We start from the raw sequence: 68,768 nt of genomic DNA, 5'->3' as shown, positions 1-68,768 counted from the left end.
ATTTTGATTATTGTCTAAATAAGAGTGTCAATGGACCAATTTTGGACAAACGTCCAGTCCAAAATCAATTTGGGGGATTTGGATGGACTAACAAGACATATTGGATTGGATCAATCTAGTCCAAAATATTTATTAAATTGGATTGGACTTGGTCCATCGGTAACAAATTTATATTGGACTGGGTTGGATTAAGACGATATCTAATCCATTGATATAAGATAAGTATATAGGCATCAATGGACCGGATTAGGGTTGAAACCAATCTAAATTAAAACGAATATTAACAGATTAGACAATCTAAACATTAAATTGGATCGGTCCAAAATGGTCCAAAACACTCATTGGATTGGATTGGACCTTATCCATTTGTAATAGACTCACATTGGACTAGATCGGATTGGACCAAATCCAGTCCAATTGACACCTCCTATGTCTAAACTAAATAAATTATAGGAATAGACCATTTCGATTCTGATTTCAAAGGATTTTGATTCCAATTCGACTGTAAACCAAATAGACCATTATTTTCTAGATTATAAAGGTTTATGTTAATTAAATATCAGTATCATTATGTGCAAATGAACATACAATTATGTTCTTAAAAAATGCATTTAAACTGAAAATGTTTGACATACAATTAATATACATGTGTTCATGTATATATACATAAATAAGTATATATATAAATACTTGGAGTGAAAATTAAATAAATAAACACACATATATACGTATATGAATACATAGCTGCATATGCATACATGCATGAATAGTAAATATAAGTAATTAATTATATCCATAATTAATACGTATTTATATATGCAAATAAAATCAGATTTGGTGGTTGGGTGTGGTTGCCCAAGGCATCCACCTTAATCCAATAAGTAAAGTCCGTACTTTTCAACCATAATTCTAACATAAATGTCAATTCAAACCTAATTTTTCAGGCTAGGTTTGGGTCCAATTTACAACCCTAGAAAGCAGGCACAAAATATAGGCAATGTTGTCATGCTGATGACCTGTTTGTTTGGAAAGTCTTTTTGAGAAGATTTTTTTGTAGTTTTGATAGTCAAAAAATGTATTGAGCTTTTGATATAAAATCTGAGCAACCCGAAGACCGTTTGGTAGGTGTACATCTTTTCATGCATCATTTTAGGTCTTTTCATGCGAGATTAAAACGTGAAAAATGCAAGAAGCTTCATTTGGAGCTTCCCAAAATCAGCTCAAAATGGACTTCTCGCATCTTTTCATTGTCCCGTCTTTTGGCAGCTAAATCTCCTGTGCCAAACAAAAATAGACCGATTTTCGGTCTTCACAGTTTATAAGCAGCTGAAAAACCACGCAAAAAGACGCGCCAAATGAGCCCTTGCGTGGTCCGATTTGGATGACAATCCATTTATCCACAAAGTTGAACTGTTGAACCAGTGATCCGGTCATTCAAAACAAATATTATTTCATTTTGGTGAGAGCTAGCGCACGCAGATATTGTATAATTATGGGCCTATTAACCATGGTTGTTGACCTATACTGAAGAGCACGTAGAGAAGCTGCATAAGGTGGGTCAATACCGTGGACAATTATTCACGTTGCATGTGCTGCCTTTGAAGTTTGCACAATTGCATGCAAAAAACCTGTCCCTAATTAGTGTAATGCATGTGAAATCGAGTCAAACATGCCAAACGTGTTTTCAGTAGTCCCCACTTCTCTGCAGAAAAGATTATCAGTTGAGTTGGATTGTTTCTCGACACAAATTATTTACGTACCTAAAGCCTGAAGAGTCATTAGGTTTGGCATGCAGACTGGTATAGCTTTCCCCACAGCCTTGCAAGAGCTCATGGGGAAGAAAGAACGTGAAATCCAAGGAAAGTGAAATTATAGATGTTTGGGATCAATGTTTACTCTTATGAGATTTTCTAAAATTCATTGATTTTTTAGATCATTGATTCCTTGAAAATTAGAGAAATCGTGTGTGATGTAGGGGGATTTGGCCCGACCTCGTAGCACGGGGACACGTGGACATGACCTAGCATAAGCGACAATTCTGTGTGACAGCCTGGCCATAACCCAGCGTAACAAGCTCATTGAAGCCCGACCAAACGACTCGGCAGGTGTGACAACCCGCCGAGAAGCAAGGCTCAGTTCACCTCAAGCTTGAAGGCGGAGCTCCCCGAGCTCCCTCGTGCAAGGGGACCCGAGCTCCCCTTGAGACCCGAGCTCTCCCTTCCTAAGAAGGGAGCACCCCAGCTTTTGGCTAAGTGTCCCAAGGGAGAAACATCTCGGGATAGCACCGTCGAGACTCCTATTCGAACTTGTTTAAGGCTCGCCTCTAGTGCGGGCACCTCGGTGCAAGGAAAATCTGCCCCAGATGATTCAGTGTACAGTAGCTCGACAAACTGTAGGGAGATCTGCCTGACATCCGTACCTACCAGATTCGGTGGCAATGCTCGGATCCCTTGCCAGGTGGCGTTCTGCTTGCCGTCTCTAAAAAGCATGGCACGCCTGTCGAGTACATACCTTGTAGTAGCAGCCTGCACCTGCCACCCCTGCCCTGGCAGTAACAGCTAGGGCAGTGGCGGTTACGCCTGATGTGACTAAGCTCCGGTATAAAAGGATCCCAACCCTCACAAAGCATAGGTATTGAAGATAGCACTTTCAACACTCTTAATTCTCTGTGTCTTCTTTGAGTTTCCTCAAGAGTTCTAACTTAGCCATTAGAGTGTTCCCGCCGGGAGAACTCCCCGGGAACCCTTCACCTTCCTCTTCCTCTCAGGTGTCGTCCGTCTCAGCTAGGAGCCAAGTCTCAGCCAGCTAGGAGTGCCCAAATTGTGCTGCATCATTTGGCATCGTCTGTGGGGAACGCTTCAAAAGGCCTTCTTCTAACTTCTGTGAAACTTCCCTCAAAGAACTCATCATCACCATGGCTTCCTCCAGCAACTTCGGATGCCGGAACACCCCAGAGGAACAACTCCAGTTACCCACCGTCTGCATCGGGCAGTTCATCGTCTCCCTATCTGTGGAGGGGGTACCTAGTCTGAATGTGCCTCTGACAATGGCACCCATGACCGTTCCATTACCCTCTGCCATTGGAACAACCTTCGCTGAACCCACCATCCTTCCTCCGGTGGCCAACCAAGGTCAGCTCGAAGACCTGATGCAGTGCATGCGAGCCATGCAGGCCCAAGTGCAACAGTTCCAACAACTTTAATTCCGCCAGCAGCAAGTGCTGCACCAAGTGTCCCAGTACCAGTATCAGCAACAATTTCCTTCACTCCCTCCCCGACATCTGGCTGTGCAGCCAACCAAGCCTCACCGCCGAAGTGAACTTCCTTCCCGCTGAGGAGAGACCTCGGTGTCATCCCATGGAAGGAAGGAAAGACCCCCTACCCCCGCCTTGCGGCCTACAGTTAGGTCGGGGGCCTCCCATTCGGTTAGGTCGGTATCACCTCAACGCTCGCAATTCGGACCTCCGTTGGCCGAAAACCGGTTCAAAGTGCTGGCCGACGACCTGGAACAAGGTCCCTCTGTTCGCAGCTACTGACAGTCGTCCGAGCATTCCTCTGGGCCCATCGATCTCAGTAATACTGAGGCCAGCAGCACCAATGCCGAGCTGACTAAGAAGCAGCGATGGCGTAGCCGAGCTCGTCAAGCTGTCACCCGCGACCTACCCGAGCTCAGAGGCAAGGTAGAGGTGAGTTCGAGTGAGGTAAAAGCTACACCGCTTCTTTTAGTTCCCTCCCCAATGTCACCAGAGCTCCTTGTTGTCTCCATGCCAAGGGACTTCAAGCTCCCGATGTTGGACAAGTATGATGGGTCCTTTGATCCCAATGGCCACGTGGACGCCTTTCAGTCCCAGATGCATCTGGCTAGAGCGAGCAAGTCTTGCATGTGCGTGGCCTTCTCCACCACTTTCAAAGGAGTAGCCCGTACTTGGTACCGAAACCTCGCGCTAGGTTCAATAAGGAGTTGGGCGCAGTTCGTATAGGTCTTGACCTCCCACTTCGTCACCAGTAAAAGGTGTTCGAGGACCTAAAAAAGCCTCCTCAGCATAATCTAGAGGGAAGGAGAGTCCATCTGAAACTACGTCAAGCGGTTTAATGACGTTTGCCTGTAGATACCCGGCCTAGATCCTACAGTTCGGCTCACTGCGGCCAAGCGGGGCATCACCCACAAGGAGTTCAGATGGCACATGGTTGTCAACCAACCCAAGACCGTGACCGAGTTCCTCGAACTGGTAGATCAGTTCATAAGGACAGAGGAGGAGATTAACCAAAAGGGCGAGCAGGCACTTGAAAAAAGAAAAAGGGAACCGGAGCCCCCGGCTCCAAGTGACAGCAAGAAGAAGAAGGACCAAGGTCGGGGTGCAAAGCCAACTCAGCCTTTCCGAGCTCCGGCAGCCGAAAGGGATTATACACCCCTCAACACAAAGCGGGCCGAGATCCTCATGGCGATCAAGAATGCCCCATATGTGAAATGGCCACCTCTGCTTAAGAATCTCCGCGATGAGATAGAAGAACTTATCCGTTGTGGATATCTGAGAAGTTTTGTACAACATAATAATAGTAATAAAGCAGGTCGGCACGGGGAGCAGGGTAAGGAGGCTCTTGAGTCCAACAGACAAGCGGAGCAACCGTAGAGGCAACCCCCCGATGAGAGACTAGTCCGAGGGACCATCCATATAATTGTCAGAGGGTTAATTGTTACAGGCTGCACCTCGGCAGCAGCTCGGTCATCAGCTCGTGAGGCCGCCAGGGAAGAGCTTAACCCCCCAAAGCGGCCAAGGATGGAGGAACAAATCTTCTTCACCGAAGATGATGCGCGAGGAGTCCATTACCCCCATGACGACGCGCTCATCATAAAGATTAAGATCAACGACTTCGAGGTCAGGCGCGTCCTAGTCAATTCGGGTAGCTCGGTGGATATTCTCTTCAAGGCAGCCTTCAATCAGCTACAACTCCAGGAAAGCAAACTGAAGCCCGCAAACACTCCACTTGTGGGATTCAATGGTGAGGAGGTCAGGCCTTTGGGGAGAGTCATTGTACCAGTAGAGGTCGGCACCTGGCCCAGCATGGTAAGGCTCAACCACGATTTCCTTGTGGTCGCAATCCCCTCCCCATACAACGCAATAGTAGGTCGACCCATTACCCATGCCCTACAAGCAGTAGTCTCCACCTACCATCTGGCGACGAAGTTCCCTACAGACTTCGGAGTCGGAGTGACGCGAGGCAATTAGCTCGAGTCCCGCAAGTGCTACGTAGCCCCCCCCCCCAAAGGAAAGACCAAGGTAGTAGACGACCTCGAGCTATAGCGATCCACGGATCAGTTCGCGGAGCGAGCCGCGCCTACCGAAGAGACCATCCCCATCCCGGCTTCAGCAGAGGACCCTGCCCGGGTACTTCAGATCTGCTCTTCTATTGAGAAACCCCTGCGATCTCAACTGGTGAATTTTCTACTTAAAAATTTAGATGTTTTTGCATGGTCAACGACAGAAATGTGCGGCATAGACCCCAGCATTTTAACTCATAAGCTAAATAATGATCCTGTAGTTAGGCATGTTAGACAGAAGAAACGCAACCTAGCCCCAGAGCGATGGAGGGCAGTCAACGAGGAGGTCGGGAAGTTCCTTGTAGCCGATTTTATCAGGGAGGTCCCCGTTCTAGTGAAAAAGGCCAACAGTAAATGGCATATGTGCGTCAACTACACTGACCTGAATCGAGCTTGCCCAAAGGACTGCTTCCCACTTCCCAGGATCGACTGTCTAGTGGACGCGACCTCGGGGCACGAGTTGCTGAGCTTCCTAGATGCCAATTCGGGCTACAACCAAATCAGGATGGACCTAGCTGATGAAGAGAAAACTGCTTTCATAACCGAGTTCGGTCTATACTGTTACAAGGTCATGCCCTTCAAGTTGAAAAATGCTAAGGCCACTTTTCAAAGACTTGTAAACAAACTGTTTGAGCCACTAATTGGCAAAAAAGTAGAGTGTTATGTAGACGATATGGTCGTTAAAACCCAATTTTCACATGAATTAATATAATATTTACATTTAGTTTTTGAAATTTTGTGTAGATTTCACATGAAGCTAAACCCCAACAAGTGTGTCTTTGCTGTCACCTCGGGTAAATTCCTAGGGTACATCGTTAACCGGCGAGGCATTGAGGCCAACCCGGACAAAATCAAGGCCATCCTAGAAATGAGACCACCCCGGAAATTAAAGGAGGTTCAGAAGCTGAACGGTCGGTTAGCCGCCTTGAGTCACTTTTTGTCCAAGTCAACAGATCGCTGACTGCCTTTCTTTAAGGCCTTAAAAAGCAAAGGCTTTGAATAGACCAAAGAGTGCCAGCTCGCGTTTGACGAGCTCAAAAAGCACCTTGCCAGCATCTCAGTCTTAACCCGACCCAAAGTGGGTGATGTTTTAGAGCTATACCTCTCGGTAAGTAACGAGGTGGTCAATTCGGTACTAATAAGAGAAGTAGATTAGGTCCAACGACCCGTTTATTATGTTAGTAAAGTGTTGTAGGGAGCATAGATAATGTACCCAGAGATAGAAAAGTTAGCCTATGCACTGGTTATAGCAGCCCGAAAGCTCCGTCCATACTTCCAAGCTCACACCATCGTTGTCCTAACCATTAAACCTCTGAGGCAAGTTTTGCTCAAGCTAGAGGTCTCGGGAAGGTTGACAAAGTGGGCCATCGAGCTCAGCGAGTACGAACTCCAGTATAAACCCCGAACTGCTATCAAGGCCCAAACCTTGGCAGATTTTGTCGCAGAATGCACCTTTAGCTTCGAAGTCCTTGGCCGGTGGAACACGGGGCCCCCACTACGGGAGAGCTTGGGGTTCCTGGGCTGGTTGAACTCGAGCATCGTGAAGTAACAACCAGCGCGACATCTCTCCTAGTTAGGCCAAGCCTGAACTGGGATGAAGAACCCTGAATCCTTCACATAGATGGCTCGTCAAATCGGAAAGGCAGCGGAGTTGAGGTCGTTCTGTACGGGCCAAGCGGTGTGAAACTGGAGTATGCACTACGCTTTGAGTTCACGACATCCAACAACGAAGCAGAGTACGAGGTGCTGCTAGCCGGGCTGGATCTGACAAAGGAAGTGAAAGCCAAGCACATCATCGTCTGGTGTGACTCCCAACTCATGGTTAATCAGGTTCTGGGTGAGTACGAAGCTCGCGAGCCAACCATGGTAGCATACTTAGCCAAAGTAAGAGGGGCTCTGCTCAACTTCTAGTCACACTTCATCCAGTAAATCCCGAGATCAGAGAACACTGAGGCCGATGCCCTATCACGGTTAGCCAGCATGGGAGATAACACCATGAGGACTGTGTATATAGAGAACTCGCCTCGGCCTAGCATTCTCAAGGGGGCAGAGGTGGTCGCTCCCGTCGTTCAAGCAGAGCCGAGCTGAATTGATCCGCTCACGAACTTCCTGGTACATGGGACCCTCCCAGCAGATCTAACGTCGCCAGGAGGGTAGAGTGTCAGGCAGCCAAATACGTCATTATAGATGGACGGATGTACCGAAAATCCTACTTGCACTGCCTGCAACCCTTTGAAGCCGAGCTCGTCCTCTACGATACTCATGAGGGCCTGTGCGGTGGACACCTGGGGGGTAGAGCCCTCACTCAGAAAGCACTACGACAAGGGTATTACTGGCTAACGATGAAGGTAGATGCGACCGAGCTTGTCAAAAAATGCGATAAGTGTCAGAAGCATGCCAACATCCATCATCGGCCTGTTGCCGACCTAAAATACCTCACTAGCCCGTGGCCATTCGCACAATGGGGGATTGACCTACTTAGGCCATTTCCACTAGCAACAGGACAAAGGAGGTTCCTAGTGGGCAGTTGACTATTTCACAAAGTGGGTTGAAGTCGAACCTCTCGCAACAATCACGACCCGGAACGTGCAGAACTTCTTTTGGAAGAACATAGTATGTCATTTCGGATTACCTCGAGTACTGATCTCCGATAATGATAAGCAGTTCAAATACATCAAATTCCAAAACCAGTGCCAAGACATGGGAATTCAGCAAAACTTCACCTCAGTGACACACCCTCAGGCAAATGGTCAGACGGAAGTCACAAACAGAGCTATTCTCCATGGACTAAAGGTACAACTTGACCGAGATAAGGGACTATGGGCAAACGAACTACCCAGCGTATTATGGGCCTATCGCACCATGGAAAAGACCGCCATAGGAGAAACCCCCTTTAACCTCACCTACGACACCGAAGTAGTCATTCCAGCCGAGATCGAAGTCCCTTCGCTGAGATTAGAAGCGTATGATGACAAGGCAAATGAAGATGAGCTACATACCAACCTCGACTTGCTTGACGAAGTGCGAGACCTCGCATACATCAGGACTGCAACCTACCAGCAAAGGGTAGCTCGGTACTATAACGCCAGGGTAAAAAAGCGGACTCTCCACGTTGGCGACCTAGTTCTCCGTAAGGTTATGGTGTCTGATCTCGGTGTTGGAAAGCTCGGTCCGAATTGGGAAGGACCCTACCGAATAAAGCGAGTGCTCGGGGAAGGAATGTACGAACTCGAAACCCTAAAAGGGAAACAAGTACCTCGACCGTGGAATATTGTCAACCTAAGGCAGTATTACCTATAAATAACTAAGTAGACTACGAGTCACTCTCAGGGCTCAAGGGCCAAAATGCTAAGCTAACAAAGACCTCTGCGCAATAAAACCCAGTCACTTCTATGCCATGGGCAAACCCCAAAAGTGGACCACGAGTCTCTCAGAGCTCAAGGGCCAAAATGCCTGGCTAACAGACTCTGGCATAGTAACCTAGCCACCTTTATGGCGCAGATGAATTCTAAGGGGTTAAAACACCGAGCTGATCAAAGAGCTCGGCACCACAGTACACAATGTGTCGAGGGTACAAGTAGACCAGCAGATTCCACGATGCTTAACCCGCCTCGGTGCACGCCAGAAGACAGTTCAGGCACATGCCTTACTATGCCTTACTGTTAGTCACCTCGGTGTACGCCAAAAGATAGTTCGAGCACATGCCTTACTTTGCCTTACTGTCAGTCACTTCGATGTTCGCCAGAAGACAGTTCGGGCACATGCCTTACTACGCCTTACTATCAATCACTTCGGAGTACGCCACAAGACAATTCGGGCCTATGCCTTACTATGCCCTACTATGTCAATCACTTCGCACATTCAACCATGATAGCTCGGATAAGACAACATTTGAAAAAAATAAATTTCATTAACAAGTAAGTTTTGTACAACGAGCTTCACAAAAAAAAAAAAAAACAACTTCAAAGACTGAGCTCGCAGGCTCGGAATATAAAGACAATCACTTCGGGGGATCTTCATCTCCGTGCGAGACCTCTTCAGGAGCTTCAGGCTGGTCGGGGGCGTCTGCTTCCTCGTCACCGTACTCTTCCTCTGAATCCGGATCCTCTGACTTGCCAAGCTATCTCATCCATGATTCGCGAGGTGGTGATGGCGCTTGTGTCAAGCTCAGGGTACATGTGCCTTATCAGCCACCTGCTGAGCTTGAACCCTTGCGGTAGGCCTCCCCCATAACGGCATCGAATTTATCGAATTGGATGTACTCCGCGACTACCTTGACCTTCGTCTCCTCTATCGCCTGAGTGAAGAACTTGGTCTTCTCTTCAATGTCCGCCTTGAGGAACTCCACCTCATGCAAGAGGGCCTTCTTATTCTCCTTAAGGCCTTCCGCCTCCGCCCTGACGGTGTCTAGCTCACCCGTCAGCGCACCCTTCTCGTGTGTCCGCTCCGCTTTGAGGGCCTCCATCTCGCCCCTCAGCACATTATTCTCATGCGCTAGCTCATCCTTCTCCACCGCTAGCTCGTCCTTCTCCACTGTCAACGTCGTAATGATGCCCCTCTAAGCCATGGTGCCACTCTCCAACCGGTGGATCTGCTCGCGAGATACTCTCAGATCAGTGTGAGCGGTGCAGGAAGACTCCTCAGCGGTTAGAGCTCGCTTCAGGTTCATCTCGGACTGAAGAGCGAGGGCGTGCATGCCGGAGTTCGCCTAACAAAGGAAGTTAGTTAGTACCAAAGAAACGTGTATATGAAAGAAAAGGGAAGAGAAGATAACTTACCACCATAGTGTGGGTGGAAGCCCGGGCTTCGAGTTGAGCAGGGTTGAGCATTTTGGCCCAGACTGAAATTTCCTCGGAGTAAATGGCCCCCTTACTCTTCTGAAGACCACACTGGGGTACCAAGATACTTTGACCCTCATATGGACCCCCCGAGCTGGAGACCGTCTTCTCGGCTGTATGGATGGGCTCTGCGGAGACCTCAGCCGCCACGTCAGTTGCCCCGGTGGTAGCCTCGGCCTCAGCTGCTGCCCTCGTAGCATGCTCAGCCGAGGTCTCGAGCTCCCTTGGTGGTATAGACTCCTCCAAGTCAATGATCGGAGGAGCCCCAGGGAGCTCGGGCTCGGAAGTTGGAGCCGGTGGAAGTTTGGGCTCAGGAGTGGGAGATGGCAGTGACTCGATACGGGCTCTCTTAGCAGCCCGCTTCTTCCTTCCCTTCATATGCTTGAAGAGCCGATCTCCCTTGAGCTTGTCTGCCTCCATGGGACCTGCAACAAAGCTCGACATTAGTACTCGAGTAGAAGAAAGGAGCGGGCCAAGCAACTAAGGTACTAGCTACCTACCCGGGCTCAAGCCGGCCTGGCATACCCTCGGTGATATAATCTCTAAAATCACAACTGACCTCAGCCCACAATTAAAATGCCTCCCTGGTCTTCTTGTCGAGTATGGCACCAAGGTCTTGGATAACCGCCCTCTAGTGAGTAGGGAAGGGCCACTTCGCAGGGTTCCGAACTACAAAGTAGTCCTGCTTCCAGGCCGGGATCTTGCTAGGAAGCTTGTGCATTAACTTAAAGCCCGGGCGAGGGGACAAGTAGTAAGCCCTCCGGTGCTCGGGGAGAACGCATGAAGCGCTCTTCTTAATGGTAAGGAGAGAATAGAATATGTCCAAGTCAAGGGGAGGGCATACTTGTAACAGAGAGAGATGGTCCCGACCACGTTACGGACCGAGTTCGGGTGAAGCTGTTCTATTGTAACGTTGAAGTGTTTTAGGACCTCCACTATGAGTGGATGGAAGGGAAGGCGCAGCCCAGCTATGAGCTGCTCTCAGAAGATCATGACCTCATCAGGGTCGTGCTCCCATGGGAAGTTCCCCACAGGTAAACTGTAGGTGTACTCCCTAGGCAAGTTATACTGCCGAATGAGTTGACGGAGCCTCTCCGGGGTCATGGTAGAAGGTCCAAACCTGTTTAGCTCCCGACCTCGGTGAGAGGTGGACGCCAAGTTACCCGAGGCCACCCGCGCCTCGGGGGATTGGACTCCGATAGGGTTACCCTGAGCCGAAGTACCCACCTCGGGCACCTCGGGCTCATCTAGCTGGCTATCAAAGGAGGACATAACGAAACCGAAGAAGAGCTAGGGTGACTCACCGAAAAGAGATGGACCAGACTGAGAAGAACTGACCCGAGCTGGAGGGTTTGGACGCGAGCTCAAAACTACAGCTGGAGGTTTGTGGCGAAGGAAAATGGCCAGGACCCCCACTATTTATAGCCACTATACGCGAACATCGACGGTTGAGATTGAAGCAATCTAACGACCCTCATGAAAACTGGCTGCGCGACCTTCGAGGCAAAATCAGTTTAGCACATTTTTTGACGTCCGTGGAGTCTATAAGTCATGTGACATCCACGCGTAGACTGTATGCGACCCGAGCTGTGCCTGGCAAAACCGAGCAGAGGATTGATCCAACCTATGAGTTGGCGGACAAGAAGGCTTAGACCTCGAGCCAAATCCACCTGGCAGATCGCAGACTCCCCGCGCTGGGTAAGGACCCTTAGCACGGGAGTGGGGGGAAATTGATGTAGGCAGATTTGGCCCGACCTTGTAGCACGGGGACACGTGGACATGACCTGGCATAAGCGACAACTTAGCGTGACAGCCTGGCCACAACTCGACGTAACAAGCTCACCGAAGCCTGACCAAACGGCTCGGCGGGTGTGACAGCCCACCGAGAAGCAAGGCTCAGTTCACCTCAAGCCTGAAGGCGGAGCTCCCCGAGCTCCCTCGTGCAAGGGGACCCGAGCTCCCCTTGAGACCCGAGCTCTCCCTTCCTAAGAAGGGAGCACCCCAGCTTTTGGCTAAGTGTCCCAAGGGAGAAACATCTCGGGATAGCACCGTCGAGACTTCTATTCGAACTTGTTTAAGGCTCGCCTCCAGTGCGGGCACCTCAGTGCAAGGAAAATCTGCCCCAGATGATTCAGTGTACAGTAGCTCGGCAGACTGTAGGGAGATCTGCCTAACATTCGTACCTATCGGATTCGGTGGCAGTGCTCGGATCCCTTGCTAAGCGGTGTTCTGCTTGCCGTCTCTAAAAAGCATGGCACGCCTGTCGAGTCCGTACCTTGCAATAGCAGCCTATAGCAACAGCCTGCACCTGTCACCCCTGCCCTGGCAGTAACGGCTAGGGCAGTGGCGGTTATGCCTGATGTGACCGAGCTCCGGTATAAAAGGATCCCAACCCTCACAAAGCAAAGGTATTGAAGCTAGCACTTTCAGCACTCTTAACTCTTTGTGTCTTCTTTGAGTTTCCTCAAGAGTTCTAACTTAGCCATCGGAGTGTTCCCGCCGGGAGAGCTCCCCGAGAACCCTTCACCTTCCTCTTCCTCTCAGGTGTTGTCCGTCTCAACTAGGAGCCAAGTCTCAGCCAAATAGGAGTGCCCAGATTGTACTGCATCAGTGTGTTTTGACATCAAATCAGCTCCCACAAGATTCCCCCACTCCCCTTCAACTTCCCACAACATATCCCCGTTGTGTATTGGAAACATGTCCGATGATAATACTATAAATAGAGAAGTACCGACAAACCCAATGCAGATATCTGATTCCCACTACACACCAATAAACATTTGAACTCGTGTGTTTTGGTGTCATTGTGGATATGACATCTGATTTCAAATGAGACATCAGTTATGATTTTGTTTAGTATTGATTATAAGTAGTGTTTTTTGTATTTATAGAAATTACCTCCCCTATCCACAACTATGCCATGGCACGCAAGCGAAGAATGATTGGAATCAACTTGAATAGAGAAAGCATCATTTTACTTTTTTGTAAATAATGATATATAGCCTATTTGCATCAAATAACCAAACAACAAGATAATTACGTTTTTGGGATCATTGATGTCATTCTGATTGGCACCATTTTCTGAGAAATCAGCATTGATCCCGGACACCATTACACCACCAATGTTTCTCTATGGGGAGACTAGAGGTTTTCAAATTGAAGCAGTCATTTGGTTATGTTATTGAAATACATTGAAGCGAAACCAAACCAAATTAATTAGTTAACCAATTGATCGATTTGGTTTTTAGCATAACGGTTGGGTTGCTCCATTCTGACCTATATATGATTAGGGTTTAAATTTTGGAAATTACCATCATCCATGTATGTATAAGGAGGTAAGGCTCAAAACCAATTGGTTAAAATACCAAATTGATCGATTCAATTAATTATATTTTTTGTTTTCTTGGTTTCTGGTGAACACCTGTAGGAAAAACATATCAACAAATAAACATATAAACTAAAGAGTGCTGCCAAGGGGTTTCATATATAAATATATATAACAGATGAAGTGGCCGAATTGAATTACATATCACTAGTCAGGACGCATGCAAATGCACGTTCTCTATTTTTGGACGCAGGATCCAACCCAGCTACACCTGCATCCAATTTAATTATTAAACCTTTAGACTCAAATTCAATTCAAAATCCAATATGTTGAACATAGATCAAATTTGGATTTAATTATCCACATCCAAGTTTTAATTGGATCGGATGGGGTTAAATCCACATCTGATCCATTTATTAATTGTATGCAAGTTCAAATAAGGCATCAAACTTCAAGAGTCCATTGACAACACCAGTTGGGCTCATGGTGAGATTGACCAAAATTTATTAATTTTAAATATATATTAGATTAATAAAAATGTTATTAAATTAATAATTTTATTGATTTTTACTAATAAAAATTTAAATTGGTTCTAGAATTTACAAATGTAATTATTTAAAATCATTATCATTATGGAAGCATTATCCAACATAATTAGTCTAAATGAAATTTAAATTATTGTAAGTTAATTTTAAAATTAATAAAAGTTTATTGTTTATAATAAACATTAAGAAAGACACGATATTGGAAAGGCTTTAACCAATCACAAACACTGTGGATTTGGATGAAAACCCACCTGATTGATTGATTACTTAGTTGATTAATTGGTAATAGGTCTTCCCTGTATCATTTCTTTCATGCATCATAGTCTGAAGCCAAATGTTAATTTTGTTATTTTTATTATTTGTAAATATTTTAATCATAATCTAAATTATTATAATTATTAAAAAACTAATATATTTAATTGTTTTAACTAATAGATTTCTATTAGTTTATAATTTTTAAATTAATTTAAATAGATTCCCACTAAGGTGCACAATTCAATAATTATACATAGAGAATGACCCCATTCTTGGTATGGGGCCTATTTTCTTATATTTTTTATTTATGTATTCTAATAAATTTTGTTTGACACCCAATTTCTATATTGTAAATTTAGGTTATTGTTTTATTTGCTTTTCATGTATAGGTTTGTTATTTAATTGAAGAGATTAAATAAAGTTTTTTTTCTAAATAATACCCCACTTTAGTAGGTCAATATTCTTATATTTTTTATTTATGTATTCTAATAAATTTTGTTTGACACCCAATTTTTATATTATAATTTTAAGTTGTTATTTTATTTGATTTTTATGTATAGATTTGTTATTTAATTTAAGAGATTAAATAAATTTATGTCTTTAAATAATACCCCACTTTATGGATACCACATCATTTAAAATGAGTACCAATTGAGGGTTGGCTCGTTGGTGTATTAACTGGTTTGTTCCAACGTGATGTGAAATCGAATCCCACAACCAACAGTTTGGGGAAAAAGGGGTCAAGGGGAAAGTTATTAATGGTGCATGGCACCGAATACCAAAAAATAAAAAGAAATTAGTTTTTTTCCTTTTATTTTTAGTAGAGTTAACTTTCACTAGCTTTCTTAGAGTAGAGGTAATTACCATTTGCTTGGGTAGACACATGTATGATAAAAGAAAGCTTTTTTGTTTGAGAGTGAATAATCACTTTTGTTCTTGAAAACATACATACAAAGAAAGCTTTTATATGTATGGAACATTGTGTCCAACCCAATGTGCATGATTTTGTCTGGATGCATCTAGTGAGGAACAAAATTGCATATGCATGTAAAAATTTTGAGGTCGGACCGGGATTGCCACCCATCATTAGGAGAGTAGAGAAAGGATCTGCTAGAAGCATGAGGTGTAACACGGGCTAGTATTACATCTATTAAGCAATAAATATGGAAAATATATGATATTTAAAAATTTTCTGACCAGGCAACTGGAATCATAAATGTGATAGTCAATCAGGTTTTATTTATCAAAATTTATGGGTGGGTTTTGATCGTCAAAACTCTTTCCATACCATATCTTTTCCGATCATAGATTAAGCAATAAACACGTCAGCTTTTAGGAACAAGATGTATAGCAATAGGAATTGATGACGTGTTGTCTCCAATCGGGTATTCTGCACCAAGCGAGAACAATGGCAAAATGTGCTGGATCTGATGTGGACTCCAAGATTTCAGATATTTGTAAGACCCGCCTGTCCACATCTATCCCAGATCCAGACCGTTTAAGCCCTACCGGATTGGAGTTGGCTGAGGACCAAGAAGGCAAGGGCCAAGAAGTAGGGACGTCTTCCCTTCCAAGTTCCAAGCTTCCAGCGGACGAGTGGTATATTGGGTTCTTGTTTGAAATCCCCGCCGAGCCATGCATCCTCTCTGATACGCTTCTCTGCAATGGCGCTGGAAGAGGACAAAGCGGACACTCCATTACTTCCCAAGGCGGTTCCGACTCCTAAGAACAATGACCCTCCCATCGTCTCTCAGGCAAGTTCATCTCATCCTTCGCACCAGGACACATCTCCCCCTAAAAAGATTCAAAGTGCCAGAGAGTTAATCCTCTCTACTGCTCGTAAGCTATCTGCTCAACATCTCCAGAATTCTGATCCTGGTGTTTGGGGCGTTCTCACTGCCATATCCAAAAATGCTCGTAAGAGACTGCAGGTATCAATCTTCATCTCTAAAACCCTAATCCCCTGTGTTCCATGGGTACATAGATTAGATTTTCAGTACTGACCCATTAAGCCCAATGTTCAACAACCTCCACTTACTTTATTCTGGACATGAATTATTTTGGAATAATAACACTTTGTATTCGTACACGAAACAGAAAAAAAGGAAGCATATTTGGAAATTTTGGTAATGCGTGTCAATGGAAATCATTTGATACCTTAATGTTTGTCTGAGTAAGTGTCATCGTCGTGCTATCTTCATTGGGAAACGGTTTTGTAGATGTATTTAGCACTGCTGAACTTGATAGCATTGAATCAGCTAGTTTGATTTTTGGGATTGTGAATGCACTCTCTCTATCTCTCTCGAAATTTGGTAATATGAGAACTTCTCTTTCCAGTTTCCAGTTAGTTGATAGTTGATGCTACATAACGCTCCTTGTCAATGCAAGCTGATAAAATTTGTTAAGCAGGGCATAAATATTCTTTTGACTGCTGAGAAGCACTACATTGGCCGGTTAGTAGAGGACAAGCGCTTCCAGATTGAATCACATGCTATAAGCGCAAATCATTGCAAAATTTATAGAAAGAGACTTGCTACTGAAGATGCGGAGCAGCCATCATGCTTCAACTGTGCTGTCTTTTTGAAAGATTCCAGGTTGTGTATTGCATAAGCAAGCTTATTTATTTGTCTTTATGTGATTTTCTGACTGTGCGGAACCATTTGCAGCACCAACGGAACATATCTTAACTGGGAAAAGCTGAAGAAAAATAGTCCTGAAGCTAAGCTTCAGCATGGAGATATTATCTCTTTTGCTGCACCTCCTCAGCATGGTAATGGGCATGCTTAAACTTTATGGTTAATTTCTATAGTTGTATTTGCTTATTTTAGAAACCAATGTGAGTTAATGTGGAAAATACTCTTTAATGTTTGATTGTAGTACTCTACCATTCTTGATAATGTTAACTAAGGGTGCACGTTGGACTGGGTTATGTCAGGTTGAGGTCAACCCTAACCCAATCCGAGGTGTTGAATCTTCAATGCTAACCCAATTCCAACTTGACCTTCAACCATATGTTGTAAACCATAACTCAACCTGACCCAGCCATAAGTCATCTTCATCTCTATCCTTGATGTCAGATAGAGGCATAGAGCACTTTGTATTCAACTAAGGTTTATTCTCAACCTCCAATTTTTCTTTAAAAAAATCTCATTAATAAAAACCTCAGCAAACTTCTATCACTTTCAAATGTTTGCAGGTAGATGAGAAAGAAAACTATAGCCAACTTAATTATGAAATGGATAACTTGGCTGACTCCATGAAAAAAAGGATGAAAGTGATCCAGGCAATCAATGTGCTTATGTGCCATAAAAATTGCATTTTTTTTTCAAAAAAATCTGTAATATAAAAAAGAAAATAAAAATAAAAAAAAAGAACAAGTCTATCAAGATCTCCTACTCCCTCCCCACCAACTGAAGTTTGCCTGACAATAAAAAAGACATTCTAAGGCTTTCATTCTAATTAATTTTGTATTCCAATTCCCATTTTCTAATAGTAAAGACTAGAGGAAAAACATGGGCAACTGGTTGATTGAACAAATTTCAGTGGAGGAAAAAATCAAAATGGTATCAAAGAAGAAGAATAAAACTTACCTGAATGGTGAATTATTTGTTTTAAATAATGCACTTTGGCTCTAAGTGGAGAAGTTGGATGAAAGTTTGATTTTCGACCCCAAGGTTCTCAATGCTTGTAAATGGGACAGCTAGAGAAAATTTTAGCAGTTCTAGAGGTTTGAGGCAAGGGGACCTTTTGTCTCCTTTTCTCTTTCTAATAGTCTTGGAAGGTTTAAGCAAGTTGGTAGATAGAGGTGTGGAGAGGGAACTGGTGGAAGGCTTCCAGGTGAAGCCCAATGGGACTGCTATTCCAATTCTGCAATATGCTGATGAGACATTCTTCTTCTGTAAGGCTTCAGAGGAGCAAGTTCTGAATCTGAAGTACATCCTTTTCTGGTTTGAGATTATATCAGGACTGAAAGTAAATCTAGCAAAAAGTGAGATGATAGAAGTGGGAGAAGTCTCTAACATCCAGGGTCTGGTAGATTTGTTGGGTTACAAGGTTGGTCAGCTCCCAGAAAATTATTTGGGGTTGTCATTGGGAGCCAAATGCAATTCTAAAACCATTTGGAACCCAATAATAAAAAGAATTGATCAGAAATTGGCCACTTGGAAAGCAAGGTATCTCTCCAAAGATGGAAAGGTAACACTCATCAAGAGTGCCCTAGCAAGTTTGCTAACGTACTTCATGACCCTTTTTCCTATCCCCTCAGAAGTGGTAGAGGTTTTAGAAAAAAGATGAGAGATTTTTTGTGGGTGGGCTGGAAGGATTCACACAAATATCATCTTGTAAACTGGGGTCAGATTTGTAAACTCCTATCTCAAGGGGGGTTGGGGTTAAGGAGCTTAAAATATTTCAACCTAGCTTTGCTAGGAAGTTGGATGTGGAGGTTTGCTGCTGAACCTGACAACCTCTGGAGGAAAGCAACAGCAGAAAAATATAGGTTGGATGAAAGTGGTTGTGGTAGTGGTCCACCCATGCCAATGACCTATGAATGCAGTCTGTGGAAAGGAATATGCAGAGCCTCAAACCTTTTCAGAAGGGGAGTTGGTTTCAAAGTAGGGAATGGGAGAAGGATCAGGTTCTGGTTGGATCCCTGGACTGGGGAGAATTCCATGAAGGAACTGTTTCCCACCCTGTTCGGTTTGGCAGAAGATAAAGAAGCCTTGGTGGAAGATACATTTCTGATAAGGGATAATGCTATTTGCTGGTCTCCAGCCTTAGAATGGGCTTCAATGACTGGGAGATTCAGCAGGTGGGAAATCTCCTAGTTTTGCTTCAATCTCATGTTTTGAATCTGCAATCTGAGGATTCTCTAGTGTGGAAGTGGAACAGAAGTGGGGAGTTTTCAGTTAAATCCTTCTACAGCACCATAAGGGGAGGTTTTGAAGCCTCTTTCCAAGACAGGCAATTTGGGGGACAGTGGTACCCTCAAAAGTAAAGTTTTTTGTATGGGTGGCAGCTTTAGTGAAGTGTCTCACCAAAGAGATGTTGGTGAGAAAAGGTTTTAACTGCAGTGACCTGAGGTGCAGCTTCTGTGGTGTGGATACAAAATTGGTCAACCATCTGTTTTTACATTGCAACTTTGCCTCAAAGATCTGGAGCTACTTCTTAAGTAGTCTGAGGTTAAGCTGGTGTATGCCAGACTCAGTTAAAGCCTGCCTGGAGGCTTGGCAGATCTGGGGGATGACTAAGAAAGGAAAGATTTGCTGGTCTTCTATTCCCTTAGCAATTGTGTGGATGGTTTAGACAGAAAGGAACAGCAAGGTCTTTGATCTTAAAACCTCTACTGAAGCTGAAGTCATCAATACCATTAATTCGGCTTTAGGTTGTTTTAGAAGTTGGTTGTCTATACTTACTGACTTTAAAGAGGTTACTTCTGATTGTAATTTTTTGAGGATGACCTTTTTTGGAGGTCCTTCTGATTTGGTGTGTACAGCTTCTCTTTGTACAAAGGACCTTTTACATCAATACAATTATACTTCACCTTTGCTGAAAAAAAATCCAATGCCAACCAAAAATAGCCTTGACTGTGTGATGGGTGTCCACAACAAAGATGGAAACTGTGAATGACAAGTCGACAACAAAGGGATGTAAGAGCTGAGAACAAATTTTAGAAATCAGAATCCGTAAACTTATTTAAATAACAGCCTCCAAATGGTGAATGGTGAGTCAATGCCAAATGTGAATCTTGTTTACTGATGGAGTGATAACCAATGCGGTGGCTTTGTGGACCACCAATAACCAGAACTACATACATCATTCTTGCAGTCAGAGATAATCAAGGTCATAAGAATGACCAAGCAGAGAGAATTGTAGTCCACGGGAGTGATTAGATTTAGTTTCCCATAAGATGGAAAATGAATTGCTTGTAGGTGAGTTTGAATATCTTCATGTTTGATATATATATATATATATATATTATATATATATATATATATATATATATATATATATATATATATATATATATATTTGAATGTATTTTAAATTCAAAAAAAAATCACAAAATTTTGTGGGGGTTGGGAAGCAAAGGGAGGAGGAGAGAGAATAAGCTGAATAGCTGATGTGGACCAAGACTACTTGATCATCATCGTTGTCGTCGTCATCATCATCATATAAGCCTTATCACAACTATATGGGATTGGCTACATGAATCCTGTTTCACCATTCCATTCTATTTAATGCCATAACTGTTGTTAAATTTTGAGCACTTAAATCATTTTTCACTACTTTGATCCATGTCCTTTTTGGTCTGCCTTTAGCACTTCTAGATCTAGCCCCTTCAACAGTTCAACTTGCAAGAAATCACTTCTTACAATATAATTTTCTTATTAATCAGTTAATGAATTTCTGTTATTGTTAAAAAAACCACTTCTTACAAGTGTTGTCAATTGTCTTCTATGCATGTGAGCAAACCATCTTAGTCTACTTTCTCTGATTTTATCACCTATTGGAGCTTTGGAGTTACTCCTAAATTTCTTCAAATGAATTTATGTTTTATATTATCCTTTCTAGTTTTTCACTCATCCATCTCACCACATACATTTTTTCAGCACTCATTTTTTGGACATGTTGTTTCTTGACTGCCCAGCACTCTGTTTCATACAGCATAGGTGGCCTTACAACTATTTTATAGAATTCTCCGTTTAATCGAAGTGGTGTTCACCTATCACATAAGACTATGGATGCATCCTTCCATTTTTCCCATCCTACTCTAATTCTGTGGGCGACATCCTCCTCAATCTCTCTCTCTCTCTCTTGTTATGAATTATCAAATCAAGGTACCAAAAAGGTCACATTGAGTTATTTATTGATCTCCAATCCTAAGTGTACCCTGATTTGCACTCTTGTTGTATATAGAATAGATGGGATAGGGTTACAATGCATTTGGCCTTTTCTTATTAGAGCTGGATGGTAACAAACTGCACAGCTAAATGGTAACAAACATGAGTATTACTAAGCAAGTCAGCATATCTAGCAACCCTAACCTTGAAATCAAATCAAGTTAGCAAATCTCAATCATGAGTCTAACCTCATCTTCAACCTGACCCAACCTTTTCGGATTGGGTTCAGGCTGGCTTGGCCCAAGTTGCACCGCTAATGGTATCAAACATGAGTATTGCTCAGCTTATCTAGCTTGACTACTTAAAATCTCAAAGACATTAACTTAGGTTTTGGAGAAAACAGTTTGAAATGCTAAGACTTCAATTATGTCGTAGTTATGCCATGTTATAGTGTTTAACTACAAGTCTATAACATGGGTTAGTTATGCGATATTCCAAACTCAGAAGGGTTAGTTATGCCATGTTATAGTGTATAATTCAAGTACCAAAGACTTCAATTCTGTCGTAGTTGCACATGAAGCTGTCATTTGAACCCCTTTCATCTACTTTTAGTACACTATGTAGGTATTTTATATCAGAGAAGAGTTGTCTTCATCAAATTGGCATAGATATTGTATTATTATTATTATTTTTACATAGGTTGGGTTTTTCCATTTTGGCCTTTTTTGTTTCCTTTTCTATCAAATGCTTGCATTTGTGGCTGAAACATGCATACTTTTGGGGTAAAAGTGTAAACAATCTATCATATTGTGCTGCCTCGGGGCTGATTTGTTGTTACGGAAACCTTATATTGTTCATTTTCATCATTTATGGAATCTTCATGTTATCTTGCTTCCTTCTGTTTTATTATTCTTGTTCTTCATATTATTTATTTTTGTCCCATTGATACATTTAACTAGACTTTACATTAATGTTAATTTGGATAAGGATCTCTCTCTCTCTCTCTCTCTCTTACACGCACACACACACGTCAAACACACAGCTATAAGTCATTTACACTTGTAATTTTTTCCTTGGCACAATGGTTGGGTTGCTCTATTGCGACCTGGGTGACCAGGGTTCAAATCTTGGAAATAGCTTCTCTGTATGTGCAGGGGTAAGGCTGTGTGCATCTGTCCATCCCTAGACACCACATTGGCAGGAGCCTCTTGCGATGGGCTGCCCTTCCTGGAAAAAGGAAAAAGTTGAATTTACTTCTTGCTAGGATGGTGATGTGGTATTGCTTAAATTTCTTCCCTTCTATTGTGTTCTTTGTTCTTATTACAGCTCCATTCAAGAATCATTTCTGAAAGATATTTTTGTTGTGCTTCCTTGAGGCACATGCCTCTTTTGGTATGCAAATGTCTCTCTCTGTTAGTGTCGACTAAATAAGGGTAGAGTGGTCATTTGAGTCTTATTAGTATGTTGATGCGTCTTTAAGTTAGTGTTGATGTGTTCCAACTTAAATAGGGGCATAACAGACCTTTGTTATTATTTAGTAAACTATATATATATCCTGTCCGACCTAAGAGAGAATGTTTTTTTCTCTTCTCTCTGGTTCAAACAGGTTTCTTCTTCTATTTTTTCTTCTCTTCTTCTCTCCTTCTCTCTCTCTTTTTTCTTCTCTTTTACCTTAAGTTCAGATCTGAAACTGACGAATCTGATTTGTAACATGGTATCAGAGCCAGGTTAAGTCAGTCCAAATCTGTTTGACTTTCAGTGCACTCTAGCTAGTAATCTCTCAGTTTTCTTCTAGTTTTTTTTTTTTGGAGTTTCGCAAAAGGGTTGAAAAGGAGTGGTCATCTCTTCCTTCTGGAGGTTTTAATGTATTCGATTGGGTGTGAAGTTGTGGTTTCAGGTGGTTGGTAGAGAACCCTCTAATCGATGGAACGAAGAGGTCTGCAACAACAGGTTTTGTGGTAGGTTCAGTTCAGCGGGCCGAAGGCTTAGTATCAGTCGTATGGAATGCTGAAGTGGTACTCTTATGTGTGTGATGTGTTCGTGAGGTGCTGAAAGTGATAATAGTGGGGATTAACATTGCTGAAACCTGTGACAGTGTATGTTTCAGCAATGGTCAGTCATATGGTGGTGAGTGATTAACTAGAGGAGTGAAGTACAGCGTTTGTTGGAGTGCAGTGTAGTGATTACTGGGTAAGGCAGGTTGAAAAAAAAGAGGGGAAGAGTTTTTTTTACAGCCATGGGAGATAATGAACATAAGTCGGTTATGGTCCCTCAAGACTACTTGAATGTACAAATGACCTCAATTAAATTGAATGGAGAAAATTACGTACCTTGGGCCAAATCTGTTGAAGTGTTTCTCAGAGCCAAGAAGAAAGTAAAGCATATAAGAGAAGAAAAACCCCCAGTTGATTCCTATGAGTATGGTGATTAGGAGCAAGAAGATGCACATATTATGACTTGGCTGTGGAACAGTATGGAACCTAAGATTAGTGTAAACTTCATGTTCTTAGACACAACCAAGGAAATTTGGGATTATGGAAGGAAGCTTTACTTAGGACGGGATAACACTACCAGAGTATATTAGCTCTATCAAGAGTATTTTAGTTTGCAATAGGGTAACTAGAGTTTTGAAGAGTATTATGCTAGTCTGAAAAAATTGAGGAATGAGTTGAGCGTGTATCACCCCCTTGCATCTGATGTTAAAATTCAGCAACAACAGAGAGAGCAACTTGATGTAACTAGATTTCTGGTGGGATTGAAGCTTGAATATAAACCGATGAGGGCTTAGATACTAGGTGGGTCTGCCCTCTCCTCTCTCGAGGAGGTTTTTGCCCGTCTCCGGAGGGTTTCTATTGGCCCTCCAGAGAACCCCACCATATCCAATAGGTCTGCCCTTGCGGTGGCCAGAGGGGGCGGTTGTGGTGGTAGAGAAGTAGCTCATCAGGGCTAGCCAGGCTGTGGTGGTAGAGGTGGACACATGTACAGTTGTGGTGGTGGGCATATTGGAGGTTGAGATTCAGGGGGAGCTTGTGGTAGAGGACGTAATCATGGTCTGAGAAAGTGTACACATTGTGGTGTGGATGGACACACTGTTAATTTTTGCTATGATCTACATGGCCCACCTTCATCTTGGGCAAATCATGTAGTGGCTAGTGGTGATATGGAACAAGGGAGTCAACAAACCGATCAAACTCCTCCACCTATAGATGCCTCCAGACAAGAGATGACGAGTATTTCACGTACTGAATATGAGCGGTTGATCCAGGCTACTTCTCAGCTGAGTACAACTACGCTTGCCCACTTAGGTATGGCTTGTCTGGCATCCAAACCCTCCCACTAGATTATTGATTATGGAGCTTCCGATCACATGATTGGGACTCCATATGTTTTCTCTTCACTTTCTTCATCCTCTACAACCCACACTGTCACCCTTGCTAATGGTTCCACTTCTTCCATAAGTGGTATTGGTGATGTTAAAACTGGTTCATTATCTTTGTCTTCAGTTCTGTATGTACCCGAATTTCCATTTAATCTTATGTCTGTTAGTAAATTTACCAAGTCTCTTAATTGCTCTATCATCTTTTACCCTTCATCTTGTGTATTTCAAGATTTCAAGACGAGGATGGAGATTGGTGGAGGCTATGAAGCTGGTGGACTGTATTACCTTGATGGTGGTGGTTCTTCAACAACTCTTCAGTCATCTCTCACCCCTCTCCACTAGCATTGCAGACTTGGTCATCCATCTCTTAAAGCACTTAAGAAACTTGTTCCAGCATTGAGTCGTCTTTCTACTTTGGATTGTGAGTCGTGTTAGTATGGGAAACATTATCGGGTCTCCTTTAGTCCTAGAGTCGATTGTCGTATGTTGAGTCCTTTTTCTTTGGTCCATTCAGACACTTGGGGTCCAAATAAAATAGTGTCACACAATGGATACAAGTACTTTGCTATTTTTGTTGATGATTATTCAAGGATGACAGGGCTTTATCTTATGAAAGAAAGAAGTGAATTATTTTCTATTTTCTAAAAATTTTATGCTAAAATCCGCACTCAATTTGGTATCCATATTAAGATCCTACATTCAGAAAATGACTAAGAATATTTTTATACACCCTTTCAGCAATATTTAGAACAACATGGTATTATTTATCAAACCTCTTGCTCTTACACCCCTCAACAAAACGAGGTAGCTGAACGGAAAAACCGCCATCTCTTAGAAATCGCTCGGTCCTTGTTGCACCATATGAATGTACCCAAACGTTTCTGGAGTGATGCTATGCTTACATCTTGCTTTCTTATTAACAGAATGCCTATGTCCATCCCTGATGGTCAGTCTCCCTTCTTTGTTCTGTTTCTTACATTGTCTCCTTTTCCTTTTACCCCTCGAGTTTTTGGGTGTGTGTGCTTTGTTCATAACCTTGGCTCCGAACTAGACAAATTAGATGCACGATCTACGAAGTGTATCTTTCTTGGCTATTCTAGGACACAAAAAGGGTACAAGTGTTAAATCCTAGTTCTCAATGTTGTTTTGTGTGCCCTGATGTTACCTTCTTTGAGTCGGTTTTGTTCTTTTCTAGGTCAACTGTCTCTTCCCCTTTTTTCCTTCCGCTTCCAGTTCCTGTTGCAAACTCCATTCCTCTTGTTCCAGCTGTACTCAAGTCTTCGCCTCCGGTGCCACTTCCTCTTGCACGACCACCTATCCATTAAGTGTATACACATCGACATGCACCAACCCCTCCAACTTTATAACTGACGGATCCAGAAGTGACTTTTGCAGCAGCACCACCCCCCGTTTTTGACCTAGACCTTTCCGTTGCGTAGTGAAAAGGTAAACGTAGTTGTACCCTTCATCTTATCTCCAATTATGTTTCTGTTTCTCACTTATCTCCTTCTCATTGACAGTTTGTTTCGTTGTTATCTTCTGTTTCTGTTCTTAAGAATGTCCACAAAGCCCTTATCTCTCCGAGGTGGTGTCAAGTGATGGAAGAAGAACTCTCCACTCTGGCTCATAATCATACCTGGGATCTCACCACCCTTCCTTTGGGTAAGCATATTGTAGGATGTAAGTGGGTATACACGGTCAAGTATTTGCCTGATGGTACTGTTGAGAGATTGAAAGCTCGGTTGGTTGCCAAGGGTTATTCACAGTTATATGGCATTGACTATACAAAGACTTTCTCTCCTGTTGCCAAGATTGGTTCTGTTCTTGTTTTGATCTCCCTAGTTGCTATACATGATTGGCCTTTGTTTCAGCTTGATATTAAGAATGCTTTTTTGCATGGTGATCTTCTTGAAGAGGTGTATATGCAGCAATCACCCGGGTTTGTTGCTTAGAGGGAGGATGGTAAGGTGTGTAGGCTCAAGAAAGCTATTTATGGACTTAAACAGTCCCCTCATGCTTGTTTTGGTAGGTTCAATGAAGTCATGAAGAAGTTTGGCATGAAGCAGTGTCAGGTTGACCTTTCGGTATTCAACTATGACTCTGATGCGGGGAAGATTTTGTTAGTGGTTTATGTTGATGATATTGTTATTACTAGCAGTGAATGGTCGAAAACATTTCTACATGATCATTTTCAAACAAGACTTTGGCAAATTGAAATACTTCTTTGGGATAGAAGTGGCAAGGTCCAAGTATGGTATTAATTTGTGCCAAAGGAAATGTGTTCTTGATCTACTGGAGGAGACATGCTTGTTGAGTGCCAAACCAACAAAAACACCCATGGAGTTGAATGTCAAGTTGAGTAATGATACAGGTGAGGAGTTTGAAGATCCAACAAGGTACAAAAGGTTGGTGGGCAAGCTAAACTATTTAACTATCACTCGGCCAGATATCTCATTTGCAGTGAGCGTGGTGAGTCAATTTATGCAGAATCCTCGAGTTCCACATTGGGACACGGTGCTAAGGACTGTAAGGTATTTGAAGGGAGCTTCTGGCCGTGACTTGCTATATAAGAGCGGTGAAAATATTGAAATAGCGGGATATACAGATGCTAATTGGGCTGGATCTATATCTGACAGAAGGTCTACTACAGGTTATTGTACTTTCCTTGGGGCTAACTTGGTGAAATGGAAGAGTAAGAAGCAGACCGTGGTGGCAAGAAGTAGTGTAGAAGCTGAATACAGAGCAATGGCACATACAACTTGTGAACTAGTGTGGCTAAGAAATGTCCTACAGGAGATGGGGTACTTGATTACCACTTCAATGAAGCTGTATTGTGACAACCAAGCTGCAGTTCACATTTCCTCTAACTCAGTTTTTCATGATAGAACAAAACACATAGAGAAAAGGTTCTAAGTGGAATGATAAGTACAACATATGTTAATACAGGGAGCCAATGGGCAGACTTGTTAACCAAAGGGTTGAGTCGGGCAAGAGTGGATTACATATGTAACAAGCTGGGACTATATGGTATATACACTCTAGCTTGAGGGGGAGTGTTAGTGTTGACTAAATAAGGGTAGAATGGTCATTTGAGTCTTATTTAGTATGGTGATGTGTCTTTAAGTTAGTGCTGATGTGTCCCAACTTAAATAGGGACATAACAGACCTTTGTTATTATTTAGTAAACTATATATATATATCTAAATATATATATCCTGGTCGACCTAAGAGAATGCTTTTCTCTTCTCTTTGGTTTGAACAGGTTTCTTCTTCTCTCCCTCTCTCTCTCTCTCTCTTTCTTCTTCTCTTTTACCTTAAGTTCAGATCTGAAACTGACGAATCTGGTTTGTAACACTCTCCTATAATATTCTCAGATTTATTGAGAACTGTGACCTGTATTATCTTGCTTCCTTTTTTATCGGTTTCTTTTATAAGTTGAGGAATCATTGGTGCTGTTATTTGTGCTGACATGCTTGTGAATATATTGAGGTTTTGGGATCTTGTATATGCTGCAGTTTATAATCCATATATGTGATTGAAATGCATCATAAGGTTATTAAACAATCTTTTTTCTTCCATGTTTTTTCTGTTGATGGTTACAGAACTTGCTTTTTCATTTGTATATCGAGAATGTTCCAAGGCGGATACTTTGGTGGATGGTGCAGTTTTGAAAAGAAAAACTGGTATGTTCTAACAAATAAGAATGAGAAACTGGGTATGCTACCTGCTTATGTCAAAGATGGAATGTTTATCATGGTGCAGCATTTACACTTAAAGTTAAATTGTCAGACATAATGGCCGAAGTGTTGACTTTTTTTGCCTCCTGAGAAATAAGTAATAAAAGGAAAGCTATGAAAAGTCCCTATGTAATTTTAGGGGTTATCTTAAAGCATTTCTCAACAACTTTCTCTCACTTATGTTCCAAGAAACCAAACACAGCAATTAGGATTCATGTACTATGAGATTATGCTTCTTTCTTTAAGTGAAGTCCATATTCATATGTCTTAGAATTTGGAATCAGTTATATGTATTGATCAAAATTCTTTTTAGAAGAGGAATTTGGTTCCGAAAGCAAAAGGCTAAAAGGTATTGGCATTGGTGCACCTGAGGGTCCAATTTCGCTTGATGATGTTCGAAGCCTTCAACGATCAAACACGGTAGTATTAAATTTTGAACCCGAAGGTTTCATGGTTGTGAATGTCAACTTTTCTCCTCTATAATTAGATAAAAAACCTAATTGTGTTTCTTACACAATTCTTAGACCTCAAATATTTATTTGTACACAGGAGCTGAGGAAGCAATTGGAATCTCATGTCCTCACCATTGAAACATTGCAGAAAGAACATCGAGTGGCTCTTGTTCGTCATGAAAATGTATGCCATTTCAATCCCTCGCATGTGTGCATTCTTGAATGTGGATTGAGCTTCTACATCCAAAATAGTAGTTTATAGTTATATATTACAGAATCATCATGGATACACAAATAGATTTATGACGGCCTGATTTACTGTTCCCTATGCTATGATATATAAAGTAACCTGTTATGGTTACAAATGCTGAGATGGCCTGGCTCAGGTCTTTGTTCATATGAAATGTGTCTTGGTCTAGTCTTCTATTGCTCATTATGGTCCTAAGTCCCCATTTGGGGTTTTTAATTTGGAAGACCATTGGCTGGATGAACTGACTTATTGCTATTCATGTTGGATTTCTGTCCCAAATTTCCTTGTAGCCATTTTTTCCTGATATTGAAAGAGAAGTTGAAGTGGCATTCTCCCAAGACATTTGGTGCACTTGATCTTGGGAATTGCTAAACCCTTACTCTGTATGTGCCTATGTGGTAGTAATGTCTATTGCATGGTTTACCACTCCAATTGCCTTAACTATTTGCTTCTTTGTTGGCATTTTTTTTCTGATTAATATATAATCATTTTAACTCTGTAGGAGATGAAGGAGCTGAAAGAATCTGTATCACAACCATACCTTGATAAAATTAAAGAGCTACATCATACCTTGGAGGTTAAAAATAAGGAACTAGATGGGGTCAATTCACTTTTGGCTGAACGACAACATGCTATTGAGGACCTTGAACAAAGACTTAGAGCATCTATGCAGTCACGCAGTGATGCAGATGCAGTAATCAATAAGTAAGGAATTAAATTCCATTGCTATAATTCTTTTTTGTATTACTTTGGTTCTTGAAGAATGACTTGAACTGTTTTTACATTGTTTTAGTTGCACATATGCGTTATGATGTCATGCATGTTGTTGGCCTATTGTTTATCCTGCAGTCAGAAGGCATCTATATGTGAACTTGAGGCACAGTTAGATGAAGAGCGAAACCAGAGAAGGGAAGAACGAGAAAAGTCTGAGGCAGATCTAAAAGCTGCACTGCAGAGAGTCCAAGCAGAGGGTCAGGAGGAGTTAAAACGGCAATCTGAAGTTGCATCAAAACAACAAAGAGAGCTGCAAGAAGCTATTAATAAGCTTCAGGTTTGAAAAGCATTTTGATTCTTCTCGATTTCAGATGATTCATGTTAGTCTAAAAGCTGTTTGCAAGCTCATTTTCTTCACCATCTCAGGAATCAGACAAAGAAAAAAGTCTACTTATAGAAGCTTCAAGATCCAAACTGGTATGTTTTGAGGGACATTTTTTTTTTCTGAGACATTGCACAGACTGACTTTGCATTTCATCTAGAATAAAGAACCTTGTTCATTTATAACTGTTTTTTCTGTAGCAGGAAGGGTTCAGGGAAAGCTTGGTTATATCTGAGAAGAAAGTGCGCCAGCTAGAAGCCCAAGTTAAGGAAGAGCAGAAAGCCTCAGCAGAAAGCAGAAAAGTATTGTTGCATTACATGTTTAAATGTTTCTATTTCCTTTTCTTTTCCTGGCGTTTATTTTTGTTTCAGAATCCCAAAAGGGATCTTGGTCTTGGTTGTTGGTTGTATATAAGCATTATCTGGGCATAAATCAGAATCTGGTCTTTATAAATGTATGCTATGTTAATATTTTTTCTTTTTTTTGGACATATTAGATTTTGTACATCAAAGCCTGATGTTTGTTTTCCTGTTGTGATGTTGTAACAGAAAGTGGAAAAGCTGGAACATGACGTTAAAAGATCGAGGAAGGAACTTGAAAGTGAAAAGGTAGGAAATACATTCCTTTTCCTCCCCATCGAATCCAATATGTCTTGACTAGTGCCAAGTATTTTGCTCTTTAAGCTATGGGCCATCGCCCAATGATGACCCCTGTTAACCTGGGTAGTGGGAGGGGTAGACTGGATATGGGCCTAACCTTCAACATTTTTTTTTAATGTTTTTTTGCAAAAAATGGTAGCTCTCAGACTTGTTAGGCTGCATTAGTTAAATATTTTCATGTTAGATCCTAGCTTTCTTAGTATTGATTATTGAATAAATATTGTCACTTGACTTCAGCTTGGAAGAGGCATTTCCATGTGTGAAGGGAATGAAGATTTTTTAACCCTAAACAATAAATATTGTCACTTGACTTCAGCTTGGAATGAAGGAGTGCAAATGGGCTAGCTGATTATCTTGCTAAACAAGGGGCTTTGAGGCAACAATTGTTTTGGGCTGCAATGTAAAGTGGGACAGAAATATGTAATTGTGTGGGAGCATTAATCCCATACACAAAGTTGTAAATCTTTATTTTAACCCTAATTTAAAATAAAATTCTCTTTTGCTGATAAAAAAAGGGAATGCAGATTTTTTTCCTTCTGTTTTTTTCCTGGGGGGTGGGGGTGGAGATTCTTGGTTGACCCAGTCCACTTATTTCTTTGCTGAGTGTTAACCCCCTTTCTCCCTAGTCCCTAGCTCTCACGTATATGTTGCACAGTTATGTTATTTAAGAAATAATCTGAAAAATTGATCTCATAGACAAGCTGTAGAACATAAGCATGCCACTACTTAAGATTCGATGATATCTTGTTGAACATGGATAATTTTGGTTCATACATGCCATAAAAAAGCATGTTAGAAGGCATCATTCATACTTCATAATGTGCAATATGGTATTGTAATAAGCAGCACACCATAGTATGTCAAGAATCTCTCTCATGTATTATTTTTTTTATCAGTAACTAAGACTATTGATTTATGTGAAAGAATGGTTGATTTACAAAGTCACTAGGTGAACCACTGAATCCTTATTTGGTGGATTAGCCCCAGCTATCCACCTTCCTTCCAACCATTATTATAGGAGGTACATTCAGTTTCCACAGGAAAGCCAACTACAAAACAGCTTCTGCCCATTGTAGTTGAGTGGTTTCCTTTCTTAAAAGTTAATCTTTGCAATATTGCTAGCACCTTAGCTCTAGTCAAAAGCATTGCATTTTGGAGGCCTATCACCTAGGCAACCGACTAGACAGGTGGTGTGGATGTAAACATCTTAGTGGGAGCAAAGAACTAATTATGCCCTTTATATTTATTAACATGAGTGTGTATAACCCATTTGGTTGATAGGAATGCATGTTGATCTAAAAGTCAGATCTCTTAACCCTTGGACATTTATGTGTTTTCCTTTGAACCGAGGAGTTTATTCTTTTTTCAAAATCTTATTATTTCTAAAGATCATGTATAAATTGCCATTTCATCATTTGCTTATAAAAAAAAATGTCGTTTCATCATTTACTGATTTAATTTGTTAATTTATAGTTCATTTTTAACGTGAAACTCCATAATACTTGGTAAATGTTGCCTAGGTGATGCTTAATTATCTCTAGGTATCAACTTGCCTTGCCAGCCCAAAACACTTAGGCCTCACCTAGCTGCCTTAACAATACTGTTTCGGACTTAGACACCTGCTGGTCTGAGCGCAGCAATATACTTGAAGAGATGGAGGAAAACACTACTTGAAGCTGGAATGGAAGTAGAACTGCATAGATGACTCGAAATCAAGTAGAATTGTTTAAAATGAATGGGGACCAAACTTTATGTTAAAACTCTACAAAAACATTTTAGCCACTCATTTCTTAATCTAAACTATTAAGGGGATGTCTGACAACGTAATTGTTTCTTGATTGTTTTTTTTTTCAAGAAAACAGGTCCATCACACTATCATTTTGTGTTTTCCAATTTGAATGATTATTGCTAAACTTTTCAATATTAATTGGTCATCTTTATTAAGTACGTATCCCACATAAACCAGCAAAAAGTGATCAAAATAGATAAAGTGTGCCCACAATTGACAGGTTTAGTAGTTTCTTTTTTCTGTCTCAAAAATTTAAAATGAGGAAAATGAATGGGTCTTTACAATTTATTGGTGATTTCATTTGCAGGCAACGCTGAGAACGAACATGATAACATTGTTGAATACCACCTACAACAGAATCAAATGGTTGGATGGAAATACTGTTGGACTAGTGCTTTGCTTACAACTTAAACAACTCTTAAAGTCACATAATCCCCTTAGAATTCACTTGATCTCTACCAAAAAAAAAAAACTGTAATGACCAAAATAATCTTGAAAATACAGCATGCAAATAAAAGCAAAGGCCTTTTTTATCAGACAGATACTCCTGCATGGCTCTCTCTCTCTCTATCTCTCACACACACACACGCACGCACGCAGGCATGCACACACACACATGAGCATGCTTATGTATTGCAGTTCTCTTATTCCTGTGTACTAATGTGTAACATCAAGCTTGTGAATGCTAATTGTATAGTAGTTAGTAATAATTGTGAAAATGTGCTGTGTTTTCTGTAGAATGGTCATGTTGGCTCACCTCTCACTGTAGCATTTTATTTTTTTTGATCAATAACAGAAACTTTTATTAAGAAAAAGAGATGCTAGAAAAATGCAACAGGAGGGAGGGGTAAAATCTCTTAACCCTCCCTAAAAGTAGACGTCAATTACAATAATGCCCAAAAGAAACTAGCTCTTCCCACCCCTTGTTTGGCCAAAGAGTGCCAAAGAATTAGCACTCCTCTTGGACCACTGAAACTGAATTTGCATGTTTTGAGTGAGCTGGTTAATCTTCTTTTTTTCATTCGAGAACTTCCACAAACTGAAATCTTCCTTCTGCATCCAGTTAATAACCAACCTAGAGTCGCCCTCCACCAGCAGTTTTCTAATATTCAGCCGTTGAGCTCTTTTTATCCCTTCCAAAACTGCCAAAATTTCAGCTCACTGTAGCATTATCTCTAAATCCACTACCTCATATCCAAAAAAGCCTTTGTGTTTTTTAATGACTGAATCACTGTGGTTCATTCCTATGGTTTACATGTTATGCAACTACTTTTTTTTTTTTTTTTTATTTCATTTCAATATTCTCTTTCTGACTCTGGAGATTATTTTATTTTTTATTAGTGATTATAACTTACCCAGTTTGGCCCAATTGATGGACCGTGGACATTCTTGTTGTGCTATTGAAATTATCTTGTTTGTTGGTTTGCTTTAGTTAGCAAGATGCTTATCTTATTTAGATATGAAGGTATTCAACGCTCTTCTTGTTCTTTTATTCATAATAAATAAATAAATAAATAAAAAAGCTCTTCTTGTCCTTGAAGGGTTACCTCTAAAAGCTAATGGGTACAAAGAATTTCTTTTAGTTTAGGCACTTCAATGAATTTCCTTGTACTTTTTAAGCTGAGGTTCTTTTGTGCTGTTGGTAGCAGGTAGCTCGAGAAGAAGCATGGGCAAAAGTTTCTGCTCTTGAACTTGAAATGGCTGATGCACTTCGTGACCTCTCAATTGAGAAACAGAGGTTTCAAGGTGCCAGGGAAAGAGTTATTCTCCGGTAAGAAATAGGAATCCATATTCCTTCTCTTCGACATTGGAGAGTGGTTGAGATGTGCATTCAAACACAATTTGCTTTCCATATTCTTCACACTATGGTTTGTAAAACATATTATCTTTCTAATGCAAGCACTTGGTGGCTGTGATCTGGCTGGGAGAGAATAGGCATGTCCTTGCCAATACAGACACACCATAAGAGAGATGAGGTATTCTAGCCAGGGAATTTGGACTCAACTTTCCATTAAGCCTAAAGGTCACCAAATAGTTTGGTTGATGCATAAGCGGTGAATAGAAATTGTAGTTTAATTGTAATATGAGTAATTGATGGTAATGGTGGGATAAGTGGCTGTATACCAGTATATACTTGGGGATGTTGACATCTTGTTATTACATTATATTTAGACTCAAAATTAACAGTTACCAGTTCCAAAAATAAATAAAGAAAAAATTACTTCTTTTTTTTTTATGGAACATAAATAAAAGTTGGGGTGCAACACGGGGACTTTCCGGGAGGTCACCCATCCTAGTACTACAATAGTTTGGTTGATGCATAAGCGGTGAATAGAAATTGTAGTTTAATTGTAATATGAGTAATTGATGGTAATGGTGGGATAAGTGGCTGTATACCAGTATATACTTGGGGATGTTGACATCTTGTTATTACATTATATTTAGACTCAAAATTAACAGTTACCAGTTCCAAAAATAAATAAAGAAAAAATTACTTCTTTTTTTTTTATGGAACATAAATAAAAGTTGGGGTGCAACACGGGGACTTTCCGGGAGGTCACCCATCCTAGTACTACTCTCGCCCAAGCACACTTAACTTCGGAGTTCTGATGGGTTCTGGTGCATAATGCAGTCCATTAATGTTTGAGGCTGCAATAATGCAGTCCATTCTATGGTTTATGAAGAAGATATTCTTGTTGTTTGGTCTTGCCTATTCTGTGATATAAAAAACAAAAAGTTAGGATACAGAGTTATTCATGGTATATTCAAGTTGTGGCAACTGGAATTTGTCACAGCAAGTCCATTGAAGAGTGATCTTTCAAATATTTGATTTTACTTATCTATGATTTATCGTTCAAATACTTGCGTGTGAGTGTATCATTCACTGGTTAAGCAGCTTGTTTTCAAAAGTTTTTCTTTCCAAGTTATATTTGAAGAGAAAACTATGTTGTATCTGATGTAACCCAATGTTTTATTTTATTTCTGCATGCTGATGTCATACAGGGAAACACAGCTACGGGCATTTTACTCCACCACTGAGGAGATTTCTGTTCTGTTTGCAAAGCAGCAGGAGCAGCTGAAGGCCATGCAGAGAACTCTGGAGGATGAGGATAACTATGATAACACGTATGTCGATATTGAACTCGATGGAACAAAAGGGAACACAAGTGGAACTGTAGTAAGAGAGAAAGAAACAACAGCAGCTCACCGAAGCAACAGCCAGGGAAAAGAAGGCTCCATGTCCTCAAGTCCAAGGGTTGTAAGAATCCAGGTTGAGAGCACGAGTGATGAAGCTAGTGTTACTGAGAAGCATGATTGTGATATCAGAAGCCAAGAACAACATACCCAAGATGCGGAATGCACGAGTGCTGACCACTCTGTTAAAGGGGGCTTTGGTTCTGAGATTGAGGGGATTGACACGGTACCAGTGCTGGATGGAGATCCTATTGAAACTGAGAGAGTGCTCGAGACTGAAAGCCCTGCCATTGATGTGAACTTTAGTGAGAGAAATTTTGATCTAAAGAAATGCTGCAATTTAGATCAGGAGGACAAGATGCAGCTTGACAATGATACCCAGGTTCAAGAAAATGAAGAAGAGATTCTCAAGGTTCATGAGGAAAATGCAAATTGCTCGCAATCCAATAACCCACGTGAGGTCCTGAGATCCATGGAAGATACAGAAGCCGGTGGCACAATCAGAACAGCTGATCTTTTGACTTCTGAAGTTGCTGGGAGTTGGGCATTCAGTACAGCTCCTTCCGTCCATGGTGAGAATCAATCCCCTCATAGTGAAGATTGTGGCAGTGCAAGAAGTGATGGAGAATGTGCTGCTGCTCTACACTGCTCCGATGGCCAGGTTGCTGGGAGCCAGGTTGTGGCATCTTCTACTGCTACTGCAGCCACCAAGTCAAATGCGGAACGCCAAAAACTTAATGAGATGATTAAAATTGTTGCTCCCGATTGTGAGGTGCAATTCGCAGGTAGCGGTTATGGAGAGAGAGACAATAAGGTTTCTAATTCTAATTCAGATTCAGATACCAAGGAGGGAAGCCACCATGATAGTGATACTGATGATGAATCCATATCAGCAACTGATGATACAAAGGTGGGTACAGACCAAGAGGGGCGGGATAGTGAAGTTGAACCAATGGACGAATCTGATGATGCTACTCAAGATGATTCTGTTGGATAGTATCTGGGGTTGTGTTTAGAAAGTCAATTGGTTGCCGAGGAATGTGCAGGGAAATTTCCTTTTTTTTTCTTGATTGGGGCAAAGGGGAATGGAGCTGTAAATATGTGACGTTTCTATTGAAATCCATTTCTCTTTGTACCATTCTATTTATTTGGCTTATTCCGTTTTCCATGCCCATGTAATTTAAGTCCAGTCATCTAGATGGATCGTGGATCATGGATAGGATGTTGCTATCCATGTCCATCATGCCCATGTTGATGGTGTCCAATCCTGTTGAGATGGGCCAGCTAGTAGAGGGTATGATTGTATGTATCTTCGCTTGACAATCATTTAGAATGGAACATATGAATGGGCTCTCACTAGAGTTGTTACTACTCGAGCAGAGGTGGACATGGAGGAAAAAAGGAATACCAAACGAAGGAACTGGAGCGTGCCATAGGCAGTGATACTTCTGGGGATTATGAAGTAATGCTTCTAGCTTTGATATTGATAGGTTATGGCTTCATGGGGGATCTTGTACAGAATACAGATATTCGATGTGTTCTCGGTGAGATTTTTCCACGTGGGTGTAAAAAAATGAGAAGAGAGATGGAAGGGAAGGAGACGGAAATACAGAGGAAAGAAAAGCTTGTAGTGGATTTATACAGACGAAAAGAGTGTTTCCATTAGGCTCTGCTTTGTTTTTTTTTATTTTTTATTTTTTATTGTTCCTTTTTTTTCCTAGTTTATCCACATGTATTTTAAAAGGGTTGTTACTGATTTGATCCAAGATTCACTTTAACTTGGCAGTAGTTCACAATCTCTCTCCATCTCTCCTGGCTGTAGTTCACAAGGAGGGTTATCTCTATGGTCCAAAGCACAATTTTGGGTATTTTATTCATTATCTATTCACATAACAAAGGACAAAATCGATATTTTAACATTTCTGTCAACATTCAACGATGATGTCAATTGTTAGAAAACTTGGAATTAAGGAACTCTAAAATATGTGATAGATTTACTCTAGCATACTCTTCTTTTCATTTGTGTTCATATTAGTTGCTTTGTTTGGTGAGGGTTTATGTTCTTTGGTGTTGCTTCCCTTAATTAGTTGATTATGCTCTGATTTTTTATTCGACTTTGGGGGTAATATTTTCTTTTCTATTTTACATGTATGTTATTTTCTGCAAGATTTGTTTTTTTTCCCTAGTTTCCTTGGTTGTTTTTTTTTTTTTTTCGCTGCTTGTTTGTTGTGTCTTATCTCCAATTTCTGTGGTTTGTTTAGTTTTCCTAAAATAGTGGCTTTCTTTGGTTGAATTTGTTAGGATTTTTGGCTTGAACAAGACAATGGCATACAATTGTTATTTCAGGCTATTTATAATTGAAATAGGCATACCATAAAAATGCATGTGAGAGGCTGTTTCAATGTTTTAAAAATAAACTTGGAACCGGAATCACTTTGGCCACTGGTTTTTGGGTCAGTGGTTTGACTGTCTAGTTCAAAAGGATGGCACATTCCAAATTAAGAAAATAAAAAATAATTAAAATGAAAACAACCAAAATTGTTGTCTGGGTCGAACAGCGGAACAGGTTGACAATTCAACCGCCCAGACCAGAAGGTCACTGACTAAGTCAATGGTTTTTAGCCAAAGAACGGGTTAGGGGTGAAACGGAACCGGTTGCCTCAATGGTTCCCGGGCTGAATGATCTGGCTGTCCAGGTCAACGATGGTTCAAAAACACTGGGCTGTTTTGTAGAAACATTAAATTGGTGTTTCTTGCTCCAATGGGGTAAATAACCATTCTAGCTGAAGTAACTCTCACATGTGTTTTGACAACATAAATAACCAAATTGTATCGATCAACCCAAAATGTTTTAGGTAGAAACATGGGTACTAAAACGCAACTTTTTTTTTGCTTGATTCTAGGCTGCTGGTTTGGTTTGGTTTTCTCTTTTGGGCTATGGCCATGAAACACGATTCTTTATCCATTTTCTTTTGGAAGTGTAGAGCTAATAGGAAAAATGTTTTACAAAAACTACGAATTTTGTTAAAAACAATTCCCCCAATTTTCTATTTTTATTTGAAACAAAAGTAGAGGATGATAAAGCAAAAAAATTTTAAAAAGTGTAAAGCTCTTTAAGTGTCCTAATAGCAATAACTTTATTTTGTCTTTTGAAGGGCTAACTAGTGGTTTTGTTTTATTTTGGAAAGAAAATATTTTGGTGGAATTTTGTTCTTTTATAACCAACCAATATGGTATCTATATAGTTAAATTGTTTCCTTTGTACTGTAATTGGCTATTATGTTGGGAAGATTATAATCTAAATCGACTCAACATTTAACGTTAGGTTGGAAGTTGGTTCAAAAACCAACAAAACTTTGACAGCCGAATCTATATTTCAAATTATAAAAACCCCTGCCATGTCATCGGAGGCTTATGTGGTTATTGCAAAAATGAGACTCTTAACCCATGTTGGACACAACAAAAAGCCTATACTAAAATTGCCCTTAATGTTGGGTTATTTGAAAATAAAAAAAGTGTTTTTAGTTTCTCTTCCACTCCCTCTATCTTTCAATCTCCCTTCCACTCTTTCACTGTCACAGTTATCTCTTTTTGTTCAACGAAGTATGATTTGAAAATAAACAAAAATGGTTTTTGATTTCTATATTTACGTCATCTTTGTCAATCTCTCTCTCAATCTATCGTTCTCCCTTAATCTATCTCATTCTCTTTCTCGGTCAATCTCTCCTTCTCCCTCATTCTCTCTCTTGGTCAATATATCCTTCTATCTCAATCTCTATCGTGTCCTCTTAGTCTCTCTCCTACTCCATAAATTGTTCTTTTTATTATTTTTTTTTACACACTTATATGGTATTAATCAGACCATATAACATAACATAAGACCAACCACTTGTGCAATCAAATTATAAACTTCTATTGAGTTGGTGTAAATTTCATAGCCAAGAGTTTCTTGTGTTTTTTTGTCAAATTGGGCTAAGGAAGTTAGAACCATGTCAAATTGGTCTTATGTTCTTTAATACAGTCTGGTTAATACCCTATAAATGTGTAAGAAAAAAAAGAGAGGGAGTGAGAGAGAAACTGAGACAGAAGGATAGAGATTGAGAAAGAAGGAAAGATTGATTGAGAGAGAGAATAAGGGAGAATGAGAGCTCAACCGAGAAAGAGAATGAGGGAGAAAGAGAGGTTAATCGAGAAACAACATGAGAGAGATTAAGGGAGAACGATGGATTGATAGAAAGGGAGAGAACAAGAGATTGACAGAAAGAATGTAAAACCCATTTTGCAAATCACATAGTCGTTGATGACTATGAGAATAAGAGAGTGGGAGGGAGATTGAAAGACAAAGGGAGTGGGAGAGAAATTGAAAACCGTTTTTTTTTTTATTTATTTTTCAAATAACCCACCATTAAAGGCAATTTCAGTATAAGCTTTTTGCTGCATCCAACATGGACTAAGTGTCCCATGTTGGCAACAACCACATAAGCCTCCGATGGCATGGTGGGGGTTTCTATAAATTGAAATGCATAGCTGGTTGTTAGAGTTTTGTTGATTTCTAAACCAACCTACAACATTATTTTAAATGTTGACCTGGGTAAGTCTACAATTTTCCCTATTATGTTTTATGCATGTTGAGCCTTATAAGAAAAATTGTTTCTCCTTTTGGAACCAATTTACAAATAATTTGAATGATTTCATTAGGCTAGCAAATGCTTGTGTTATTGTTGGAGATTTTAATCTTGACTTCATGGTTAATCAGGTTGATGAATTAGATAGCTATGAGGAGGGTGAAAGGAGAGTTAATGATATCTCAAAAGCTATCTTTATAGAATTTATTAATAAGTTTTACTTAAGAGAAATTAATGTAGGTGTAAGTGCAAAGACTTGGTCCAATAGTGAATCAAGTTTGGGTAGAAGGGAGAAAAAAACTGGATGTGCCTTTTGTTTCAGATGAGATCCTTGACATGTTTAACACTTTGAAAGATAGAGCATGCTCTAGATGGGGATCTAAGCCCATTTAATTTTTCATTAACTTGAATGAAAATTTTAAACCAAAACCATTTATATTTTTTGAAGCTTGGCTCTATGAATCTGAGTGTAATGAGATCATTCAAGAGGAATGGAAGAAATTAAGAGGTTATAAGTAACACAATTCTAAGTGCGACAAAATTAGAAGAAAAGTTTGAATATGGAATAAGGGAAAATTTTGGTGATATATTAGAGAATTAAATGAATAGATTATCAATTAATGAAATTGGAAAGTGAAGAGAATGATGAAACTATGGATGATATGATTATTAAATTGGAAATAATGAAAGAGAAATATATGAGTAAGTTGAAAATGTCCTGCAAGCAAAAATCAGGCTTATTGTGGTGACATGAGTACTTAACCATTTTCATAAAGTGACCATGTTTTGAAGTCGGAAAATATTATTTCTTGAATTTATTTAAAACATCTAGAGATGAAGGTTTGTGGGTATTAATTCCAGCTTTGGATCAAATACATGAAGGTAATTGGTTTTGGAATCATGAGAATTTAGGAAGGGTGCTTGTGAACTATTTCTTGAATTTATTCAAAACATCTAGAGATGAGGATTTTGGATTTGTTCATTCTGTCATTTTGAATGATGATAATGAGTTTTTGGTGGCTGCTCCCACTATAGAGGAAGTCAAAAGAGGTAGTCATGAGTATAGGTGCTCTGAACTCTGAAGGCTCCTAGACCAAATAGAATTCTTGCATCATAAATTCTTTATTTTTCCCATAACCCAAGAAACAAAAATATATTGCTAGAGAAAACTTATAGATGATACACCAATGTCCTTTTGACCAAAGCATGTAGATGTAACTAGTTTATGGGCCATTTGGTTGTTAGTTCTAGGTGTATATAGGATATTTATTGAGTAGAAGCATGTAAAAAGAAGCCAGGTAATATCCTCAAAGCCTTGTCGAGACCATGACCCTCATGCTTTCCATCTTGATGCTTCAATATATACCTACTTCTTTGCATCAGAAATATAATTAGGGTCTATTTGGTTTGCAGTTGGAATCAAAATGCTTTAATTAAGGTTTTAAAATCATTGTTGACCAAGATGATTGGACCGTTCCACTCGGAAATTAGTTATGCCACCGGGTTTTTTTTTTTTTTTTTTTTTTTTTTTTTTTTTTTACCTTGACCCATTATTTTGAGAATAACTGTTAACTTATACATTGCTTAAAAAACTTTTGACTTATACATATATAATAAATGGATAGGCTAGTCAAGGTTCAAAGTATGAAAAGACAATTTTAAGAGATGTATTAGAATGCACCTTGGATATGTATGCATATTGGAAAAAAAAAATTAAGATATATATAGATATACATGGAAACATTATAATATTTCAATAAATCATAAAAATTCATCAATAACACTAAATATAAGGCTTTAATGAGTTATACATACATTAAGTTAATATATTTTAATGGTTTTATGAAGAAATATATTATAATCAATTATAATTTCATTAACAAACCATATGCTTAACTATAATTTATAAATTATAATTCTTAAGTTTTAAGGGATGGAAAAACCTAACTGTCCTATCCAACCATAAAACATGCAATGGCACAACTTCTAAGTGAAAATATAATTAATAATTATTTTCTTATTTAAATAATTACTATTTATATTTTATTTTCAAAAATGATAAAAATAAAAAATAAATAAACATTGTCCAATATATTCAAAAAATAATTATCAAAGAAGACATTTAAATTGCTCTATGGATATGATAGATTATCCATAAATCTATAATATATTCAATTCTTGTTATTATATCACAAAATATAATTAATTATTAAATTATTTTTTAATTTTAAAAATATAAAAAATGAATTAAATATTGAAAAGGAAATTTCAATTGCTCTATGGATACGATAGATAATCCATAGATCTAAAACATACTAAGTCTTTATAGGTAAATAGAAAAATACATTTTCAAAATTTTTTGTTATTTTATATTTCCCCAAATTTTCTTCATAAAATTTTCATAGATCTATTCATAACACAAAAAAATGTGATTTTGAATATAAAAAATGTAGATCAACATAAATGTAAACATTTTCAAGCATTCAAGTAAAAAAATTTACAAGCTATTATGAAAAATTGAAAGAGCTTACCTATTTTTGCAATATTTTTCAAAACTTGAAAAACTTCAAAAGCATTTATAATTAACACTTGTTTCTTACGCTTTTTTTTCTCTTTCCTTTTTTTTTTTTGCATATCCAACACTCAATAAATGAGGTTTTGGAATTTTAGAGTCATTTGCGGGATGAAAAAATGCTTATTTAAGGGGATAGAAAGCTTCTTTCCCCTTTTAATTTTTATTTTTTTGCTTTTTTCGTCCATAAGTTTTTCGTACCATATTGATTGGTATGCCCTTGATACATGGCAATATAATCTGATATGGTGAAAACAAGACGATGCCACCAATTTTTCACCATATCTTGTATCAAGCATTAAAAGATATTAAAAGATATGATACTTATGCTTCGTATATGGTGTATCGTGCCAAAATATGAAACATTAGTGCTAGTTAGTTATAATTTGATTTTAGATGGGATTTAGATTCAAAGATTTGATAATCAGATGGGACGCAGATGTGATGGAATAACAACCTTATTTAGAGATTGAGTAAATTGTATACAAGTATCCATACTATGGGGTAGTCTCACACTCTCAATTTAGGATCTGAACTTTCAAAGGTGCCGCTTTAGTATATGAACTTTAAGAAATATACATTTAGGCTATGCTTGGTTTGAAGGAAAAGGTAGAGAAACATAGGGAAATGTATGGAAGTCGAAAAGATAGGAAAAGGAAGGAAAAGATAGGGAAACATATAAAAACTTTGTAAAGGTTTTCTTACATTTCCTTACATTTTTTTTTTCCTTTCCCTACTTTTTCCTTCAAACCAATTATAACTTTAAGTCCAATTTTATTAACCTAACATTATAGTGAGGGGTAGATTTACAAAAAGCCCATGTTTTGATTTTGATTTTTCACTATTCAACTTCTTTTACATTTGGATTTCAGATATAAACTGGCGATCATTGGGGGTGATCTTACTTTCAGAGGCTTACTTTATGATTAGACTTGTTCATGGGCCAGGCCGGACTGGGCTTTTGCTCTTCAAAATTTATTTACATTAAAAAAAGAATATAAAGAAGGGAAAAAAGGATGTAGAGAAGAAGGGTTCGGCTGGAAAAAAAGGGAAAGAGGTGAAAAAAGGAGGAGTATTCGACTAGGGTTTTTAGGTTTAATTATAGGTTGGGCTGGGCTGGGCTCGGGCCAGGCTATTTTGGCAAATCCCGAGCTCGGTTTGAATTTATTGTGGGCCGGGCTTTTTGGCCCGAGGTTAAGCCCGCAGGCCCATATACCTGTTCAAGCCCGTCCGGGGGCCAGGCTGGCCCATCGGGCCACCCGACCCATGAATAGGTCTATTTACGACTACTGATTTGTGTTTATAGTCTAAATGTAGAAGAAAGATGAACAATAAAAAATAGAAATTATAACATGGGTATTTTCATAATTTTACTCCTCACTATAGTATTAATTTAATATAGTTGAACTTACATGTATATATTTGGCAATAAAAAATATGTATATTTTTAGAAGCTTAGATACTAAAACGACAGATTTAGGCCCTAAAGTGAGATTTCCATCCAAAATACAAGTTGAGATTTCCTACCAACCAAACATGTTCCAACGCCTTATGATCTGACACTGCACATTTGATATTTCAACGTGATACTGGACCCATCATAAAAGAGATTAAATCAGCTCCCACAACGTCCCACAGCACATCCCCACGTGTATTGGGAACATCTACCGATGATATCATTATTTTTGGTATTATCATTGAGAGATGTTCCCATGTGGGACGTTATGGGGGCAGATTTGATCTCATCATAAAAGTCTAATCCGCCATGTATGAGGGTAGGGATCTGCTATCAACAAACCTATCAATATAGTCCCAACCACCCACCTGCAGCCACACATTTGAGAATATTTCTCTTGTCATTCATAGAGAGATGTTCCCATGATGTATGGTTGAAGTTGCTGGTTGGGATGTTATTGACATCGTCTATTGGTAGTTTATCCGAACTCCATGTATGATATGTGGGTGTTTGATCATTTTGGTAGGGATTTGAAATGTGTTTTGTTGGCCAGAGACGTCTAGTGATGCAAATGGATCGGATGAGATTTGAATCACGGTATATATTCGAATCTGAATCCTATCCGATAATAGAATCCAAAATCTGATCGGATCTCACTAATGGTGATTTGAATCCAAATCCCTTAAAAGGATGTCAGATATTTGAATATGATCGGGTTCAATTCAAATTATGAAAAATTTAATAAATTATTACAAGTAAAACACAAAAGTTTATATAAAGAAAAACAAAAATATAAGTATTTTTCAACTACTTTTGTGATATATATTAATAGATACGTCTTTTTTAAAAAATTACAAAAATGTAATATAAACATATTTATAAATAAGTATATTAATACATATATGTCTTTTTATAGATAAATATGTTATATATATATCCGAATCCAACAAATAGGATCAGATGCGGACTCTCAAGTCTCAAATAGGGGTGCAAGTTGGGTGGGTTGGGCCGGGTTTATGATCAACCTGGGCCTGGCCCTAAAATTTAGACTTAAGGCTTGAGCCCGAACCAAGCTTGATTTTCCCAATCTGAGCCCAATCCATACTATAATTTGATGAATTCGGGTTGGGCTCGGGTTGGTCAATGAACCTACTCTAAAATTATAGATATATATGTATTTATGTAAATATATATATATATATATATATATATATATATATATATATGTATATATATATATATATATATATATACAAAATTAACATATATACATATGTGTATAGTTGGGTGGGGCTCGGGCCAGGTCTGGGCTACCTAAAGGCTAGACCCAGGCCCAACCTGAAAAATAAAAAAGATCAATTTCTTGATTCCGAGCCCAGCCCGAGGACAAAAAATCCAAGCCTAAAATTTCGGGCTGGGCCGGTTCGGGCTCGGGTTGGGACCGCCCAAATTCCACCCCTAGTCTCAAACTCAAAATGCAGCGTACGGTATTTATGCAATTTGCCCTTAGGCCCTTAAACATGTTTCCCTACTTTTCCTATCATTTCCCAACCTATTCTTTCAAACCAAACACAACCTGTTGTATTTTCCGGAGTTTTTGGCTTTCAGTGGTGGTTTGATCATCATCCCAACAATACAGGCTACATATTACGACCATGGCGACTGCAGCATTGTTGTATTCTCTGAAGCCCTTGGCTTCTTACTATTACAAACCAACTAGCACTTCAATCCCTTCAACTGTAACCCACCTTCCGCCATTGTCGACCGCTCGCTGGAGATGTAGACAAACCTCGAAACCCATCATCCACGATATTCATCGCAATCACAGAACCGTAAGATCCGTACTAGCTCTCATTGGAGCAGGATTAGCCTTAACCCTTGGCTGAGCCGCCTCTGCTGCCGAATTCCCTTCTTTTCTCCAACTCAACGAACCTGCTAATGCACTCTCGCTGCCAACGTGGGCTATTCATGTCTCCAGCGTTGTGGAATGGTGAGAATATTATTTTCTCACTCGTCAATACTTTTTTGGGCATTTTTAGTACTGTTTTTACATTGACTTTGTGAGGTATTGGATTCTTTTTTCTATTTGTTTGTTTAAATTATTGGGTTTTCTCTCTCTTGTTGAAGGATTACAGCTATGGCTTTGGTTTGGCAATATGGAGAGAAATCTGAGTATGAATCTTGGAAGGGGCTCTCTTGGGGTATGGCAAGAGAGACATGCCCCCTCAATTTCTTTCCTTGAATTTTCCGTTTTCTTGTGATGTGTTCTGATAATTTGTCATGTACATGGAGTTCCTGCTGTGAAATTTTTGCGGGATTTGCTGATATCAGTGGGCACCGTCGGTGTGAGAAGAGTGTTTCTTTTCTGGGTCTATAGAATTAAGTGAGCAGGACAACACTTTGAAGAAAAATATGCATGTAGGTTTGAGCTCCTTCAGTAACTGTGAGCTAATAGGAAGATGATTTAGTTGAATTGGTAATCAAACAAGAGAGGACTGAGCAGGGAAACATATTGACTCCTTGGCACTAAATGGCTAAATTTGTTATTCCTTGTAACACCAATCTTTAGGTAAACCAAAGGTGCACCAAGCATAGTTGCCATGCGATTCTGTCTGAGGGAACTTAGTCCTTAATTGCCTAGAGTGATAGCAATTTCATAAAAAAAAACTTAGTTCTGCCTATTTCCCTAGTTTATATACCATTCATCATTATTCATGGATGATGCATCTTATTTGAAAAAATAGCAATTCTCTTTACTAAGAACACTAAATTTCTTCTCAAAACATGGTAAATCATCATATCTAGGACAATTAATGATATTTCAAATATGTTGATTTCATTTTCAATACTTTAAAAAATAATACTAATATAACAAGTATTAAATAAAGCAATTGCATATCAAATGAGCAACTAAAGAAGGCTATAATTTTATATATGTGTGTGTGTGTGAGAGAGAGAGAGAGAGAGAGAGAGAGAGAGAGAGAGAGAGAGAGAGAAACCATTCTCCCCTTGGATATTTTAAATTTCAATAGTGAAACTTTAAAACAAAGTAATGCCTAGACATGCACCTTGTTGCTATAAACAAAGCATTTAGGCAAGATGGCCAGCCAAGGGGGCGTAGTCGTGCCTTGAATAGATAATTAACTACATTGTGGATTGTATCTATGATGTTTAAACAGTTACAACCTTAGTGTTAATGGCAAAATTCTCTAACAAGTTTAGCTGATAGGCTCTTTCGATTTTTTTTTTCAGAATTTTTATTTTCATAATATAAAGCTTTTCTTTTGATTTTTTCCCCAACAATGAAGCCTCACTTTCTTCAGACATGCCTTTTCTTGTATCTCAGGCTCTGGGAACCCCTTGCACTTAGTGTGCATCTTGCTTTAAATGCATTGATTTAATCAATCAATGATATTATCGGTGGATCTTTACATGAGAGAGTGGGATGTTTTTACATTAGTTCTCTCTTGGTTGATTACTTATCACCTTGTCTTGTCCTCTTCTCTCTTTTTTTTTTTTTTTTCATTTAATAAAAATTTCCTTTATCATCAAAAAAGTGAGTTTTGCTGTTTTTTTTTTTCATATTATCTGAAGGAAAAAAGATGGTTATGGATTAGATTTTGAGACTTGAAAGGGTTTAGTTTTTTGGTTTCTAAGAATTGGAAGTTTTTCACATAACAATAAGAGAGGAACTTTTTCACATTTTAAGGGAAACACTAATGCTTACTGTGTACATATGCAATGAACCAGTGAGAAAAGTTATCAGGAAAATATTCTTTAGGTATTGGGGGATCTATGTTTAGCATGATAGCTAGAGTTGAAACCCAGGGGTAATTCATATTATTCCACGATGAGGAGTAAGAAATCAGAAAAGAAAATTAGCAATGTTGGACCTTATATTTGCCAACCTCCCCTTGGTCAAAAGAACTCATAACTACTAACCATTAAGTCTAACACACAAATACTTCTTAAACCAGGATATCTCTTCATAGTTCATGCAACTTTTTCTTTAATTTGTTCTTTCCTCAAGGCATTCCAGAATTAGTGGAACAAAAGGCATGCTTGGTTTTACAATTTCCAGTGGCTAAATGTTCATAACTCAGAAAGTTTTACCTGTAAAATAATGTGATATTTCTACATGTGGTTCAGTTTTTCCCCTCTAATGGACTTTTCTGAATTTAAATCTTAACTGGTTTAGGTACCCCTCCTTGGTGGGGTATTTTGTGTATGCACATGGCATTTCTTCTATAATTCCGAGTCTCTTGAGGTAAGCAAACATGTTTTCTTTATTATGTAGGTGAAGATGCTTGTTTAGAACTTGATAGTTTAGCCCAGATTTTATTTTCCCCCCCTCTTGTATAGTTTCTCATGCACGGGGCCAGTTGTCTGATGAATAATACTCTGGATTTGGATGCTGGGTTCCTTCACGTGAAAGAAATTGCTGGGATCAGATCATCCAGGGAGATTCTCTACTTGACCCAACTAAGGAACCTTTATATGTGGCAATCTAGTTGGGAGCCCAAGAGGACCCAACATATTTATCTGGTTGGGTTCTCTTCATGGAGCAAGTTTCATTCCAAAAACGCTTGCTGTGTCTCCACAATAAGCCCTTCTTGGTAGGCCGTTTTGTATTAAAAATTGAAAATTCAAATAGCTAATTTTAGTTGGGGAAACAGCCAATACAAGGTTGGGGCATAGGGCTAATGTGGACTGTAGAATTGAACTTGCTGATCTGTAGGATCCCCTACCTGGTGGACGGTTTGGATCTGCCATATTCATGGAGCATGCATGCAATAATGCGAAGCCCACCAGTAATTCCATCTGTATTCTGCAACCTCTCTCTCTCTCTCTCTCATATTTTTCTGTACAAATTATAGGCACTGGTGGCTCTGCAAGCAGCATTGACAGTTGTTGGTAATTTCACAATGTGTATTGCTGCATTTCACATATACAATTCATCTCAGGGAGGGCATGATCATCTGTAAAATACTGTAGCAAGGTTATGATCTTGTGCTTCAGTGATTCTTCTTTCTTGTGTCCTACTCGGTCTGTAAGGCGTAAATTTATTCTTTAACCTTGTGTGATGTTATAGAGTGCTTGTCTTGATAAAAAAAATGGTGATTCTCCCTTGTGAGAGGAAATGAATCTAACAGGCCATTACCCAATGTTGGTCCCAGCTATCTGGGGTCTTGGCCTCTTGGAAGGGTGGACTGAATACGGTCCTAACCTTTGCCACATTTTTTGCAGAAAGTGGTGATTCTCAGACTTGAACTTATTGGGTGGGTTGGGTTGGGTTTGGTTTGGGTTGAGCTTCAACTCAATCCATTATTGACCCAGTTATATAACCTGCCAATCCATTAATGACCCAGTTATATAAAATTAAATAGGTTGGGTTCAACCCAAATCCGCTTTACCCAATCCAACCAGCCCAAATCAATTAATCTTATATTTATGTACTTAAAACAAAAAACTAACTCCATCTTGAGAAAAAAGTTGGTCATAGCTTGATGGTAATAGTAATTTCTATTTACACAAGTGGTGAAGGTTCAAATCACATTGCATGTATGCTATTTTCATACAAGCGGTGAAACCATTTGACTATGTTTGGGTTTTGGGTTTGACCGAACCACTTAGGTTCAAACCGGTTAGACCAACTTGAACTATCTAATTGGATTATCTTTGAGCTAATCACATCAAGAGTGGTTGAACCGTTTGGATTTGGATCAGTCCGGTCGGATCGGTTTAGTCAATGGCAGATTGATTTGGACCAGTCCATATTCGGGCCGGATTGTATAGATATGAGCTGGATCAAACAATCCGAACCGGGTCAAAGCAGGTTGGGGCGGATTTTGGGTCGGGCCGGACTGGGGTCCGTGTTGAACCACGTCGTTCGGCCCCATTTCGGATTCGGGTCAACCTGGATTGGCCTGCCTTGGGTTGGGTTGGGTTCAAACTAGGCTGATTGACCCAAATGAATCGAACCAAGGTGATCGGGTTTGTTCATATTTAGACCAAGTTGAGCTGGTCTAGACTCGAGTCAAGTTGATTTGGATTTATGTCGATTTGGTTGAAGCGTGTCTATTCACGATAAAATTAATTTTAGTCAATAATTGATAGAAAATTAATGCATTAATATGAATTATTTCATTCAAATTAAGAAAAAAAAACAATGGTTAAGGAGTGGTTAACCCAATGGTTATCCACAATCCAACCCGACCTAACCCATTCAAATTGACCCAATGGGTGATCTACCCATTTCCAATCTTCCAAGTAAATAGACGGGTTAGATACTGGGTGGGTTGGGTTGGTTCAGCTGGTTGGGTGAAAAATTGCCACCCCTACTTGAACCCACGTTCTCACATTCAACCATTGATAACGATAAAAAGGAATATTAGTTTTCAGCTAAAGCCTAAGCTGGGATATTCTACCCACACCCATGGTTTAAAGTATTGATACACCTGATATGCATGAACATGCGCATCAAGTATTTTGATACCACAAAACATTATGTTTTTTAGTTTTTATGCTGAAAATTGGTTTGAGTATCAATTGCTTGCCGATATGATAGGATACTTTGAACCTTGCCCACGCCCTACCCACAAGACATTATAGCTGCACATGGGGAACATATCCTGTACTTATATTTACTCATAGGGAGATGCTCTTGATATGTGGCTGTAGTGTTGTAGCCTTATGTGGGTAGTCAGCAGATGGGGACTTTAAAGCCCAAAGGCTGGGTAGAATGGATGGTGAATACCAGCAGGCAAGTTAAGTGAACTTGTCAAGCAAGGGGATTGACTCCAGTGCCCTAGTTGTAATAGTGGACATTTTTAATGTTCTGTATTAATCATCACAAGATGATATCTTTAGACTTTAGAGTCTCATTCAACTGTTAAAGGGATGTTGCATGTGAAGCATTTCAAGTTTGTTCTTACGTCTCTTTATTAGTTCTGTACATCCACATTCCATAGATTTCGGTGAAAAGGATCTACCTAATTTCCTAGAGGTGGTTCTGATGGTTAAAAGATGTCTTGAAATATACATAATCAATAATATGATTCTTCGTGGTTAGGCATGTCAATTGGACTTGATTTGGTACAATCCGATCCAGTCCAATCTGAGTCCATTATAAATGGATCAAGCCCAATTCAATAGATGTTTTGGACCGGTCCAATTCAATGCCTGGACCATCCAATCTGTTCAAATTTGTTTTGATTTAGATTGGTTTCAATTTAAACCCGGTCCATTGATTATAAATGGATCAGGCCCAATCCAATGTGTTTTGGACCAGTCCAATTCAATGTCTGGACCGTCCAATCGGTTCAAATTCATTTTGATTTAGATTGGTTTCAACCCAAACCCAGTCCATTGATACCTATATTCTTATTTTATATCAATGGATCAGATTTTGACTTAATCCAACCCAATCCAGTATAAATTTATTATGGATGGACCAGGTCCAATCCAATCTAACAAATGTTTTGGACTGAATTAATCCAATCTAATATGTCTTATTGGACCATCCAATCCGTCCAAACTGATTTTGGACTGGACGGGGTCTGCTTGCTTATTTACTAGGTTCCCCATTCCCCCTCAGAATTACATCTAAACAGCCTATAAACGCAGTTGATCCAATTTATTTAGATATTTGGTTAAATTCCCGAGTGGAAATATACCCATCACTACTACCACCCAATGTGCTAATAATCTTGGTATCCTATTAGGTGGATGCAACCATTCTCGTACAGGCTATCTATTGAAGGTTGGTCCCCATTTACGTATATAAAATCATTACATGGTTACTTGCATCAATTATGCAGATATAAAAATGGGTTAATCTGCTGAGGTGGGGATTGCTGCTTCCTGTTTGCATCTCAATCCATTAAGCTGCGCTGCTTTGGCTTCATTCTCATAGGCGATGGGCAGGCGGTCAAACTGTTGATTTGTTCAGCCCTGACAATAGTTTTTGGCCTTTTTTTTGTTTTAATTATTGTGAATTATTTGTTTGAACTGGACGGTTGAACTGTTCAGTTTTTAAAATATTGGGTGCATCATGTATCCACTTGGTAGTGACTGCTCTTGAGTGCAATCTATTTTCTCTGGAGAACATTAGGCTGTTGAGTGGTAGAGAGGGGGATAGTAAGTTGGACCACAGAAGGAGAATATGATGATCGTCATCAATGATCCTTGTGGACACTACTTCAAATCAATGTTCAAAATCGCATCATATTGGTGAATTAGGTGTTTTCAATTGTTTTGTATGTTAATAATCAATGTGGTATGTACACTTTCAAATTACTAAAATAAAAAAAAAAAACAAAAAGTTAAAAAGAAAACAGAGTTTCAAATAGAAATAAACTCTGGGTGTACTAATTTTGAGTTTCAAAAGTGTTGATACTTTGAATATTTTCTTCAACTGGGCACAAGTAGGCCTTCATTTCTAGGTTGATTTGGTAAGTAGTGTTGTTGTGGTAAACTAGAAATGGGGTGAGAGTTACTTGAGATTGGTGAATGATCCTAGCCGCCTTCAAAATGGCTCAGCCTCCCTTGTTCAAAGTTCAGAAGGGCATGATGGCAGTGGATTATGGAGTCCATCCGTCCATAGAGACAAGGGCATCATCATCATCATCATCTAATGCAGAGATCAGAAAAATAAAAGGAACAACTCATTGGTCCTCCAAATAACATTTGACTCTACATCTGTGTTCAACATCTATATAATGAGAGATGGATGATAAAGTTGAGAGCTCAGGTAACAATGAGAAACCAACAACCGGCCTTTTCCTTCTAATGGTCCACAACAAAGTTCACTGTAGTGTTTTGAGAGAGAGAGAGAGGGGGGGGGGGTTTTCTATTCTTATTAAAGAATGAAATCGAGTGCATTGGACCATTTTCTGTAGCTGCTGCAGTGACCACACTCCCCTCAGGCCCACCAATCCAGGCTCCCTCTACTTTCTTTCCTCCCCGTGGAGAAGGATGCTAATAAATTCAGCCACCAGACAAATCTTTCTGGGGGTGGAACTGGACTACTGTAGAGTGCAGATGATTGATGAATTGCCACCGGTTCCGTTTTACCCCAAATTTGGTTTCTGGTAAAAAATTATTAAACCGGTTAATGATTCATTGATCTGGATAGTTGAATCATCAACTTATTCAATAGTTTTTGGTCGCTTTTATTTTTTATTTTTAATTTTTATCAGAACATGCCATCTATTCAAATTAGATGATTGAACCGTCAGCCTAAAAACCAGTGGCCAGAACAGTTTCGGTTCTGGATCATTTTTTAAAACATTGGTTTAACTTTAATCCAACCACAATGTTTAACTGTTGGGTTCATCTCCTGCTAATCAATGATCAAGGATTGATGGTTGAGATTCAATCTAACCTTTGGGGTTCTTGCACTGGATTACTACCATGCCAGAAGATAAAAAAACAGTCAGATTTGATGGTAGTGGGTCATCCTCCCAAGTAAGTCAAATAGCTCATAAAAGATGGAGATGATTTCTATCATTCTGGGTTTGGCTTTGGTTATCGATCATCATTCATCAGTTGGAAAAGAGAGAAAAAGTTGGCATCTTGAATCATCTTTTCTACCTAATACAAAGATAATTGGATCTGAACCGTAGACATGGGAGGGAGACAACCCGACCGTTGGATGTGCAGTGCACAGTGCATCACTGTAACCAACCAGTAGGTGGGGCAGATGATGGGTTTGGCCATGGCCATTGGTGGGTGGGTCCCTCTATCTGATCGATCATTAAATGAATGGGAAATCCTTTCAACAGTAACAAGCTTCAATCTAGGAACGGGATTAGTGAAGTGAGTCCCCCTGCACAGTACCAACTCAGAGAGAGAGAGAGAGAGGTGATGATGAAGAAGAAGAAGCAGCCAAAATGGGATTTTCACTTTCCAAATAAATGATCATGGTTATTTGCACTCAATTGACAGAAGGAGAAACCTAACTACAATGACTACTCTTTCTCTCTCTCCACAGAGATGGGTATCACGTGAGAAGCAAGCGGGTTGCTTTACAGGGGGTTAATTTCTTCATGATTATTGCTTTTTGGAGTGAGAGAGACATGGAAGTAGTGGTACTCAATTACTTTGTAAGGAATTATTGCTTTGGAGTTTAGAGAGATAATCTAATCAAACCCAAATTTAACCCGACTTTTGGTGTTTTTGTTGTTCAAAAGTTCTTTCAATTGGGCTCGCCGGCTCTGTTGTTCCGTATGGATCCAATCCATCCGTCAATAAACAATTATAAAACCTTCAATAATACACTCTTGAATGGTCTTCCGGGTCTGTTCTGTGGATTGGCAACAAGTGGAGAGAGAGAGAACTGAGCAGTTTTTGGACAACCCAAACCCGTCCTCTTGTTGCCATCAAAGTAACAACCCTACCACTACCAGCGCCACATTTTCTATCAAAACTTCAATTCAAAACTCTATAAAAGCTTTGGGTCGTAGTCGATGACTGGTGAATTCATAAGTGTCGGAGATGGGAGGGCGTATGAGACAGCAAGTCGGGTCTGCTTTATCAAATTCGGGTTTGGGCTTTGGAAGGAAAAAAAAGTACACTGAGCTTCGACATTACCAGGTGGGTTGGTTCAGAACACATGACAGAAGCCTTGTTCCGTAGTAAAATGCCAGATTGGATAGAGTGTGTATTTGAAAGGAGTCGTTGGGAAATTAATGGAGGAAAGGAAGTGAAAAAAAAAATCTTGAGTGGAACCCAGAAAAAGACAATTGAATCAAACAAATGGGGCGTTTGTTCTTCGTCTGATTTCCATCAATTCGAAAACATTAATTTCATCATTCCGATGGATTAGGGCTAAAACTGTGAAGCGAAGTTTCCAGGAGGGATCCAATGTTCAACAGTCCAAGCTGGGGAATTATTTTTATTTTTTATTTTTGACAGTCACAGAGGATATGATCCGAAAAAAAATGGGCTTGTGGATCGGGTTAAAAAATCATAAATCAAAGGAGAGCACAGAAATCGAGATGGGTGTGTGTCGATAGTAAGTAATGATGAGGCCTTGTGCCATCATTTGTGAACGTAATAGAGAGGAGAGAGACTGGATTCTGGATCTCTTCTTCTCTCCTCTTCCCAATTCCCATACCAACGCAAACAATACGAACGCCATCATTTAACAGACCACCCAGTTCCAATCTTATATATTCTGTCTTCTCTCTCTCGTCTTCTCTCAAATCTCCACTCCTTCTTATCCCTTTCCGCTCTCCTCTCTCTCTCTCTCTCTATCTTCTGTGTTTCTGAAGTAGAATTTACAGGAGAAACAGAAAGAAACCATGTTTATCAACGCTTCAGCATGGTACCCAGATTCTTCTTCCTGCTCTACACTCCGCCGATGGCGACCAAAAAGATCCAAGCTTCGTCTCCTCCGGCTATCCAGGTACCCATATACCTCTCTCTCTCTCTCTCTGTATATGTATGTATGTAGATGAAAATAATATTGATACCAAGAATTACAATTAACAGGAGGAGCAGGAGGGCATCAGTAGCAGTGGGCACAGAGATGGAATTGAAGAACTTGAAGCTGTACTTGGAAAACCGAAGCATCATAGAGGAGAGCGAGAAGCTGAGAAAGAAAGCTATCCTCCTCCACCAAGAGAATCGAGAGTTGATGATTGAGCTTAAGAAGAAATTCTCTAATCTGGGTGATCTTCCAAAATCCAACCCATCTTCATCACAACACCGGTTGTGAAAGATCATGATCAGGATGAACACCAAGAGGGTCCCCTTCCTTTCTTGTTCTGTTTCTTTTCTAGTTGGAAATATCTCTCTATCTCCCTCGTCATCCGGCTTTAATTTTCCCGTTTCAAAGTATAATAGAGATGAAGTTTTTTTTTTTTTCATCTGTCACTTATTAATTTTATTTACATGTAATTCCTTTTCCTATTCTTCTGTAACGCTTAGCTGAAATTTTATGGGGTTGAGAATAACTCGCTCTTTTCTGTTTCTGATGGAGGAGGAACTAAGTTAGTCAGGAAAGAGGTGTACTTCAGCCATTAATTATAGCTAATTAAAGAGAGAAAAAAATTTTAATCAAGAGAAGAAGCTAATGTGCTGAGCTTGCTTACGGATATGGTTGATAATTCATAATTCCATGAAGAAAAGCGTGCTTCATTCAGGGGTTTATCTTCAGTTCAAATAATTACCGAAAGTAAATATAAGTTTACAAGGGAAGATAGATAGCATTTAAAGCTTTCTTTCCACCCTGTTTCCACTGTTACGCGTAAGCCCAGCCGCTTAAATTCTCCAAGGAAAAAGATGAAAGAAACAGTCTGATTTGCATTCTTTGTTCTGTAATGAAGGCTCAGTTTGGAAGTTTGGATGAGGTACAAATACAAAAGCGCAAAATCTTGTATTTTGTATTATTTTATATGTATTTATACAGTACATATTTATATTTGTATTATTTTTTATTAGAACCAGACTCAGACTCTCAGAAAAAAGCTCTCTCTCTCCATATATATATATATATATATATATAACCAGATCGTCCTCGCTCACATTCTTTCGTTATTTTTTTTGTCTCTCAAATTTGTTTAACTGATTATTGCCCATAGATTTTTTGGAACAAAAGAGCAATGAAAAGATTTAATTAAACTGTCTGGTTGCAATGCAAATAAATTTGCATTGATGTAAAATTAAAGTAGTGCATTGAGTGTAAATTCTGATTTATTTTTGTTTTAAATTTTAGTTTATTTTGTTTGATTGAGTACAAATGAAGTAAATCAAGATCTAAAAGAGAGTAAAATAAAACCCAAAACTAAACTAAACAAGAATTTGCATTTTTTTTTCATTTGCACTCCCATGCATTTATACTAGTACAAATAAAGTTGCAGTGCAACCAAATACAGCATTAGCTTTAGTTGAATTACTAGAAATCTCCCCAATTACTTGTCATAGTTCATGTTCGTGGATAAAAGTCAAAAAGTTGATTATGAAAATGTATACATTTAAATTTTGGAACCAATAGCACTTTGGTAATATTTTTGTCCAAAAGATACATCTTGAGGAGGGAATAAGTGTTGTTGGGGTTGTCGTATTTTTATACTGTTAGTTAATTTTTTAATCTAATGGTTGGTGTGGTCGATATTTTAAGGTGAGTTTTACATATAAAAAGTTTTCTTTATATAGGATTTAAAATAAATGTGAAGAAAAAAAGAGAAAGATAGAGTGAAAGAGGGCATTTTTGGTGTAAAAATGAGTTTTTTCCTCTTGTTTGTGTTTTTTGGATTGAGAAAGGAAAGGGAGAACGGGTATACTGGGGTTAAGGGTTGTTTGGATTGTATGCTATAAGGTACCTATATTGTCACTCTGTTTCTTTCATATTAAAGAACAATTTTCATTTTTTCTTGTGGACGTAGGCAAAAAGGCTAAACCACGTAGCTAGGTCTTTTGTGTTTTTGGTGGTACTTGTTTTTTTATTTGTTTTTTAGAGGTGAATTAAAAAAAATTATTGAAAAAAAAAAAGAGAGAAACATACAAAAGTGTCCCAGAGATCGGGACCCTATAAAGGCACTATTTGTTAGTTTTTTTATTTGTTTTGTATTTATTTTTTGCTTGAATCTTCTAATTTTTGTTTCTATTGGATTTTTTTGGTTGCTATTTCATTTCAAATGCTTAGTGGTTTTATCCAATGGGTGGTGGTTGTGAGCCACAACAATATAAGGCTATAGGGAAGGCACTAGTGCGATGACAACAGTAGTAACTTTAGAAGTAGTTATAGGATTTTTCTCTTTCTCTAATGTAATGAAGTTTCCTGGGCGCAAAAAATCCCATGTCAAGAGCTTTGGTTTGTGGGAATAGGGATTTAGAATCGGAATAATATATTTTGATTCCAATTGTTTGGTTGGGTGGAATTGGATTCTCATTGTTATTTCTAGTGGAATGACATCTCCCCACTTAAAGCTATGCTTGATTTGAAGGAAAAAGTAGGAAAAGGAAAGGAAATGCAGGGAAACCTATACAAGATTTATAAAGATTTTCCTTCATTTCCTTTTCTTTCCCCACTTTTTCCTTCAAACCAAATATAGCCTAAGGGAATGGCTATTCCCTCCCCTCCCCAAGGAACTAGAATCCAGCCAATTCTGATTCCAATTTCGATATACTAATCGATTCAGCACATTCATCAAGCTACATGTTTGCCAATGCAAAATTCATGCATGAGATCTCCATCCTAGACGTGTTCGACTACAACTCAACCTCTCTAGATTATCTCCTTAATTTTGTTTTTTTCTTTATTTTTCTCTACAATTCTAATCGAACACCAACTCTCTAATGTATTTCTTTAAGTCATTGGAAGTGAGGGTGTCAATGGATCAGTTTTGGATTAGACCCCGTCTAGTCCAAAATCAATTTGGATGGATTGGACAGACCAACAAGACATATCAGATTGGATCAACCCGGTCCAAAATATTTATTAGATTGGATTGGACCTGGTCTGTCCATAACAAATTCATTTGGATTGGGTTGGATAAAGTCAATATTTGGTCCATTGAACCAGATTTGGGTTGAAACCAATCTAAATCAAAATGAATTTGAACAGATTAGATGGTCCAGACATTGAATTACACCGGTCTAAATTGGTCCAGAACATTCATTGGATTGGATTGGACCTGATCCATTTATAATGGACTCACATTGGACTGGACTGGATTAGATCAAATCCGGTCCAATTGACACCCCTAATTGGAAGTTGAATGAAATTATTATGTTCCTTTGTTTCTTAATACTCAGTTTTTTTTTTTTTTTTATCATGGTATTAGAGAGTTAAGCTATGCGTTTGATCATGGCCTTGGAAAGGGTTTCTACTCAAACCTCCCAAAGATGAATACGCTTCTTAATCATCCATTCCAACTACAACACCTTAATTCACTGTAAAGCAATACAACCAATTATGAAAACATTAAGGCTCAGTTTGGAAGGAATACAAATGTAAATATATAGAGTACAAAACCTTATATTTTATATTATTTTATATGCATTTGCACTGTCCATATTTGTATTTGCATTTGTACTCTTTCCAAACTGAGCCCAAGTGACATGAAGATTAATGTGGTGAAATCTGGTCCCTCTGTAACAAACTTTAGAAGTATGATTTCTTGCTTTCTCTCCTAGCCATGGCTAGGCCTTTCTTGGATCATTGACAATGGGGGCAACTGAACACAGTTTCTGACCCACACCTACTTGCTACAACTGAAACAAAAGCCTCACTACTACCCACTACCCTACCCAAATGGTAGCATTGTTTGAGTTCAAATCAGCCCTCCACAAGACTGCCCCTCACAATGTCCCACAGCATATCCTCGCTGTGTATTGAGAATATCTTCCGATGATATACCCAGAATGATGATATCATCATTGAGAGATGTTCCCAATACACGGCAATAATATACTGTGAGACGTTGTAGGGGACTGGTCCGATTCTCGCATTGTTCCCATCACAGCCGTAGGGTCAACCACTCCCACTCTAAGATTTTGGCGTCCTCCGCCAACAATGTTACAAAGTTGAATACAGGCGCAGGGATGCAACTTTAGGAAAAACCTAGCTTGGGTTGGTGTTAAGAGACTTTTATGGGCTTGGCTGATTCTATCCAGGGCCTATTTGGTGGTGGTGGTAGAAGCTCCTGTAGTGAGAGTGGGCCTACTACCCTCGGCCTAGCAGCTCGGGATTTCCTGTCTCCACGTGGAGTCAAACTCTCTTATTATTATCCAAGATATCATCAATCGCATCAAGAACTATTTAAGGAGCAAACGCTTCCATATTATTCGAGATGTTTGGGCACCAGCCTAGCCCTTCTCTTATGTGGCTTTATGCTTTGTGCATAAGAAGCCAATAGAGCAATCCATTCAGTTGCCCTAGAAATTTTCTCCCTTCAGCTATCCTTTGGCCATAAGATCCGATTGTAATTTGTTGATTGACTTTTGGGATTTATTTGAATTTTCCTAATGCATCCATGTATATCCAAAGCTATATTATGTTTCTTAAACTTGCCATTTCGATACTCTTTGCACTTTTAGGGCTCGTTTGGTTTGTGGGAATAGGGGTTTGGAATTGGAATCAATATGATCTATTTGGATTGCAACTGTTTGGTTGTATGGAGTCGGAATCCCATTCTCATTCCTGCTGAAATGGCATTCCCTTATTTGAGGGAATGGTCATTCCCTCCTCCCTCCTCCCCCCTCTGGTGGGAATGAAATCCCATTCCAGCTTATTCAAATTTCAATTTCTACTCCTGTATGAACTAAACAGACTACGGGAATAGAACATTTCGGTTTTAATTCCAAAGAATATTGATTCCGATTCCAGTTTTGACTACAACAGAGTGGAGTAGGAAAATAACATATTACATTTCATACATGAAATATATATATGCATGCGTTGAACTCTAGAAGGTTCTCACTTAAGTTAGTCTCTAACTAATTGTGCCAACTAGCTAACTAATTCCAACACCCCTCTCAAGTTGGAGCAGGAATAGACTGAATTCCCAACTTGCGTATGAGTTGATGAATTGGTTTGAACCCAAAGCTTTGGTTAGAAGATTTGCATGTTGGTTTTCATTGGCAATATGATATGTCTGAATTGTTTTGTTTGAGATATATTGCCTGATGAAATGGCAATCTATCTCAATATGCTTGGTGCACTCATGATATACTGGATTGTAAATGTGTAGTGTTGTTTGACTGTCGCAAAATATGTGCATGGGTTGAGAGATGGACATGCCAAGATCAAGAAGGATTTGTTTGAGCCAAAGTAGTTTGGATGTAGCAGCTACAATAGCACAATACTCAGCTTCTGCAGAGGAGCGAGAGACGGTAGCTTAAGTCTTTGTCTTCCAAGAGAGCAACGGGTCACCGAGCATGGTGATGTAACCAGTAGTTGAGCGATGAGTGAGAGGGCAAGTAGCACAATTAGAGTCACAATGTGCCTTGAGATCGAGTTGACTTGATGACGACAAGAAAATTCCTTGATCTAGTGAAGATCATAGATAACACATGATGTGCATGAAAGCATTCATGTGTTTTTCATGTGGTTCATATAAAAACTAAGTGTATGTATTGAAAAACTAAGTTCTAGCTTTGTAACTGTGAGATAGACCAAACGACCCACTAACCGTTTATGCTAGGATGGATTTAATATCAGTGGACTTTCTTTGTTATGAAACTAGTGTTGTTTGTTCCATAGGAATGTGGCTAGGCCTAGAATGGATCAAGTCAGTATATCAAGAACATATTTATGTTGGCTCAGGAAGATGCCGAATGCTGAGCAGTACACTTCAATCCCTAGAAAAATATGTGAGGGGGTCAAGATCTTTTATACGAAAACAAGTGTGAAGGTAGGTGAGTAGTTCCTCAATGTGGTTGGAGTTGTCACTAGTGACTATTATATCATTGACATACACCAACACTGTTGTGAAAGATTTGTCATGATGGGAAGTGAACAAAGAATAGTCGACTATGAATTGTTGGAAACCGTACTCCTTGAGTGCAATTGTGAATTTTTCAAACCACATAGGGAGGCTTGTTTAAGGCCATATAAGGACTTGAGTAATCGACACACTTTATTGGAAGATCCTTTTTCAAATCCTTGTGGTATGCACATGTAAACCTCTTCGTGAAGGTCTTCGTTCAAGAAAGCATTGCTAATGTCCAATTGTCGGAGCGACTAGCCTTTGATTGATTTAACTTCTAATAAACATTGTATAGTCACTATTTTGGCCACAAGAGCATATGTATAAGTGTAATCCAAGGCCTTGATTTGATTGTAGCCTTTAGCTACTAAGTTAACATTATGTTGCTTAATGGATCCATAAGCCCGCTATTGACTTTGTAAATCCACTTAGAGTCAATGGCCAGTTTGCCTGGTGGAAGATCTACAATGGACCATGTGTTATTCTGTTCCAATGCCTCAATTTCTTCTGTCATAGCTTGTAGCTAGTGAGGATCACATGATGCTTTCACAAAATTCTTTGGTTCAAAGGGTACGCTATTGCCATGGTTTGTTGTTTGAACTCTAGATGGCATGAGCGAATAGGGAAGATCACAAATATAGGTATCGAGATGAACGAAAGGTTTGAGGATGTGAGTAGGTCTTGTAGTAGGATGGTGAGTTGAGGTGTTGTGGGTTGGGGGCCAAGGTTCACAAGTGGTGGGTTCATGGTCATCATCTAGCTGAGGTAACAGTATTATGGGTTCTAATTGGGGTTGATGGGATTGAAATTGGAAAGGAAAATGGGACTCATAAAATATAACATCCTAGGAGGTGAAAATTGATTTGGACTCAAGTCATACACCTTGTAACATTTTTTGCGCATATGGATAACCCACAAATATGCATTTGCATGCTTGTGACATGAATTTGTCTCGAGAGGGTGAGGTGTTTTGGGCAAAGCATAGGCAACTAAATATTTTGAGATGCGAATAGGAGGTAGGTTTCTGCTGCAATAATACCGCAATTAGCACTTTGCTTGCTAAAACTGATGTAGGCATGTAATTGATAACATAAGTTGCAGTTAACATGTACTCACCCCAAAGTGTAACGGAAAGAGTAGCTTGAAACCAAAGGGCGCAAGCAACCTCCAACAAACGTTTGTATTTACGCTCAACAATTCCATTTTGTTGTTGTGTCAACACATGATCTTTTATGAACAATACCATGACTCAAATAGAACTGCTACATTGGCCCAGAGATAAACTCTAAGCTATTGTTAGAACAAATGCATTTAACCGACAAGTTGAACTATGTCTTGATCATTTCACAAAAGGTAGTAAGACAATTATATGTCTCTGATTTATGATGCATCAAAAATACCCAAGTACATCTTCTTAATCGTCTATGATTGTACGAAAAAAATGAGCTCCCATATAAGAAGGCCTGTGATGACCACCCCAAATGTCGTAGTGCAAAAGCTCAAAAGAAGCAGTAGACCAGGAATGACTAACTGAGAAAGGCAAGCAGGTGAGCTTAGCTTTGTGGAAAACTTCACGGCAACGATCATGTTTTGAAGGAGTACTACCGAAAATAGAAAAAATGCGTTGGGCAGAGGTATGTCCTAGACGTTGGTGCCATAGCATGTAATTAGATGAAGGAAGAGGAACAACAAAGGCATGGATGATGGATGTGGGAGTTGTGTTGAGGATGTATACACCATGCTCCATTCTACCCTGCCCAATCTATTTCTTCAAGACAAGGTCCTGTAAGATTCAACATTTAGGAAAGAAGGAAATAGAGCATTGCAACTGTGAAGTAAGTTTACTAATTGATAATAGTTTGCACTAGAAATCTGGAATACAAAGAACATGATCTACAATGATATCTAGTGTGATTTTCAAAGAGCCATGATGTGTAACAAAGATTAAGCATCAATTGGGTAATCAACTAGTCTTATGATCATGTAATTTTGTGAATGAATTAAATGAGTAAAGAATGGGGGTCATATGATTTGATGCCCCACTATCAAGGATCCAAATGTATGTGAATTAGAAACAAGAGAAGCAGCAATAGTATCAGCAAGATTGGTTATGTCAATAGTTGGCTCTTTACCATTTTGGAGGAACATTAATTGTTACATGAGTCTAGGAATTGGAGAGTTCTCAGATGTTTGGAGTCAAAGTAGCATGTGCAACAATTGCGACTTGTTTCTTGGACTGACGTCCTTTGTCCTAATTGTTCAAGTATCCAACCAATTTGAAGCATTGGTCCTTGGTGTGGCCGTTCTTGCAGTGGTCGCAATGATATCTTGTTCGTGAATTTGGGTCAGAGGTGGCCTTGGTCTTTACGAACACTACAATGACATCAAGATTTTGGAGTCCCTTTGCTAAAACAAGTGACTGATGGGTGATGGCATTCCTCTTGAACGATCAAGGCATATGCTCAATTAATATTAGGTAGAAGCTCAGTGCTTATGTTGCATCTAGTCGTGTTAAAGTTGTCATTCAGTCCCATGAGGAACTGATGTAGTTCCTCACATTCTCGTTCAGCCATGAATTCCTTAGTCGCACCACAACTGCAAATAAGGACAGAAGATAGAATAGAGAGCTCGTCCCATAGCCCTTTCAATTTTGTAAAATGGGTTGGAATAGTTAGTGAGCCTTGATTCCGAATGGCGATGCCAAGCTTCATTTGGTGTATTATTGGGATGTTTCCTCGAGAGAAATGATCATCAATATCCTTATAGATTTCATATGTAGTATCAGTGCAAGCTACACTCTCGTGGAGATCTTGAGCCAAAGAATTGAACAACCATGAGATCACCATCGAGTTGCACTTTACCCATGATTGCAGGTCGCCAGAAGCCAGATCTGGACGAGGAAGTGATCCGTCGACAAAGGCGAATTTATTTTTTGCCTGAAGAGCATTTCAAATAGCACGCCTCCAAGTCAAATAGTTTTCACCAGTTAAGTGTTGAAACAAGAATGGCGCCTGGGTTGTTAGAAGGATGAAGAGAATATGACGACCTCAAGTCATTTTCTTGCCCTGAGATTGCTACCATTGACGAGCTTCAAAGGGTCTTGAAAGAAACTTAGATTTTCAAAGCTTGTGGCTCTGATACCATGACAGAGTGGAGTGAGAAAAGAACAAATTGCATTTCATTCATGAAACATGTAATATATGTAGATACATGTTTTGAACCCTAGAATGTTCGCACATAAGTTAGTCTCTAAATAAGACCATGTTTGGGAGTGCTTAAAAATAAGTACTTATTCAAAATAAGTGTTTATTTGGGCCATTAAGCACTTATTGGTATTTGGGAAATAAGCCCAAAATAAGTGTTTATTTTAAAAATAAGGGATTATTTTTTAAGCCCAAATTTCCAGCTTTTTTCAAGTGCTTATACAATAAGCACTTATTCAATTTTTTCTTCCAAAATTATCCCTAGTTGAATTTTAAAATATCACTTATAATATTATCCCTAGTTGATTTTATAAAAGTACTTTTATGATAACACTTTTACAAAAACACTTTTATAAAAGCACTTTTGTGAAAACACATATACGAAAGTACTTTTACAAAAGCACTTTTGTGAAAGCATTTTTGTGAAAGTATTTTTATGAAAGTGCTTTCATAAAAATACTATCGAAAAAGTACTTTTACAAAAGTGCTTTCGTAAGGATAGTTTATTAAAAGTTCTTTTGTAAAAGTGCTTTCGTAAAAGTACTTTTATAAAAGTTTTTTCACAAAAATACTTTTATAAAAATGCTTTCAAAAGACATTTTAAAAATTTGAAAGAAAATGAAAAACAAAATAATTACAAATGTTTATTTAAGTGATTATTAGAGAAAAAAACTATCAAACGCACAATAAAAAATAAGTGCTTATTTTAAAAAATAAGCACTTAAAAAAATTAAATGTCAAATCTAAATGCTTATTTGAATAAGCACTTATTTTTAACTTAAACACTCCCAAATATAGCCTAATTGTACCAACTGGCTAACTAACTCCAACAGACTGCGGACTGAGCGGACCCTCAATACTTTGAAGAACCTTGCATAGACAAATAATGAACATTCCAGCTCAATTAGAGACCATCTTAGTTTCTTTCTAATTCTTTTTTACAACAATTAAGGTGTTGGTACAACAGCCACTTTTATTAGAAATTTAGGATGAAATGATGCTTATAGGAAAATTTGGCTATGTAAATCCAACAGCTGGGCTGTCAAAACGGCTCTCTTACAGGAAATGTTTTCTCAAGCAATTTCAGGCAAAATTTTCGAACCACCGTTGACTCAAAAGACAACTAATTCTGTTTTACCCCAGACATGATCTTTGGTAAAAAACTGTTAAAAAAATCAACAATCCATTGACTCAGGCAATCAAACTATCGACCCATTCAACGATTTTTAACCAATTTTTTATTTTTTTAATTTATTTGTCAGACCCAGAATCCAGTGGCCAGAATAATTCCATTTCGGAGTTGTTTTTTAAAACGTTGATTTCAAGTTTCGGAGTTGTTTTTTAAAACGTTGATTTCAAGTTTCGGAGTTAGTTTTTTAAAACGTTGATTTCAAGATGCCACGCATGGAGAGCCCTGTTGACAGCCCAGGCTGTGGGACGAGTACAACCAAAGTTTTCTCGCTGATGTGCACCATTTGGCATTTGCACATACTTCATCTTGTTTGTATTGTTTCCTAAACCATGTTGATAAAGAGAAATAAATCAGTTAGATTAAGATAATCCACGCAGGTTATCAGACAAGATTTAAACAATTAGAACCGTCCGATGAAGGCAATGGGCCTACAAAATCATACATTCCTGCTCGAAATAGACTCCAGAGCGGTCAAATGAACACCAGCTGCAAGAAAGGCTAATAACCAAATGCTTTGCAAGGGTCCGCATCCTGGCTACAGCTATTGATAAGGATAAGGTGATTAAAGAAATGCAAATGACCTCTCAATCACAAATCAGTAATCACTCACTTGGAGGCTTGGAGCTAGACGACGGACGAGAAGGTAATAAGACATTGACTAAATCCATGCACCACCATTCTTCTCTAACTACTAGCCCTTGCAAAATAGACAAAAGAAGTCCAATTAACAAATAGCAAAATCAGTTTCTAGTGCTTCTAGTGCTGATGATGACATCTACAGGTAGTAGAGAACTAGAGAGAACTAGAGAAGTACTCAAGTAAAGATGATCATTTTCTGGTGATATTCCATCCAAATTTGTACAGCGACAGAAAACAGAGCCAGCTCCAACAAATAATAACGGATTTGAACCACCGACTAATACCTGCCCACCAAGATAAACTTATCATCATCCAGAACCTGCACATCTCTTTCTCCCACAAAATTTTCCCGCCCAAGTTGCTTCACTATTTCCACAAATTCCACCCTCCTAGCCAGAGATAGAGGAACATAAGGCAGACGAAATATTGGCCTCACCACCCCAAGCTGTGCCAGAGCTGTGTTCAGACCAATGGGGTTTGGCTCACGAAATAGCCACTCAATCAGTGGCATTAGCTTTTTATTCAGACAAGTGTTCTTCCCTCCGAACATGAGCTCGCGCATCAGCCCGGGGACCAAGTTGCTAGTAACAGATATCACTCCTGTGGCCCCATAACCCCACCTTGCATCGTGACACTGATCATCATTCCCACTCCATACCACAACCCCTTCATCTGTGTACTCATTGATCCTATCGTTGCCCACACATTCCTTAACACCTGCCATGTTAGCACTTTGTGAAACTGTGTGGATGACCGAGGGAGGAATATCTTGGCCTGTCCTAGATGGCACATTGTATATAATAGTAGGGCCCATGGAAAGAACAGCCTCAAAATGAGAAACCAAACCCTCCAAGGACGTCTTGCCATAGTAAGGATTGATGTGAAGGGCTGCATGCATCCCAACTGCAAATCCTTGTTCAGTGGCATGAATTGCTTCTCTTGTTGAGTTGCTTCCAGTGTTACCAATCACCTTGATGGATCCACCAAAACAGTTGACGGTGTGCCCAATGAGCATTATGTGTTCATCCCAACTCATCAGGTGGCCTTCACCTGTCGTCCCACCGACTATCACACCTTCCGCACCATTCATGATCTGCATGTTCATCAGCGCATCATAAGCTTCCAGGTCAAATCTGCCATCAGGCAGATATGGGGTTTTAACGGCAGTGATTAATCTAAGTGACTTTATCTCCTCAGCTGATGTCCTGCACTATCAAAATCCATAGTCAAAAACACCAAGTAGCAAGGAGAAGAAAACATTGTGCAGTCACATGCAGCACTGACTGTTCTAAATAGGCATAATTCAGAAATACCCATATCCAGCATATTATCCTAGACTTTTTATTAAATAAGATCATTAAGCTTGATATATTACCATAACCCCAAAAGGTAGTAGTCAAATTATGATTCCCAATTTAAGGGAACCATGTTAAGTTTTCATAATTCATGGTGATAAATAAAAACCATGGGTCATTAACTTTTTTTCTTTTTGATGACTATGGGTCATTTACCTTGTTAACATCATTCAACTGGCCGTTGCTAGAAAGACCCGGTAAATTAAAAGAGAACATCGCAACCCCTGTAACCTAGTTAAGCGGTAATGGTTCTTGATGCCAGCAAAAACACAAACCATGCTTTCCGGGCACAACTATCTGGCATGCATTTCATGCCTATAGGATCCACATTCAGACTATGGCTCAGTTTGGAAGGAGTATAAATACAAATATGTTGAGTGCAAAACCTTATATTTTGTATGTATTTGCACTGTATATATTTGCATTTATACTCTTTCCAAACTGAGCCTATTATGTATTTGCACTGTACATATTTGCATTTGTACTCAGTTTGGAAAGAGTACAAAATACAAATATGTACAGTGCAAAGCCTTATTTTGTATTATTAAACCTGTATTTGCACTATACATATTTATATTTGTACTCTTTCCAAACTAAGCCTAAAGTGCAA

The 68,768-nt window shown here is 39.3% G+C and overlaps 3 protein-coding genes across 14 annotated transcripts in view; 2 read left to right on the top strand and 1 right to left on the bottom strand.

The window, feature by feature from the left end:
• Positions 1 to 15,758: 15,758 nt before the first annotated feature.
• Positions 15,759 to 37,474, top strand: LOC148862019 (SMAD/FHA domain-containing protein). Of its 4 annotated transcripts, none has more exons than XM_088941572.1 (13): positions 15,759 to 16,213; positions 16,692 to 16,876; positions 16,949 to 17,052; positions 28,103 to 28,183; positions 28,554 to 28,657; positions 28,787 to 28,873; positions 29,442 to 29,644; positions 29,789 to 29,990; positions 30,080 to 30,130; positions 30,239 to 30,337; positions 30,584 to 30,643; positions 34,133 to 34,254; positions 35,487 to 37,474. In XM_088941572.1, exons 1-13 carry the CDS (start codon positions 15,947 to 15,949, stop codon positions 36,673 to 36,675), a joined length of 2,754 nt encoding a protein of 917 aa, XP_088797698.1. In that variant the 5' UTR covers positions 15,759 to 15,946; the 3' UTR covers positions 36,676 to 37,474. The 4 variants fall into 4 exon arrangements, with proteins under 4 accessions (XP_088797698.1, XP_088797697.1, XP_088797696.1 ...); XM_088941571.1 differs by having other exon boundaries at positions 34,130 to 34,254; XM_088941570.1 differs by having other exon boundaries at positions 28,551 to 28,657.
• Positions 37,475 to 45,921: 8,447 nt separating this feature from the next.
• LOC148862018 (uncharacterized) lies at positions 45,922 to 49,415 on the top strand. Of its 5 annotated transcripts, none has more exons than XM_088941478.1 (4): positions 46,005 to 46,321; positions 46,459 to 46,532; positions 48,530 to 48,598; positions 49,209 to 49,415. In XM_088941478.1, exons 1-4 carry the CDS (start codon positions 46,270 to 46,272, stop codon positions 49,314 to 49,316), a joined length of 303 nt encoding a protein of 100 aa, XP_088797604.1. In that variant the 5' UTR covers positions 46,005 to 46,269; the 3' UTR covers positions 49,317 to 49,415. The 5 variants fall into 5 exon arrangements, 1 of the variants encoding a protein (XP_088797604.1); XR_016094956.1 differs by having other exon boundaries at positions 46,186 to 46,321; positions 48,694 to 49,373; XR_016094957.1 differs by lacking the exon at positions 46,459 to 46,532 and having other exon boundaries at positions 45,940 to 46,321.
• A 17,081-nt stretch (positions 49,416 to 66,496) lies between these two features.
• Positions 66,497 to 68,768, bottom strand: part of LOC148862017 (4-hydroxy-tetrahydrodipicolinate synthase, chloroplastic) — a 5,494-nt gene continuing 3,222 nt past the window's right edge. For 2 of the 5 annotated variants that reach the window (XM_088986593.1, XM_088986594.1), the window contains one exon: positions 66,497 to 68,008. In XM_088986593.1, the coding sequence (XP_088842719.1) occupies positions 67,081 to 68,008 (928 nt within the window). In that variant the 3' untranslated portion in view covers positions 66,497 to 67,080. The remainder of the gene's footprint in view (positions 68,009 to 68,768) is intronic. The other 3 variants (XR_016113367.1, XR_016113368.1, XR_016113369.1) reach the window with 3 other exon arrangements.

The sequence above is a fragment of the Nelumbo lutea genome, chromosome 4 (genome assembly GCF_056320005.1).
Source record: "Nelumbo lutea isolate HS-2025 chromosome 4, American lotus-T2T, whole genome shotgun sequence".
NCBI lineage: Eukaryota > Viridiplantae > Streptophyta > Magnoliopsida > Proteales > Nelumbonaceae > Nelumbo > Nelumbo lutea.
Note: the sequence above shows the minus strand (reverse complement) of the source record. Positions and strands in the feature narration are given on the sequence as shown.

What these genes read in the sequence shown, in the direction of transcription:
- LOC148862019 (XM_088941569.1), top strand. Translation starts at nt 15,947, where the DNA reads ATGGCGCTGGAAGAGGACAAAGCGGACACTCCATTACTTCCCAAGGCG. An exon ending in TGCTGCACCTCCTCAGCATG is followed by an intron (nt 17,053 to 28,102) that starts GTAATGGGCATG and finishes TGATGGTTACAG; the next exon opens with AACTTGCTTTTTCATTTGTA. An exon ending in CCTCAGCAGAAAGCAGAAAA is followed by an intron (nt 30,338 to 30,583) that starts GTATTGTTGCAT and finishes ATGTTGTAACAG; the next exon opens with AAAGTGGAAAAGCTGGAACA.
- LOC148862018 (XM_088941478.1), top strand. Translation starts at nt 46,270, where the DNA reads ATGCACTCTCGCTGCCAACGTGGGCTATTCATGTCTCCAGCGTTGTGG. An exon ending in TTGGAAGGGGCTCTCTTGGG is followed by an intron (nt 46,533 to 48,529) that starts GTATGGCAAGAG and finishes TAACTGGTTTAG; the next exon opens with GTACCCCTCCTTGGTGGGGT. An exon ending in ATAATTCCGAGTCTCTTGAG is followed by an intron (nt 48,599 to 49,208) that starts GTAAGCAAACAT and finishes TACAAATTATAG; the next exon opens with GCACTGGTGGCTCTGCAAGC.